The 59,327-nt window shown below is 39.5% G+C and overlaps 2 protein-coding genes and 2 pseudogenes across 6 annotated transcripts in view; 1 reads left to right on the top strand and 3 right to left on the bottom strand.

Annotated features, from left to right (window-relative positions):
- LOC148853524 (NADH-ubiquinone oxidoreductase) overlaps positions 1-458 on the bottom strand; it is a 5,045-nt gene extending 4,587 nt beyond the window's left edge. For 2 of the 3 annotated variants that reach the window (XM_088985977.1, XM_088985978.1), the window contains exon 1: positions 320-458. The gene's annotated coding sequence lies outside the window, so the exon portion shown is untranslated. Of the gene's footprint in view, positions 112-319 lie in introns of those variants that run through there. The other variant, XM_088985979.1, reaches the window with a different exon arrangement.
- A 10,466-nt stretch (positions 459-10,924) lies between these two features.
- Positions 10,925-13,271, bottom strand: LOC148853523 (F-box protein At1g67340-like). Of its 2 annotated transcripts, XM_088941823.1 has the most exons (4): positions 13,071-13,271; positions 12,675-12,928; positions 12,092-12,254; positions 10,925-11,976 (listed from the first exon to the last, which is right to left on the bottom strand). In XM_088941823.1, exons 2-4 carry the CDS (start codon positions 12,923-12,925, stop codon positions 11,209-11,211), a joined length of 1,182 nt encoding a protein of 393 aa, XP_088797949.1. In that variant the 5' UTR covers positions 12,926-12,928; positions 13,071-13,271; the 3' UTR covers positions 10,925-11,208. The 2 variants fall into 2 exon arrangements, with proteins under 2 accessions (XP_088797949.1, XP_088797948.1); XM_088941822.1 differs by lacking the exon at positions 13,071-13,271 and having other exon boundaries at positions 12,675-12,998.
- An 8,445-nt stretch (positions 13,272-21,716) lies between these two features.
- LOC148853522 (uncharacterized) lies at positions 21,717-22,603 on the bottom strand (annotated as a pseudogene).
- Positions 22,604-27,545: 4,942 nt separating this feature from the next.
- On the top strand, positions 27,546-31,991 carry LOC148853521 (F-box protein At1g67340-like; annotated as a pseudogene). The gene is made up of 6 exons (XR_016112669.1): positions 27,546-27,577; positions 27,682-27,771; positions 28,132-28,294; positions 28,406-30,743; positions 30,817-31,245; positions 31,322-31,991. The product of XR_016112669.1 is annotated as an F-box protein At1g67340-like (transcript).
- The last annotated feature ends 27,336 nt before the right edge of the window (positions 31,992-59,327 follow it).

Raw genomic sequence — 59,327 nt, 5'->3', positions numbered from 1 at the left:
ATTTTCAGTGACAAGCAGCTTCGAAAAAATGTAGATGACATAACTGATCAACGGAAATCCCTTTTAATCCCCTCCCCCCCAACTAATTGAAGCATGTCAGAATTAGCTGAAAAAAATTTAACGCTATATAGAACGATGAAAGTTGAACCCTAGATTTCTATAGATATCCCCAACAGAAAGGAAGAAACAACAATTTCGACCTAATAACCAAAACAAGAAAAACATTAAATATTAATATTAATAGTAACAAATGGAAATACTACCGAGACTGAAACGTCAAAGCCTAAATCGACTGCAGATTTTATAAGATTGGAAATACCTCTGTTCGGCGATAAGAATGCGTACAGCAGATATCCGGGGAGAGCGACTTCCGACTTCGGTCTATGCAATACGAGAACGATGCTTTTATGCATAATAAGTTAATAACTAAAAAAAAATACGAAGCGCGTACCCCTAACGATTAAATCCAGACCGTCAAATCAATACCAATTTTTATCCTACGAATATTATAAAAAGCGAAAACTCAAAAATCAAAATAGCTTCTATTTCCAATATTATAAAAATTGAATGGACATGGACCCGGGCTGAACATTTTTAATGGGCCGGGCCCATTGAGGTAACCCACCACTAACCTATAGGGTGTTTGGAAACTTTGGGCGTTTATTAATAAACGCTGTCAGCCTGTAACATAGGCGTTACTTTAGCATTTCCCCATTATATGAATAGGTAAAATATAAAAATCTCACATAAAGTTTTTGATAATCATAAAAACCTCTCTTATAATTTTACTTTAATAAAAACTTCCCCTATATTTTTAAATAACACGATAAAAACCTTCCGTCAATGAGTCAAATGGAAAACGTCAATATTTACGAAATTACCCCTAAAGTATCATTAAACCTTATCTATTGCAACGACATTATCGCTCATTATATTTCATTCTCTGAATATTCCATCCATTTTTCTGGCAACTGGTCTTCGCCAGAAGTTATTCTTGACCAACAAGTGTTCTCATCTTTACGTTTTGAAGCTCATGTTTTTGGCAACTGTTTTTCACAGCGGTTTTCTTATCGATGACTTTCAAGGAAAATATTAACATCTGATGCCCTTACCGGGGTGCCTAAACAAGGGATGGAGATGTCCATCAGATTTAGATATCTATCAGAGTTTAAAATCCAAGAGTGATGCCTTCTATCTTCATGATTCTTTTAATGATATTTGCAGGTTATGGATATATCTGGTGTTGTTTGTGGGAACGCTACAAAAATCTAAGTTTTCATCCTATCAAAAGCTAAATCCTCTTCTTCCAAAAAGCTAAGTCCTCACTTTTTAGAAATTTAAGCTCTCGCTTTATAATTTCCATTTTTTTATGAACTCAAAAACTACGCAAGAAGTTGATGGCTAACAGACTAAGCAGCTCTCCCAATTTTATTTCAACTCGGATAAAGCCTCATCAGTCCTCTTTGCGAGGTACCCTCTACAAAGATGAACTCTTCGTGGTTTCCACGGGAGTAGGCGGCCAACAAACTGCATGGACACCCTTGCCGGTCAAGCCTTCCAAGGCTCCCATGCGAGCTAGTGACCTAAAGTCAGTAGTGTTGCCCTTGTAGGTTGAGCCCCTAGTAGCTTCTTGTAGGAATGGGTAATCGGCGTCACTAACGAGGCTGATGCAACGCAACCGTAGCTTTAAGAAGCCGACCTAGCGCAGCCTGGCCCATGCACCGACTTGGCGGCCTGGCCCAGGCGCGAACTGACGAACTGATAAAAGACATTGGCACTACGATAAGTCCCAGTCGCCTCCTCGACATGGGCATACAAGTCCCAGTCACCTCCTCGGCATGGGCATGCAAGACCCAGTCGCCTCTTCGGCATGGGCATGCAAGACCCAGTCGCCTCTTCGGCATGGGCAAGATTAAGGAGAGTGGACTATGAGTCACTCCTAGAGCCTAAGGGCTAAGGTGCCGAACTGGCAAAGACTTCGGCCCCGCATAAGACCTAGTCGCCTCTTCGGCATGGGCAAGATTAAGGAGAGTGGACCACAAGTCGCTCCCAAGCCTAAGGGCCAAAATATCGAACTAGCGAAGACTTCCTCACCACATAAGACCTAGTCGCCTATTCGGCATAGGCAAAATCAAGGAGCGAACTACGAATCGCTCCTAGAGCCTAAGGAATTGAATCGACGCTTACAAGCTCATCGAATTATTCATTCCGAGCCAAAAGGAGAAATTTACTCCCTTCGCCGAGTTACTCTCAGCTTGGGAGTGGGGGGCAAATGATAAGGGCGGATTTGGCCCTCAAATGATATTGTGACACATGGCACATCAGAACAACTAGGTGACACCTGGAACCACTTTAGCAACAACTTGCCTTAGCCAAGTTGATGGTGTCCCACCAGGCGGCCCAGGTGCGGCCTGGTGGCCTAGCCCTGGCGCGAGCTGGCAGCCCAGCACAAGTACGACCTGGCGGCCTGGCACAGGCGCGACCTGGCGGCTTGGCACAGGCACCGACCTGGCGACTTGTAAGACGTGCTCGCCGATGAATTCAGCATGCATATCCTAAAACTCACACGATCCTTGGAAGTTGGTCCACGTGCCGAACGATCTGGAGGGTGGTCAACGTGCATTGCAGTTACCTCCAGGAATCTCGAGTCACTTAGACGACACCGCAAAAATCTCGGATATGTGCATGAAGCCCACACCAAACAATGCCTACATAAAGGCACCAACCCTAGAGGCAAGGGCGTCAGCAAGTAAGCAAATTATAGCTCTCAGACTTTGTGATTTTTAGCTCACAGTCTATTATGAGAGTACTGACTTAAGCATCAGAGCAACCTCATTGGGTTAGCCACCCCGGGTCCTCTGACATTTGGTAGGCAGCTCGCAGGTCTCTAAATAACAACGCAGCTCATCAATTCAGCTCGCCACCTGGTCAGCCCAACACCTCACAGGCAGCTCGACACCTGGTCAACCCGACACCTCACAGGTAGACCTGTTCATGGGCCGGGTCGGGTTGGGCTGGGCTTTTACTCTTCATTAATGGAAATATGTTGGGCCCGAGCCCGAGCCCGACCAGACCAACGGGCCTATAACTTGGGCCCCAGCCTGACCTTGATAAAAAGCCCGAAGCCCAAGCCAGAAGCCTGACCTAATAAAAAAAGTTAGAAATTTTCCGTGTTTCGGCCATCTATTAATGTTCATCGTGCTATTAAGTGTTTCACTTGCATTCTCATTCTGGTTTTCACTGTTATCGTGGAGGTCTGGGGCCACCAACTCTTCGGTGAAGGAGCTCTTTAGTTCTCTTCCCGTAAACTTCCTCAAGGCTTCCATTAATGCAGCATCTCGAGCTTCAATCCAAGCTCGCTCCTTAGCCCAGAACTTCTGTTCTCTATCTAACCGGGCTGCCTCCTGCCTCCTCCATTCTTCCTCCCTGGACATCCTCTCTTGTTCCTTGTGTTCTAAAGTCTTCAGCATTTTCTCCAGCCAGGCCTCTTGCATCTCCATTAGCTTCCTCATCTGCGAGTCCACGAACTCTCTAATCTTCGACTTCCAGCCAGGCCTCAAGGCTTCCATTAATGCAGCATCTCGAGCTTCAATCCAAGCTCGCTCCTTAGCCCAGAACTTCTGTTCTCTATCTAACCGGGCTGCCTCCTGCCTCCTCCATTCTTCCTCCCTGGACATCCTCTCTTGTTCCTTGTGTTCTAAAGTCTTCAGCATTTTCTCCAGCCAGGCCTCTTGCATCTCCATTAGCTTCCTCATCTGCGAGTCCACGAACTCTCTAATCTTCGACTTCCAGCTCTGTCGACCCCTCTTAAATCCTTGGCAGTCTTTCGACATCATCGGTTCAGAATTCCAGACAACATCATCTCCTTTAACGGGCAACCCTTCAGAAGTAGCCCGCTCTACCGGTTGTATGCCAAATACAATATCAAGCCAAACCTTTCTTCAAGATACTACGCTGCTGCAAATGGGCTAGCAGAAGCGTTCAACAAATCTCTGTGCAAAATCCTAAAGATGACAAAAATAAGAAAGATTGGCATGAGCGGCTCCCGGAGGCCTTGTGGGCATACCGAACTACGTGTCAGGCGCTGAGATCATTGCCGTTGTCTTCCGACGACGAAGAATCCAATTCAGAGGAATTCGACAGGCTGAGGCTCTCACTGAACTTTTGAGCTTACAAAGCTTCCTAGGTACTGTCATTTGTGGTTCGGAATCGAGGACTGGTTTCAACAACTCGGGTTTCGACATTGATCACTGATCAGTTCGCGCCTGTGAGAGAGAGAGAGCGAGCTCACCGTTGGTGAACGTTCGCGGCCTCACTGTGGAGTGTGGAGAATGTGAAGATTGGAGAAGAAGGGTTCCTGAAAAAGAAGGGAAAGAGGCAAAGAGGTAAAAAAAAAAAAGAGGGGGGGTATTCGACTAGGGCTTTTAGGTTTAATTTTAGGTTGGACTGGGTTATTTTGGCAAATCCCGAGCCTGGCTCAAATTTATTATAGGCCGGGCTTTTTGACCCGAGGTTAAGCCCACGGACCCATATACCTGTACAAGCCCGTTCAGGGACCGGCGGCCCATGAACATGTCTACCTACAGGTAGTTCGGCCTGGTCAGCTTGGCATCCAGGTCCTCATCTAGCAAAAGTTCTCCACTTCACCTTCTGAGTCATCGGTCACTTGAAAGTATACCAAATGACGAGGTACTTAGCCATAAAACTGATACATGACCAAAAATTGATTCAACAATATCCATTATCGTTGTAGTGCAGTACATGTTAATGGTAGAGACATTTCCGAACTGGTCATCTCCTGCCCAATTTGTTTGGTACCCTAACACTTAACTATACGACTTGTGTTCAAAATAGCACAAGAAAACCCTCGCCTTGACGTAATGGAGAGAAAACCTTCACCTGCCCCTAGTGCCGGAAAATTGTTTCTCCCCTTTGCAACACTTGACAACTCTGGTTCTGTCCACCAACGCACGGACGTGGTCATCGCCCACTGTGACATCTTCAACTTGATCGCATCATTGTAGTAGACCCTCTTTTGGGTACAGAGTCCCAATTCCAACAGAGCAGATTGTTCCCTCCAGACCTTAATCCGCAAAAAAAATTACGACCGCCAGATATGGTTGTGAAAGATACGTTCGGCCCGATAGAAATGTTGGCATCTCCATTAAAGCATTAATTCTCTGTGTAGGTTCTCTGGTTTGAAGATTTTTTATAAGAAAAATGCTCTATAAGAACATGGTATATCATTCAACAGGTTTCCGTATGTGTTAGAATGATAAATTGAAACAGTTGAATTCCTCCTCTTCAGACGGTGAAGTTCGAGAATAGAAGAGAAGGAAAGAGGATTACAAGTTGATAGGGTATTTCAGTAAAAATATGAGTTCAGGGATAGGAAAAGAGGATAGTGGAGAGGAAAAGACGTAACAGGTAGATAGGGTATTTCAATATAAATATATATAAACTAATTAAAGGGTAAAATGGGTATTTCAAAAAAAAATAATGCATCGGTCTACCGTTTTTCGTCTGGGTCATTGACGGAAGGAGGTTTTTGTCGAGTTATTTAAAAATCCAAGGGATGTTTTTATTAAAGTAAAACTATAGGAAAAAGGTTTTTATGATTGTAAGAAACTTTAGGGGAGGTTTTTGCATTTTACCCTATATGAATCTATATGTATAGAGATTTATAGAAGTAGGTTTCGTTTTATTCACTATTTTTCTGATGACGTTAATAGCACTTAAGTGTCAATTAACAAATTCATTATTGTTTTTATTGATTTTCCAAATAAATCAAATACAAAATATTTAATCAAGAAACGTCTATCATTCCAAACACATAACAAGTAAAAGGTTCAAAGGACAACTTCATCTAAACTCCAATACCAAATATATCCTTGCTTTACTAGCATCCCTCTTTTTCTCTCAATCCACATAGAAATGACCTAAGTATTTTACATTTACCAAAAGAAAGGCTATGCCCTCAATGCACCGTGGTTAAGAGTGTCGATGAATCGGATTTAGATTGGACCCATCCAAATTAAAATCGATTTGGATGGACTAACAAGACATATTGAATTGGACCAGATTCAACCTTAATTGTCCAAAATATTTATTAGATTGGATTGGATCAAGTCCATTTGTAATGAATGTTTATTGGATTGGGTTGGATTGATCCAATATCTGGCCCATTGATATAAGATAAGAATATAGGTGTCAATGAACCAAGTTTAGATTGAAACCAATCTAAATTAAAACAAATTGGATGGTCCACACATTGAATTGGACTGGTCCAAAATATTCATTATAATAGATTGGACTTGGTCCATTTTGTAATGATTTCACATTAAACTGGATGGGATTGAACCAAATCTAATCTAGTTGATACCTCTAACCATGCCTTCCTCCTCTCTGTGGTAGAGACCCACATCAATCAATACATTGCAATATTTTGAATTTTGCTCACAGCATTTCCACATCTCCCAAGGATCATGAATCACGAGTTGACCACCACTTCCATGCATCCCATTGCTCGGGAATGCCACAAACTACAACGTATAGCCGTGTGGGTAGGTGACTTGTGGTTTGTGGGGGATGTGGAAAGATGGTGTATGATGGGTCCGATGAGGGTGCATGGTGGGATGCCACCAAGGCCTTGTTCACTTTTTGGTAAGTTAATTATCCGGGTAAATGCAATTACTTGTATAAGTTTTTTTCCTAGAAAATACTTACCGGGTAAGTATATTTATTCATGTTCTTTTATTTACCAATTAAAAAATGAAATAACCATTTTAATCATAAAAATTCTTTATTAAAAGGGGCATTTTTGACCCCATTCATTTGTTGAAAACTTTCCCCCAAGTGGTAAAAGTTATTTATCCACCTACTTGAGTTGATTTTACAATCAGTGCAGATATTGTTGTGAGCGTTGCATCCCTTTTATTATCGTCGGTAATGGCTCCAATTGTCTTTTCCATGATTCTGGGTTTGAAGTTTGTGTTATTCTGAACCGGATCGACTTTCTAGAGAGGATCGAACCCGACATCTACAGAGTCGGAAGTGGTTACCAGTTCAATCGGTTAGGCGTGCAGTGCACTAATGAAGGTTTTTCTGGTCTTGAATTTGCTTCTGGGATTCCTGGGACCGTAGGTGGAGCTGCTTATATGAACGCTGGAACCAATGGACAGGTAAGTCCTGCTCCGACCTGCTTGGAATTGTTTGTCAAGAGACCACACCAGTGAGGGTCTACGATCTTTTATATGTTTATTATATAGGAGACTGTCGATGCCATCGATACAGTTGAGATCGTTACAGTGGATGGGAGGCATCAAATTTTGTACAGAATTGATCTCGTCTTTGGGTACCACATGTCACCCTCTCAAGCGATGCAAGATTTGGCAGCAATTGTGGCCGTAACACTTTGTCTGTTGCCTTCAGCATCAGCAAAGGAGCGTCAACAAGCATGCCTAAGAAAGTAACAAGGATTTCAAATTTTGATTCTTGAATTCTTCGTTGTTCTCCTCAGAGATGCCAATGGGATATGGTTTTATTTACAGGAGGCGATTGTCTCAGCCTGTGGGGGAACGAACTGCTGGATCGGTGTTCAGAAATCCTCCTAACATGGGACTTTCAGCAGGGGAGCTTATTGAGAAGGCTGGGCTGAAAGGCTTTAGAGTTGGCAATGCAGAGGTTTCCAAATTCATTGTAACTTTTTCATCCAAACCGGCAGCTCAAATTCCCGAGAGAAGTTTGATCTTATTGGCTTGGTCAAGGCAAAAGTTAAAAAGGAATTTGGAATACGACTCCAAGGAGAAATACAATATGTTGTCTCAGCCTGTGGGGGAACGAACTGCTGGATCGGTGTTCAGAAATCCTCCTAACATGGGACTTTCAGCAGGGGAGCTTATTGAGAAGGCTGGGCTGAAAGGCTTTAGAGTTGGGAATGCAGAGGTTTCCAAATTCATTGTAACTTTTTCATCCAAACCGGCAGCTCAAATTCCTGAGAGAAGTTTGATCTTATTGGCTTGGTCAAGGCAAAAGTTAAAAAGGAATTTGGAATACGACTCCAAGGAGAAATACAATATGTTGGTCCATTTTGTAAATATGCACTAATCGTCCGTTTTACCCCAAAAGCCATTAGGCGTCCAAGCAACCAGGTCCATCCCTAACGGCACCTTACAAACCGTGTCGAACGCGAACCTCCTTAACATCTCCTGCATGTTGACCACCTTATTATTCGCCGAAGCCGACTCCAATAAGGGCAGCAGCCGCTCTTCCACCTCTTCCACCAGCGTCTTCACCACGAACTCCCGCAGGGATATGGTCGTGAACTCATGGCTTACTAACTTTCGCTGAGTTCGCCATAGCTCCCCATCCACATTGAATACGTCGTAGCCCAGAAGGTCGCCGAGGATCTCAGTGAAAGGCTTACCTTATTTGAGTTTGCAACTTGGCATTGCGATCGACCTCCGATAGACTTGAAGTCTTGAACGCAATTTCGTACGAAGCCTAACGACTTCACAGAATCAAAGTGCGCTAATGGGGAAACTAGAACTTATTCTCATCACTTTTTCAAAAATTGTCTTCCTCTCTGCAACTATAGAATTTGTTCTTTAGATCTCTTTTGAACTTCCAAATTTTCTCCGTTCCTCTACCTTTCTGTCTGTTAAAGCGTTATTTCTTCAGGGTTCTTCAGATATGATCATGAATACGGTATTGCGTTCCATAGATGTCACCACAGCCACCGTTGCCGTTGTCGCTGTCGCTGCCGGTACTGGCAACAGTCTTGGTGGAAATGAAACAGACCTGCTGACCAAGCCTCTGTGGAAGAATTGGCTTCCCATTCCTTAATATTTTGCACCATTGAAGAAGAAGAAGAGTCCTAATTTCTGTCGAGACCTTGCTTCATTGAAGAGAGAGAAGAGGACAAATTTGACATTTCGTTTCCTTCCTTAACGGCAATGATAATTGTCAAAAAATTTAACGGTACCGGTACCACATGTTATTCAAAGTTGCGACTTCACGACAACACTATTTGATAGTTGAAATTTTGATTTGAGAGTTAAAAATAAAATTCCACAGCTCATAAGGGTAATATAGAAATGAATGCAAGTATCTTTGACTGCGTGGCTCGTGACGGGACTGGAGGTCCGGAAGGAATGGGCCATAGAGTAAAAAAAAAAAAAAAGAAAAGAAAACAAACGAAAATTCTCAATTAGAATTCTGTTTTTGAGTTTGTATTTGAAAAATATATAAATGTCTTTTTAGTGTTATCTAATTTTTTTTATAAACCATCCAAATGTTAAAAAAAAATTATCAGTCCCAAATCTTTACTTCTTCTATTCAAGAAAGATGGGATTAAGTAATAGTTCATAAATCATTTTCCTTTTACTGTTTTTTTTAATAGATAAAAAAAAAGCGCCACATCCCACTTGGCACATGTAGGCATAGTGTTGCATAAACATTTTTGCATTGCTCATTTTCCTTTTACTGTTTTTTTTAATAGAAGAAAAAAAAAAGCGCCACATCCCACTTGGCACATGTAGGCATAGTGTTGCATAAACATTTTTGCATTGCTTTCACCGTGCTCTTGTTTTTGTTCTTCCCCCCCCCCCCCCCCCCCTCTCTTTTTAGGCTTCGTGAGGTCAGTTCCTCTATCATTTTGACAACGAGAAAAGCTGAAAAATAAAAAAGAAAAGAATACAAGGAAAAAAGTTGGGCAGAGATCTTAATAAACCTCGGATTCCTCTTGTTGCCCATCCACCAACTTACTTTCTCCACCTTTCTCTAGTATTCATTTGAAAATTAACAAAACTTTACTCTTTTCATTTATTTTAAAATTGCCACATAATGAAAAAAAAAACATCATGCACTTAAAACTCTAGTTTTGTTTTAAAAATAAAAGCAAGTTGATTTTGTTTCAAGAAATAACTCACGTTTTGAAATCATCAAATTCTATGATTTGTGAAAAATGATGAAAGATTGAGAGTTGTAACCAAAAGTTGAACAGTGGACGATAGTGGCAAGCGCGGCGGCTCTAGTGAACAAATGGCAGGAAGAAGAAGATGAATTGTTCTTTGTTGATATTCTTTTTAAAAAGTTAGTCTATTTTTAAAAATTTTTTAAATATATTACTTTGATTGATATTAAACCCGAAAAGTTGGGCTCATATGCTATTACCCCTACTTTTATCTCAATTTTCCCTTCTTTAAAATATGTATAACAAAGAACATCTTCTTTTATATTTTTTGTTTTAAAACCAATTTACTTTTCAAGTAAGATGGTTTTGATTTGCTTTCAAAAGAAAAAAAAAACAGTTATTCACATTGAATAACTTATAGTCCATTGATGTCATTTAAAAGCGATACAAAAACCATCTCTCACTAGTAGCCAGAAAAAAGAGGACAAGACGAACTGAAGTCCAAATGATCCGTCTTTATTTTACTTTACTTTTGGGCAACTCAAATGAACCATCTTTAATGGAGCAAGTTTAGAAATTCATTCTACCCCGCCTGCGTGGCCTCACTTGCAATAAGGATAGAATAATTAATCAATTAATTAACAAGGGTGTGAGAATGAATTATTTTCTCTGGAAATATTTATGTTTTGTAAAACATTGTGCATCTGAAGATACATTAAATTAAATTAATTTATCACAACCAGCAAGTAAATGTTAGTCTAACATCTGCACAGTACCGACTCTCAAGACTTTTGTCTCCACTTGCACTACGATTCCATGTGCCTCCTCATCATAAAAAGTCGAATCCCTACAGGAGGCCTTCCATCATTCCACAACCCTTGCCCTTCTCTCCCATGCTTTTTATTTTTATTTTTCTGCAAATGCATTAAAATAAAAATTGAAAATATCTCGGAAGACGCTGAAGCCTCAGTTCAAAGTTCAAAGTTCAAACACCCAAGCCGAGACCAAGAGTAGAAGATAATCAAAGAAATTGTACTATTCCAATTTTCCGAGAATAACCTTGCCAAGTTATCTTCTTCTATGGTACAAAATGAAACCCTCGATCGCAGCCGATTTCCAAAAATAATCTCCCTCAATAAATCTATCTATAGTCTATACAAAGTCAGGGAAACGGAAGGAAAACCCAAAAAGCAAACCGGGGGAAAACCCTCTCTATTTACCAAACTAAAACACTTAAATTAATTCCACAGAGGTCGCTCAAAGTACTATACTGAATTTCAGTCACCGTCACCCCCTTAACTCTCATCGGTGGCATGCTCTTCCTCTTCCTCTTCTTCCTCCTCATCCTCAACGCCGATTATTTCTCCCTCACCGTCCATATCGCCATCAAACCACCGCTCTATGCGCGCGCACTCCGCCTTATGACGCAACTTCCAATCCAGAGCCTGACACGCGCGGGAACAGTAGTTCACCGCTCCACACACCGAGCAACGACGGAACTCATGTCGCCTCGTTTCCGGCCGACCACACCCAGAGTGAGAGCAAAGCCGAAGCCCCGGGCCCGGCACTCCCCCCCGCAACGCGAACCACTCTGCCAGAAACTGGCTTGCGGGGTGCGCCTCAGGTGCAGGCACGTTGCACCCGAAATCGCTGAGCAACGGACATCCCGCACCCGTAACTTGATGGTGATGATACCTCTGAGGTTGCCAAGTCAGCCACAGGCGCGACGACGAAGACGATGACGTGGCGGAACACAGTACAGATGCGAGTTCACGGGCGTTGGCTTGGACGAGGAATCGGCGCCCCTCGGCGATATTTTGCCGGACACCATAGCCGTCTTGCAGGCAGTGGCCTAGTTCGCGGATGGCATCGATGTGACCCAGGAAGGCAGCTCGGGCGCAGAGTGCGACGCCGGCTCTTAGGTCCTTGTCGTTCTTGGTCCCGCCGCTGCCGTTGAACTGGATGACGGCGAGCGAGTAAAGCGCTGGAGCGTGCGAGCTGATGGCAGCTTTAGCCATCAGCGAAGCTCCGTTCCCTCGATTCTGTAAGCAATAGAAACGGATCTGCAACGCGTGAAAAGGAAAATGGAATTAGGAAATGATACTAAATAATGATTAGTTGCGAAATTTTGGAGCAAAGTCATTTCTTCAATTTGTAAATTTGAGATAATATACTAACCATGCCGAGGGTATAACAAGCTTCTATGTTGCCGGCATCTGCACACTGTTTTAAGAATCGATGAGACGATTCAGACCAGTTTTTGGCTTTGACGGAAAACGCTTTTGGAGAGGCTTTCGACAATACGAGAGGATGAAGACCCAAACTGTTCAGTCTCTTGCACCTGTTGTGAAAATAAAAGATCAGAAGGGAGAGAGAGAGAGAGAGAGAGAGAGAGAGAGAGAGAGAGAGAGAGGAACAGGTTGATATTTTCAATACAGACCTAAAATCTCCTTTTTTTTTTTTTCAGTTTGGAATTACACTTAACAAAAAAGAAATTATTTTAAAGTACTGGAAATGCCGATCTGCAGGGAAAAAAAAGTTCCCTCAAAAGAAAATGGAGGAAATTCAGTTTTTAGGTGGGAAAAATTCCCAACCAATGTTACATATTGGAGTGGCTTCTTTTGCGATAAATAGATGATTTTGTTCTGTTTTCATTGAAGCAATAAAATCAAAAGGGAAAAATCAGAGACCAGAGGAAACAAATCCTAAGGTTACTAGAAAGAGATTCAGCCATAAATCAGGCCATTAGAGAGAGACTTACGTAATAAGAACATTGATAAAATCGGAAGGACATTCAGCGGTGGAACTGAGCTTGCAGAGGATACAAACTATAAGGTCATCAGGCAATCCATCAAAAAAATCAGATTTTCCAACGGCAACCGGCGGCGTTCTCGCCCTTTTCCGGTCAAGGATAACCTCTGCAGCGAAATCTGTTTTCCTCTTGAAGGTTGTTTCATCCTTTTGAAAGTGATGAAAACTACGGTAACAAAGCTCTATCCCCTTCGTTCTCATCTCCTGTACAAGGGAGAAGGCAATACAAAGAATTGTCTCGTCAGTTTGTAACAACAGAGAGCCTGAATATATAAATACAAGTACTACCCTTTGGATTGTGGCCTGTTTGGCGAATAGGATGTATATTTTATTAGTTTATAATTACCTTGTGTACAGTTTGCGTTTGCCCAGCTTGTCGTATTTAAGAAGGATCACCACTCGGTCAAACGGTATTGACCGGAGAAGTCCGTCCGTCGTCGGTTGCTTTCTTTTACGGAAAATCCCTCTCCCATTTCTGCACGCTTCTCTCTCTCTTTCTCCCCGTGATTAAAGATGAGGGATCCGTTTATGTTTTATTGATGTGTGCGTGGAGTGTGTTTCTCTCTCTAGTTTTAAGGTTGTTTAAAAGCGGTTAATTTTGTTGTTAAAATGGTAACTAACTTCAGTTATTATTTTAAGAGTTGAACCAAAAAAACCATTATAACAAACTCTGGTACGAACTCGCGGCTCCCATCGACGACCTAACCTCTGACGGTCAAACGGGTGAGTCATCACAAACACAAACACAGACACAGCTTCAGTTGCTCTTTCTTTCTTTTTTGTTTTTGTTACTGTCCGCTTCTTCTTGAATATATTTAAAATTTGCATGATTCTGCGTGATTTATGTATGTATGGGTCCATGTAACGTCTATCATGTGTTGTGTGGTACACTCTAACTCCCTCCGTCTGTAATTTATCCGTAGTAGTTAGACAAGGAGAGAGAAAGGCATAGAGATCAGATTAGATATGTATGGTCCCAGATGGAAAGCGCATGCCCCTGGGTGCTCATTGCTGAAAGCCTGTAAGACTGAAATATGGCTGATAACGTCTGAGTAATTTCCTGGGGGAGGGGTGTCACTTTACTTCCAAAAATCTTTTTTATTAGCTTTTAATTTCAGGCAATAATTTACGGAGGGAAAATTGATCGCAATAAATACACATAAATAGATATTTATAGTTGAAGGGAAAAAATGGTCACAGTTCTGCTAAACATGGGAAGAATCCAATGCTTTTCCTTTTCCTTGGTTGGTTTGGGTTACACTTACACAGGACCACTGTATTTGCCCTCTACACACAGTAAGTTTAAGTTACTTTATTATTATTTTTATATATTTTCTTTTGGGGGTACAAGGTTCAGTTGTAAAGCGGGACAGTCTAACCTGTACGCGTTGTGCACTAATGCCATTTCCGCTTCTTTTTTCCTGATAATTATACTATTTATTAGACATAATGGTATGTAACGCACAATTAATAATGTAATATTCTGCCGTTAATCAAATGAAATGTTGAGAGTTGTAAAGGGAAAAAGGAAGGGGGCAGCTTTGCAAAGCAAAACCGTGCACTGAAGTCGTTGTAGCGCCTATATCCTCCTGTAGCTGTAATGTAGATAACTGACGACGTTGTATGAAACCGTTGCCCTCCTTGGCATCTCGAAACTGTTACTTTCATTGCCTCGCTGTTCTATCATCTATGCTGATAGCCAGCCAGGGTTGAACCGTTGGGCAATGCATCTCCAAGTCTCGACCTGGTTAATGTATATTTGTCTCGGACCAACTGATGGAGGTCTAAGAAGAGTTCATATCTGCGTCCCACAACGGCTCGCACCACATTCTCGTCGGATATTGAGAATATTTCCCGATAATAATATCAATGATTCTGATACTATTATAGAAAGATGTTTTAAATATAGGGCAAGGATTTCCTGTGGGACGTAGATGTTAACTTTTCTGAGAAGCGAGATCATAAGATAGTTGACCTGCTAATTACAGAAGTATCATCACTCACCACTGCAAAAGACATTAATGACCTTTGTTTTTTTTTTTTCCTGAGATGAGAACTATAAACTCAACCTATCCCTCCGTCCTGAACATCAAATGCTCGGAGTCGGATGTCCCCACACTTTTATTAACTAAATAAACAAGCAAAACTCGATGGATTGGAGGAAAAAAACGAAAAAAAGGAGGTATATGAATCGTGGAAAGGAGCAGCAGTTTAATGGGGTATATTGGTAAAATGGTGGAATCAGTAGCGCGTATTCGGTGATGGTCCTACCCGCCCGCACGAAAAATGGAAAACCAATAGGAAAGCTATATATGCAGTCTGGTCTGGCATGGCATGAAAACATGTAAAGTCAGGCGGATCACATGAAATGCAAACGAATGAATAAGAGTAATAAAACTTCACCTTAAAAACGGGTTAGTATTATGTCATTATTGTATTAACTAGTAGTATTAACCCCCTGATTTACCCTAACCCTCCCACCACGCTACACGCCACACGCCACTCATGAAACTACTGTTCTACTATAATCCAACGATCCAACCAAGTTCATAATTGTAGACTATATTTAGGCTTAATTATTGGGAGCGTTATTGTCAACAAATTTGGTTCAAACTGGAGAAAAGATCGAGGGAAAGGCGGTCGAAGAAAGACAATGGGGGAGCGCTGCCTGGCAGGATGTCACGTCGCTAAATAAAAATTATTAATAATAACAAATTGGAAGTCATGTCAAGCATGACGCCGTGGAGAGCATAAACAGAGCATTTTTAATAATATTTGGAAGCAGAGCTATAGAAAACATTCGGCATGGTTCCCATTAATTTTAGCTAATCTAGGGTTTTGTTTAATAGTAATTAACACAGTGGACAAGTTGAAGTTGTGGGGGAGAATGACGCTCATCTCTAACATTTATGCCAATCATTAATATAATGCCACCTAGGATAAATCACTGTCTGATCCCAATGAATCCAGTGTCTACTGGTCTAGAGGAACTAGCCAAAGAAAGCTACTCCATTGCTCTCCTCTCCTGCAAGCTCCAGCCAACATGTAGAGATTCCTTCCCTGTTAGGTCTCTCAACAAATGGAGTTGGTATTTGTTGTCAAAATTAATTAATTATAAAAAAGAGTTAAGTGTCAACTCATCTTTATTCATGCATTTTTTTTTGTTTTGTTTTTTAAAGTAAAGGCCTCTTTGTTTGCACTGAATTCTCAATTTTACTTTTACGGGTATATTAGAGTTTCTGAATTTTTTTTTAGCTCTGAAGTTTGAATGTAGAGAATGTTGTTGTTATATCTCAACGCTGAGTTCTTAAAAATGATAATTGACCACTTTAACCTTGGATAATAGAAAGCTTATTTAATTATTTAACAAACTAATTAATAATTAATAAAATGAATATAAGAATAATAAATAATTAGATATTTTTTAAAAATTGATTAATTATTAATTAATTAATATTTAAAATAAATAATTACAAAATTATTAGTTAATTAATTTTTATTATACTTATTTTATAATTAAGTACCTAATTATTTTAAGATATTAAGCATTAATTAAATAAAATATTTAGAAATTACTTAAAATTTTATTATTTTAATTAATTAATTATGAAATACATAACTGTTAATTGTTATTTAATTCATTGATCATATAAATTAATTAATAATTCATTCATTCATTATTTCTTAATAATTAATAAGAAATTATTAAATACTTTATTAAATAGATATTTAAATAATAAAATTTTACTTTATAATAAAAATAATACATTTATTTTTAATTAAAGTATATGATTATATGTGAAATGAAGAAGCTTTTGAGGGTAATTTAGGAAAACCAAAAAGTAGAATTAGTGGAATGAAACCGAACACTCTTATGGGCTCTGAAAATGCATGAGTGCTTTTCAGCATTCAGCATTAAGAGGCATTGAACAAGCCCTAAGTAAGGCCCAATTCATCTTCTTTAATTTTTATTTCCTGCACCGGAAGTCAAAAGGGAGTATTCCATATTCATATCTCCCCCCTCTTTCCTTTTTGCAGGGATTAAGAGAAAAGAGAAGAGAGAACAGGACAATTTGGTTTTCCATATGAAGGTGTTGGAAGTAGCACTCAACGGGAAAGAATTAAGCATGAGATGTTGGAATAGGCAGGCATTTACCAATCCAGATCAGAGGCACAACATTGTAAGTACCTTCAATGACCATTTAGAATTTTTTGACACCTATCCCTTAAAAACACCCCTAAATTATTCTTGAAAAAGATTAAAAATCACTTTTGACAGTTCGTATAGAATATTTATCAAACGTTCATTAATTAGACGTGCTTAATTATCATATTGTACCAATTATATCCAGTCCCCGTATTTACAGCAACACCACTAATTGTTAAAAATAAGGGTTATCTCTTCTTTGGTCTCAAGCACATTTCCTCTATATGGTCAAAGCTTTAACCAAAGAACCAAATTGATCAAGTCGGCAGGTGAACCAATAGTAAATTTTCATCACTGACAGTATATTTTGTTATTTTTTACTTTTCATTTTATTTACGAGCCAAGTTAAGTCCTACAAATCGAATCAAAACATACCAGCCGAACAAGGCTGGGCAGAGCACCAAGGAGATGTGACTCAAGGAGAGATCACTTGCAGTGAAAAATTACATACACCTGGTAACAGAAGGATGCGAGCGTTCATTTTGTGATTGGGAGGTGTTACAAATTATTCATGGTAGATGCAAAGTCGTATCGGAATAGGTGCCAACAACCACCTGCTAAAGGTGAGTCGACGGATAGTCAAATCTTTGATACCGTCTTGTTAAACAGATAAAACTAAATCCAAGTTTTAATTTTTGTCCTAATTGAGACATGCATTTCGACGAAGGTTCAACCCAACAAACCACCAAATCATTCCAAAATAGAACTTACTCCGAATCGACTCCAACTTAGCTTATAACAACATGTGTAACATGGGCTACATATCATACCAACTGGCATGCATATTTATCTTGTTTCTAGCTTATTAGAGCCATTCCAGGTTACCCTCTCATAAGTACACGTTAGCCTGCGTAGTTTTTCAATACTCGTGGGATTTCTTGAACAAGGAAAATGATAGATCATGGTTATTTTTTCTTTAATGTTTTTTTTACTTCATGCAAATGATTATTAGATCATGGAAAATCTTCAGTAGTCAATAAGCAACGGGAATTATAGGTCAACCTAGGGAGACTTATGATGGGGTTTCCTCATTTTTCTCCCTTTCATATTTTGTAAGGGAAAATCTTAAATCCCTTTAGTTTTCAGTAGATTGGTAACTGAGTGTCACGGACCTGTTCTTTTCTAGCATCTCGTGCGGCATTAGGACAGTAGTTTGTTGCTTTATAATTCATTCTTTCTTGTTTATGGCACTCTCCTGTATCTTAGGACCAAGTAGTTTATTAATGTCCTTCACATTGAAATACACACTTAGGCAACAAAGACAAAAGTATACAAGAAAAAAGAGATGGAAAACTCAAAGAAATCTTTGTATTACTCAAGAGAGGGATACGATGTTTGATTGTTTGATTGCTTCCTATTTCTCTGCTTTTATGCTCGATGCAAATGAGGGAGGGAATCCCCTTTTATAGGCACCTCCACCTCCTTAAAGGATTTCTCTAAAACTATGTACACTTATCATCATCTAAAAACACATCTAAAACATTTTACGTTCTACACTCTTCTAGGCGATGCCTTCTCCATAAGATATAAAAACACTTTAGAGGAAGTCTAGATTGCTCCCAACCCCTCTAAATTGTTCCACACAAACCTAGATTGTTCCACAAGGTTCTAAAGAATTCCACCAACATCTAGACACTTCTAGACAAGTGGAGAACACTCCAGAACACCTTAGAGTGTTCCAAAACACTCCAAAAACATGCAGAATTAGGTAGAAGCCTCAAGAAACATCTAAAAAGCCTTTAGCCAAACACCCCATTGTGTCACTTCATGATAGGAGGCTACCATACATTCTTTGACAAGAAAGCGGTGCATTAATAGAAGAAGGGACCTCAAGAAACCGGGGTATTAACCCCTGATTGGATATACAACCCGTTATACACAGCCTTGTGAGCAGTAGATGTGGATGCTAATGCAGATGCAAATCCACCTTCAATTCGTATGTAGTATGTGCATCTTTACAATTGCTAACTTGTTGATTCTATAACAACCTATCGCATGTATATGGTGCTAAAGCCTTGTCATATACACACACAAGAAGGGAGGGCGTTATTTCTAGGAAGCATAGAAAGCAATCCCTGGACTCCTCGTTTATTTATTTACTCGTTAAATATGGGTTGTTTTCAACCTAAAAAGATCAAATCTAGCTGGGTAGACAGGTAAGAATTTTAAATTATGATGCATGACTCATCCCAAGAAAGATGGAAATCAAACTTCCATGAGTGAACAATTTTCTCTCTTAGGATTGTATTAGACTAATCATCATATTTTATTTTAGAGTTGGGTAGAATGATACCTGATGCTGGTGCCATAAATGGAAATCTTGATGTGGTATGTTTATCTATACTATAATATAAAAGTTTAAATGCAGAGTGAAAGTTTTTTGGACTAAAATTACCCATATTTTGTTATTTGAGAAAGGGTATAAAAGCTATTTTATTGAAGATTTAATGTCAACTTTAATTGCCACTAAAATGCTCATATTTGTCTATTTAGTGCATCTTTAATTGTGAAGGTTGAAAATGTAACTTTAATTATTACTTTCTACCTTATTTAATCCCCTCTTACTAAGTCTTATTACTAAAAGTATTAACTCCCATTTTCTCTTATTAAATCATATATTAAGCTATTTTTTACTAAAAAATGATACTAATTAGATCTATGCCAATATTTTTAATAGTATAAACCTGTATATTATAAAACTAACTCAATAACCAACCCATTGAAAAAGATCAATAGTTCAACTTTTAGGTCAAATTTGTTATTACTATCATTATCATCATCTGAAATTAACATATACATGCTTACTAGTCACTCAAAAGGTATGTGGCATTTTTATTGGAAAACTGAAAAAGAAAATAGAGAAAAATTTTCAACCTTGGTCGAACTAGGCTTTGGAAAAAAATCCTTGATTCTATTTTATGTAGAGGTATTAAAGCTAGAAGCAATTTAAACCCCTGAACTGGCCTTTAAATTTTAAACCTTTAACTAGTCCATTTGACTTGTACCTTGTATGGTGTGGGCCCCATTAAGTTCCTAAGTCACATGGATGGGTTTGGCCCATATATTAAAACATTTTGGCTGAATTCATTATTGGACATAACAAATTGCTCTCAATCTTATTATGCTCAAATTCATCCCAACACTTAATATAAATGGAGATGGGATTTCAGCTATCCTACGAACCGAAGGCCATTTGGCTTAACATGTAAAAACGTATTGCCGGGTTTTAGCCCAAAGAAACACAAACTCTTAACCTCTTAGTCAATTATATTAATACATGTCTATAGGGAACGACTTTTTTCTTAACTATAAGATATAGTGTCACACTTTCTATTGAGATGGATCTTGAGATTAAAACAATTTGCAAATCTTATCATAAAATAAACTATTTGCATATATAATTACGTTTTTCAAATTGGTTTTAAACACATTGAAATCTACTATTGACAATTTGATGTTTTCTATCCGAGAGCGTAAATAGAGTTTTCATTACATTGGGTCTGGGTCAGGACCAACTAGAACCGGAACTGATCCGATAGGAAATATTGAGGACTCAGAATCAAACTGATCGGTTCTCGGGAGAATCGGGTTTGACTTGATGGACCTGATTATAATAAATAAATAAGTACGTTTAATATATTAAATATTATATATAATATACATTATATAGTATATGTATATTATATAATTTATTTAAGGGTAAAATACAAAAACTTCCCTTAAATTTTGTAACAATTATAAAAGCCTCCCCTATAGTTTCACTTTAGCAAAAACTTGCCCTGAACTTTTAAAAAATTTGACAGAATTCTGGCTTCCGTTGGTGACGCAGACGGAAAACATTTACCTGTGCATAATTTTTTTCCAAATACGCATTTTACCCTTTTGTAATTTTTAATGAATCACTGTTTTCAAAACCGTTTTCAAAACCGTTGAAATAACTAATAAATGAATCACTGTTTTCAAAACCGTCCGGTTAACCGTTCGAACGGTTTTCGACTGTTTTCTAATTTTTAATTTTTTTTTTCTTGTCAAAACGGACCGGCCGTTCGGGTCGAACGGTCACCGGTTCGTTCTTAAAAACCATGTGATGAAGTGACGGAGGGTTTCTTCTTGGTCTGTACGAGAGAGAGAGAGATGGAGTTGGGTTTGAGATTGGGAGACGCCTCCAAGGCCTTCGCTTTTGCGGACAAGAGTCATATGGTTAGTGCCAAAGGTCTGGGGTTTTGCATGGGCTGGTGTTGGGATTGTTAACAGTAGAGGGGACAAGAAACTAGAACCTGATGACGGGATTCTGCTTTAAGTGATACAAATGAAATGGAGGAGGAGAAAAAAGGATTCTACCGATCTGCCTATTTAACTTGATCTTCTCCCACCTGGTCCCGTCCCTCGTAACCCTCCTTCTTCTTTGCAGCTATGCTTTCCATGGCCAACTAAAAATGGTAACACCCGATGCGGCCAAGCGTCCACCGGTATCTCCACTTTCGTTTTGTTATATTTGTTCTGTTAGGCGTCTTCATGTATTATTCTCCCTCCTGTTAGCTTCTCGTCTGCTTTGACTTTTTTTAACTGATCTCCATTAGATAGAAGGAGGAACAGAAAGCAAAGAAACAAACAATGAAAATGAAGTAAGAAGAAGAAGCCATCAAAGATTTGTGAGGAAAAACTAGAAAGAGTAGCATTAACTAGTCAATAACAGTTAGAGTTTCTAGAGTTAACAACAAAAACGAGAAAAGCTAGCTACTTTCTCAGATATCTAAATATAACAAGAAGAAATAGCAGATTTCTTCAAGACAAGTTAGAGAACAGAGCTTCCCATTATCTCTGAGAAGACCTCGACGATCACTTTGTGATGATGAATGGAGTTCAACGACAGAAAGCACTGTAGAAGCTGCTCGAGATCCTTGGCTGCAAATATCTGCTTTTCGATGATCATCTCCACCATTAATGTCCTGAAATCACTGTAAGGATCGCTGGAGCACTTCACTATTGCGAATCTTTCCTGCACTTTCCCCCTAGTGGAAAACATACAGCATCCCATATCGGAATTCTTGCTCACTGCTCTTCTCCGTTCAGCTCTGGCTTCTGATCTCCGGCGACAACTTGTCTTGTTTAGGTGAGGAGACTCCGAGGAATCAGAAGAGAAGCTCCTCGAGGAGAAAAACGTCTCTATCTCGTCGTCTAGTTCGTCTTCACTGCTGAATCACCCACCACCATTAGTTTCTCGAGACAAGGAGCTGAGATGGTAGAAACTCTCTTTCTTCTTGTACTTCCCGTGGGTCTTCCTAGTCTTCTTCGACCTTTTCTTTCTCTCCTTTGGTTGAAATTCCTCAAAACTGTAGAACGAATTCAGAGGCAAAATGGGTGACGCAGGAGGACATGTTCTTCCTCCCATATCACCCGACACGAAACATGGGCCGTGGTCCAATGCCTTCGGCCTTTGTAACACCTCCTTTGGAGCGACTGCGACACTCGTTCCACGCCACCTCCATTGTTTCCGACCATCTAGGTCTGCACATAGATGGAAAAATTCGAACCTTAGGAGACGAAGGCTCAAACAGATGGAAGTTTCGGTTGTTTTGAGCTACGAAAATCGGCCTTTCGATAACACCCGATACGTTTCAAGGCTTACAAGATCCAAATGAAGAACGAAACATGCGAGAAATCCGGGGCATTATATCAGGACTCAGAATCGACCCATCAATTATAGTTCCTGGAACCTGACCCGACCCAATCGGTTCAAGTATGTTGGGGCGGACCTGACCCAACAATAAAAAGGAAAAGCGCACACCTGGGCTGACAATGAGCATGATGTCGACTCTCTGAGGTAGGATGCACATTTTTATTGTAATTATACGGTCAAAAGGTGACTTCAAATGAACTGACACCCAAAAATGATATAGTTCCCCTATTGCTCATCAAGTTAGTCTAGAATAAACATGGGTGGAGTTAGAAATTTTTTATTTGGGGAGAAAAACTAAAGCCCATTTGCTTTTTGGTAAGTTATTTATCAGGTAAATGCACTTAACTGGGTATAAGTGTTTCCCACTAAGTAAGTGAATTTACTCATGTTCTTTTATGTCTTATACAAATAAGGCATTGACCATTTTAGTCATATAAATTTATTATTAGAAGGGGCATTTTTTGTCCCATTCAAGTGTTTGTGACTTTCTCCCCGGTGGGAAGGTTATTTAACCACGTAGGAGATGAATATCATTTACCAAATGATATGGAAGAAAATAAAATTTCCTTGACCCCCACATAAATTTGAAAAAAGAATATGAATTTCTTAATAAATGGAAATCAAAATCTCAATGATCAATTTATCCCCTCCCAAAATGCAAAAAATGAACAACTCATGGAGAGGAAAAACATACATGAAAGGTTGATATATAAGTGGGGATTTCTAGGCCATTGAAGGGTGGGGGTAGAAACCATTGGGGTGGGGAGTGGTGGAGGGGAAGAATATATATGAAGGGTTAATATATAAGTGGGGATTTGTAGGCCTTGGTGCGTGGGTGGATGGGGTGGGGGGATGGCTCCCCGTGGTCCCCTGGCTCCACTCTTGAGAACAAAGGCAAAAAAAATAAAATTGCAGGACGACAACGATACAAATCAACCTCATTACTTGTGCTTATATGTTCTTCCATCCAAAGATCACAATGTCCTTGTAATGTTTCTTTATTTATTTTTAACTCTATAACCATCAGTATGCTTGAGAGAGAGAGAAAGAGTGACTCAAAATTTTTTCTTCATTTAGTAAGCATAGTTATAAGTAAAATTAGAATACCAACCATGAAATCGTATGGAAAAACAATGCCAATTAAATCTGCCTTCTACTATCGTTATAATAGCACCTGTGCTATCTATAGAGGGTATAGGGTAGTTAATTGTATAGATAGCACCTGTGCTCACAGTGAGTATATCCTCTTGCGCCCCAAATCCAAGACCATCTAGTCATCCATGGCTGCAAATATTACAATTCCTTGAGAAACTGCACCCAGAACCATGAACCTTGAAAATATGGCAGAGCATACGTCAAGTAACTCATGTTTTAGTGGTTGTTCATGAGCATTGATTTTAGAATAGGACTACAAATTCAGGTTGGTTGGCTTGCCTTGTCAAGGCATATATAATATAACTACGTATATCCGAAATATTATAAAAGGTTTTTTTAAGCAATGAAACGATAATTGTCAGAGGAGAATCCCTGTGAAGGTAACCGGGTTACGATGAATAGTATGTAAGTATTGTTTGATAGCAAGTACGTACTAATTTTGTATGTTGATCAAGTCCCGTTAAGGAATCTCACTGTGTTAGAGGAGAATCTCCCTTTGGCTACTGGTTGGTTAGTGGGACCTATTTTATGTTTACTTTTCTACGACAGGTCGTGTCCTACTTGCCAACCACATGCATTCCTTATTAATTATTATATGGATGATGATGGATCGCTCAATATGCCATGTTAATTTGCTCGTCATTCAATTTTAATGTTTGTTTTTAATTGTTAATACTGCAGGTTGGTTACCGCATACTGCAGCTCTTCTAGCGATTTGGCTGTGATTTCCGATTAGCAAAGCATAAAACCCAACCACGGCTCCGCAATCATTTTCTCTTTTATCGATTGTGACAATTTTGTTCTTTTCAGAGACTTATATTTTTAATTAGTATTGATACCATTTCTCTATTTTTATATTTTTTTATAATATTTTAACTTAAAAAAAAGATATATTTCTACACAGGAAACTATGCAATTCGCCATTTTATCTTTTTCATTTTTGCTTAATTAATCTGAAAAGCAGAAGCAAAAGAAAAGAAAATAAAACGATAATGGAGACTTCAACAGCTAGCTCCCGATGCATGTAGAAACACATGGAAGCGCCTTAAATCTGTTTTCGTTTTAATTTGCCATGCACATGCATGCTTATCGAAAAAGGGAACGTGATCGTGACACTTAGTAATTATAAAACTACTTAACCAAGTTGAATTTTTAATTTTTATCAACGAATGATCGGATCAGCTCAACAGATGGATAAAACTTCAAATTTTCATCTAAACCGAGCGGTTGGTTCCTTTACTTACAAGACGAAGGTTTGATTTCAAAATCCGTTTTTGTAATGAATAAGGGTCAAAACTCCACACCGATGTTTATCTTTTCTATCGGTTGAATCTTTATTTTTACGAAAAATTTTCCTCTAGCGCTCTTTTTTTCCCTCCTTTAAATATATATTGACGGCTTTGGTGTTTCCTTTCGTCTTCTCAAATATTATTGTCCCAGTTTATTATTTGGCACAAAATTTGTCTCTCGCTTTTATTATCTTTTCCTCTTATTTTAAGCAGCGAACTAGACCTTACGTTACTTTATAATAATTAGGCTACTTGGGCTGTTGAAATTTTTGTGTATGCATGAGAGGATCCATTGTGAGATATTTTTTGAAAGGATCTCATTCAACCATGTCGTGACACATGTCGCAATACCACAACGCAGATAGATGCTCATCCTGCTAAGATAACGTAGCACTTCAAATTTAAAATCTAAAAGCAGTGGTCGACAGATTTCAAAAGGCTTGTTACTACATATATATTCGAATGAATGGCATTCATCACAAAAGTTGGGCTTAATTTTTGTTACTCGCATCGACGGATTTCAAAAGGCTGATCTCCTTTTCTGCTTTTCTTTCTTTTTTTTTTTCTATTTTGATACAAAAGTACAAATCTCCTTTTTTTAGTTGTCGTTAGACTACAGTACACGTTTACTAACCTTAAAAAAAAAAAAAAAAAAAGATTACATTACACGTTAAACCAAAAAAATACATGATCACGTGACACCATCCCCCACTCGTTATCATGATTAACACATGCATTGAAAAGAAATGAAGAACGAAAGTAAAAAAGCGAACCGAACCCCCCCCCCCCCTCCCACTTCCATGGCGCACGCTACCTAATTAAGTACCTACTACTACTCAAGGTTATGGAATTAAGAACCCTTTGTTTTGCTAGTGTAGAATTCAAGGGTAAGTCCACGTGGCGTCACGGAATTATATTTTAATAAAATAAAAAAGAAGAAATTCAGAATTCACATCCCATCATAAACCTCACCCGTATCCGTATGTTGTATGGCCGCCGGTCCGTATCATGTTCTACACAGGTCGTGGTTTTGAGTTTTGGGTTTTGGAACCCTCGTACTTACTATGCGATATGCATGGCCTGGCCCAACCGTAAAGTAAAGATAGGAAGCCAATGATGGAGCGACACGCAAGATTGCAAAGCAGATATTACCTAGCAGCTAGAGCAGTCGAAAGAGAAGGTAGACCAGGAGCAGGATCCAGATTTTATCAGCACAAGAGGACAAATGTGGAAGAGAAAAATAGAAGGGAAAATACAGCGCAGGAATTTGACAATGTATAAAAGATCTCGCAAGATTTTATAATGAAAATGACTGGAAACGGATGAACAAGAGTGCATCATGACCACATATACAACTCACTCACATGATAAGATCATTTGCCATGGGCTTTACAAATCGAGAGAGAGAAAAAAGCAGCCCCGATGCAACCTAACCCTTTACCAATCAATATTGTTTGGATGACCTCTGATTGATTTAAAGTTTAAAACTACCTACCTCTTAAGTCTTAATTTGACGGGCCTCTCCTTCTCTTTTTTATGGCTGATGGCTTTAGATTCAGATTGAGATTTGAGAGTGAGAGAGACGTATAGGGTGGGAAGTTGGAACTTGGAAGAGGGATTGCTATCTTTTCTCACTCACGGTCACATACATACTCACGGATTCACGGGTGGTGGTTGTTTTGTTGCCATCAAGAAGTGACGAGCTCCAGATGACTCTATTGCCAGATAGACTGCCGGAGGGCGGGACCCATTTTTGTTGGAAGGTAAGGAAACATGCGTGCTGTCCGCTCCAACTGATGCACGTCTCTACCCATGTCATACACGTGGCATCGATAAAGGCGCCTGCAGCTAATGCCATCCGCACCTCTGCATCTCAAGCCACGTCGGTATATATCTATATACATATAGTGGTCAACCCATTTGACGTCACGCAAAGTTACCGTTTGCTTCTTTACTTCGGTGGGTCCAGCATCCGAGGGCCGCACCCGGGACCCCGACCACCTTCAACGCCGAAATCCCCGTCACTCCTTTCTTTTTAAGAAAAGGATAAAATACAAAAAACCTCAAGTTTCTGATAATCATAAAAACCTCTTTTATAGTTTTATTTTAGTAAAAACCTTTTTCTATTTTTTAAAAAATCAATAAATACTTCCCTTTCGTTAATGATCAAGACGGAAAACCTAAAAAAGATAAATGATTTTTTTAAAATGCCTATTTTACACTTTTATGAATTAATATGCATATATTTTTACTAAAATAACCCTGTCTCAACTTCATAATGCGTTCAAATACTGTTCATCCTCTTCCTCTCGACGAACAACGATAGAATAACCTTGTCTCACCATGACGGTTGATGGATGACAATGTCAGACGTCCAAAGATGGTACTGGGAATTTCGTTGTTGTTGTTGTCTTATCTCTCTTGGAGGAGAGCTTTTTTTTTTTTTCTTTCTTATATAAACACCACGTTTCTCTAGTGTAGACGATCGATATGAGAACCAGGCTTGGTAATCGTAAGCTCCAGTTTTTCAAAGATGAAACACCTCTCAAGAGAAAGAGGGATTTCCCCCGTCGAGAAGTGCTACTTGACCGGAAAAGCACGAGAACGGTGCCGGGAAACATTAAAGAATCGGATTTTTTTTATGGTTTGTTTGTATCCTCTACAAGCTCAGCTCCACCGCTCGTTGCCCTTCCGATTTCGTTAATGTTCTCATAACGTACACCCCCTCTCTCTCTCTAACCGTTGTTTTATATCGATTCTCTTTCATTTCCTTTTTGGCAACGAAGATTTTCTATGGGTGGTTTTCACTTTGATTTTGTGGCTCTTCGGAAATGAAACAAAATAATCGATTTATCACCGAAGAGGCAATTCCGTAATCGAACATTAGTCGGAAATATTCTGTTTTCAGTTGTTGATAACAATTTTTGAATTTCTACGGATCGGCGCTTCTTCAACTTCAAATAAAGCTTTGTTTTGAAATTAGTGCTATGAAAAAAAAGAGCACTCTTTTTGTTGTGTAATGAAAATAACTATTTTTCTGCCTTCTCAATTGCTTCTCGTTTTGTCTCCTAAACAGGTGCAAGAGACTGAATGGTTTAGGCTTTCATCCCCTCGTGTTGTCGAAAGCATCTCCTAAAGCCTTCACCGTGAAAGCTAAGAACTGGTCTGAATCGTCTCAACAGTTCTTGAAATAGTGTACAGATGCTAGAAACATCGAAGCCTGTCATACACTTGGCAAGGTCAGTACATTATTACCTAAATTTACAGATGAAATAAAAATTGTATAAATATTTATTTCATTACTGAGCCTCGCAAATGATAACCTAATCAACCTTTCTTATTGATTGCAGATTCGTTTCTATTGTCTACAGAACTGAGGAAGTGGGGCGCCGCTGGTGGGTAAAGCGGCCATCGGTTCTCACGCTCCAGTGCTTTATTCACTCGCCGTTATCCAGTTCAATGGCAGTGGCACGTCCAAGAACGACAAGGACCTCCGAGCCAACGTCGCTCTCTGTGCACGAGCCACTTTCCTCGGCCACATCGATGCCCTCTGGGAACTCGGCCACTGTCTGCAAGATGGCTACGGCGTCCGCCAAAACATCACCGAGGGGCGTCGATCCTCGTCCAAGCGAGGCGACATGAATTTCGTCGTTGCTCAGCGTGCAGCACCATGAACTACTGTTCTCGGGCGTGTCATGCGCTCGATTGGAAGTTGCGCCATAAGGTGGAGTGCGCACCCATGGAGCGGTGGCTCGGTGGCGATGTCGAAGCTGACAGAGGAATCGTCGAGGTTGGTGAGGATGATGCCATGCTTCCTCCGATAATAAACTAAAAAATAGAGTATCGTCTCCATTGATGAATTAAATTCCGTAACATCGTTGGATGTCTGACATTGTCATCTCATGGAGATCCCGCAGGTCTTATCTGTCAACGATTTTGCCTTTGACCGCGGCAATGGGGAGGCTGAAATGAAGAAGATGAGGAAACTCCGAGGGGAACCCGGTGAGATTACTCCGAAGGTCAAGTTAATATTCTCTCAAAGGCAAAGTAAAGACCGATGATGCAAAGTTCACATACCTTGTTGTTGGGGGTAGGAGGCCTTTTATAACCACTTCGTGCACTCACTCCGAGACCTCTGTCAGGTCGAGTATGATTACCTCTGTTTCTGCCAGTTCGGGTGTCATCCTTTCTGCTGGGACAGAAACGCCATTGCTCCTTGTCGGAGCCATCTCTGTAACTGGAGATGGCGGTGTCAGGTGGCGGTGGCAGGTGGCCGTTTGAAGTGCGGCCGTCAAGCATCAGATCCCAAGTCAGTCAAGTGCGCCGCCCCTGGGTAATAACTTCATCGGTGTCAGGCATAGTATGGTTTGTTCAGTTTGGTGTCCTGGAGGTGAAGTGCTGGAGTGGTGAGCGAGGTGAAGTCTTGAGTTCGGAGGTATGTCCTGTATTGCCATAGTGTAGGCCAGTTCGGTGAGGTGAGTCCCGAACTGCTATAAGGCAGGCCAGTTCGGTGAGGGGTGTCCCGAACTGCTGTAAGGCAGGCTAGTTCGGTGAGGTATGTCCCGAACTGCTATAAGGCAGGCCAGTTTGGTGAGGTGTGTCCCGAACTGCTATAAGGCAGGCCAGTTCGGGTTACTGTCCTTTGAGTGGCTTGGGGCCTAAGGGAGAGTTTGGGCTCCTAGTAGGGAGTTCGGACTGCTGGTAGGGGAGTTCGGTCCGCTGGTTCCTCCCCTTGTTACTTGCGCCAGAGGCGTGCTTTTGTGCCGAGCTGTTGCCTTTGCCACGTGTTGCATAACTATGAGGTCGGGCCAAATCTTCCTTTCGGAGCCTTCAAAACATTTTTCGGGTGAGTACTTTCTTGAATCCACCTTTTCTTCTCGATGTCTAGCTTGGATAGCTCAGACGATTCTTCAAGTAGGTCTGATGTAGGTTCTACAAACTGAGTCTCATCCCTCGATGGCCTTAGTGATCCTGAGGTGGAACTTGAGGATGACTTCGAACTCGTAGGCCGAGCCGCTTAGGGCAATTTGGCGTCTACCTCTTGTCGGAGTCGGATGCTAGATGGGTTTGGTCCTTCGACCATGACGCCCGAGGAGCTCCAATCTCTTATTATTTCTTACAATTTGCCTAGAGGGTACGCTTATTTCATTCATTCGGGTAGCTTTCCTTGGGAACACAATCCTGATGAGATCGTGATATTTTGGGAGCAGCTCGGTGCGGGGCTGCGATTGCCTTTCCACCCCCTTCTTGTCGAAGTCATAAACCACTTTGGCGTTACCGTTGGCCAGCTTCATCCGAACTCTACTCGGAACTTGGTGGGGACAACCTCCCTTTTTTGCGAGCAGGGCTTCCCTTTAGACTTGGAGAAATTCTCCTCCATTTTAATGCTCAAGAAACAAGCGAGTTCTCTTCCCGGGGGAAAGCGGGCGTATTACCTGTCTCCTCGCACGGGTTTTAAGCTTCTGCACGAACTTCCCAATAAGGTCACGACATGGAAGCGGGACTAATTCAGGGTGCGAAGTGCACAAGGGTGGCCTTTTCAGACCCGGTGGGGGGAGGCCTCTCCTGATTCTGATGTCACTCTCGATAAAAAGACGGTGAAAGGCCTCCGACAATGGGCACGACAAGGGTTAAAATGCCATCAGTACCTAACGGAGGCCAAGCTTATTGCGGCCGGCCTGAGTTCGGGTAGGTTCCTAGCTCAGAGGTTTTTTGTTCGCTTTGTTCCTTCATTTTTTTTATGCCGAACTCTTTTCTACAGGTGTGATGGACTCAGAGAGGACTCGTGGGGGGCGCCTGTTCCAAGGCATGAAGAGGAGGAAGCGGGTCGCCAAGCGAACTCATACCGAGTTGCCCCAGGATGAGGAGCCTCAAGTTCCAAACCACACGTTGGAGGATCTGCCCAGGGAGCCCGAGGTGGCTCCTTCAACGCAAGAAGTGGCAGGGGCCCTTTACGCCGAGACCACTCACACGGGTGCTCCTACCTACTCTAGTGCTCCTGCTTACTCTAGGTCCGCTCATACGCGAGCTGGGCCCTCGGGCTTGGGAGCTCAAGGGGAGTTCCGGAGCGTGTTGTCGCCGAGCTACGCTCTTCAGAAGAGTAGGGAGGCGTTTCCCCGAGGAGATCGTGGCATGGACCGATCTTCCCTTGAACCAGATCGCCTGTCGTGCCGTAACTCATGCTAGGGTGGTGAGTCAAATTTCTTACCGGTTCTCTCTGTTTTCTATCCTTCTTGCTGTCGTTAATCATTTTTTCCTTTTGGTAGGCGAACTCTTCTATTCACGCCTTAGCGGCCCAGGTGGAGAGGAGCTCCAACCGAAGAGGCTTTTCGTGCCGTCGAGGTGAATACCCGAGCTGTTGAGGTGGCCGCGCATGCTACCGAAGCGGCTACTCGCGTTGCTATGGCCAGGCAGTCGATGTCTCAGAGGGATGCCGAGGCCATGGGGGTGGTCGTGAAGCATATGGCGGACTTGAGGATGGACCTGTAGCATCAGGTCGAATATCTTCAGGAGGACATAAGGGAAAAAACGCAGATCTTTTCCCAAGGTATCGAAGATGCCAAGAAAAAAGTCGTTGATGACTATATCGCCTCGCCGCGCTTTGACGACTTGATGGGGGATTTTTACAGAAGGGGATTCAATCTGAGCTGGTGGGTGATACGGAACACATACCCCGATCTCGATATTATTGCCATATCCACTTCGCGTATAACCCAGGAGATGGCTAACACTGCTGATGGCGAGTCGGATTCCGAGGGCGAGGTAGGACTTTCGGGTGTCGTTGAAGTGCCTTCTGATGGGGAAGAAGTAGCTCCGGGCTTGTAATTTTTTTTTTTGTTTTTTTATGTACTCTTCCTTTTCTTGCGATGGAATAGACAATCTTTTCGGTTAGTGTTGTTCTTTTTTCCGAACTGATATTTTGCCAAACTGATAATAAGCCCGATCTGTTTCTTGCCCGGGTTATTGCACTCGCGCGACCTGTTTCGGTGTTTAATTCTTAGTCTCTGCTTCGCTTTAGTCTTTTGACTGATATTTTTCCGAACTGATAACATGCCCGACTTTTCTTTGCTTGCCTGTGTCGTGGTTGCCCCTGTTAGCTCGGCATCTTGTCCCTTAGGCTTTTGTAGCGATTTCGTCCACTTCGCTTAGCGGTCTATAGGTAGTATCGCCTTAAGTTAACGATGTTCCACGTTTGGGGTACTTGTTTGCCTTCTAAGGTTTCGAGCTTGTATGCCCCCCCCCCCCCCCGAGTGCTCTCTTTACTCTATACGTCCCTTCCCAATTTGGTCCAAGGTTGCCCACGTGGGGTTCGGGCACCATAATCTTACGGAGAACCAGGTCGTCGACTCAGAAGTTTCGCTTCTTTACTCTGGTGTTGTAGTACCGAGCTACCTGCTGCTGATAGGCCATTGTTCGGATGTGCGCGAGGTCTTTTACCTCGTCCAGTAGGTCGAGGTTGGTACGTAACTTGTCTCCGTTTGTCTAATCGTCATATGTTTCTAGTCGTTGTGTAGGTACTTCGATTTCCGCTGGGATTACTGCTTTAGTGCCGTAGGTGAGGTTGAAGAGGGTCTCTCCCGTGGTAGTTTTTTCTGTAGTTCGGTGAGCCCATAAAACACTTGGTAGCTCGTCCGCCCACAACTCTTTAGCTCGGTCTAGACATGCATTCAGTCCGCGCAGGATGGATCTATTCATTACTTCTGTCTGACAGTTTGTCTGCGGGTGCGCGACCAATTTGAAGTTCTGCCGAATTCCCATACTCTGGCACCATTCTTGGAACTTGATATCCTCGAGCTGCTTGCCGATGTCGGATATCAGTACCCGAGGTAACCCAAAGCGACATACAATGTTTTTCCAAAACAAGTTCTGTAAGTTTCGGGCTATAACTATTGCCAGAGGTTCGACTTCTATCCACTTTGTGAAATAATCTACTGCCACCAATAGGAAATTTCTCCCACCTGTTGCTGGCGGGAATGGCCATAGGAGGTCGATGCTCCATTGTGTAAAGGGCCATGGGTTGGTGAGGTATTTGAGGTCGGAAGCGGGCTGATGGTGGATAATGGCATGCTTCTGACACTTGTCGCATTTTCTGACGAGCTCGACGGCTTCTGCCTTCATTGTTGGCCAGTAGTATCATTGTCGAAGTGCCTTTTGGGCGAGTGCTCTGCCCCCAGGTGTCCGCCGCACATACCTTCATGAGTGTCGCGGAGTACGAGCTCGGCTTCGGCAGGTCACAGGCAACGCAAGTAGGGGAGCGTGTAGGACCGTCGGTACAACCGTTCATCTATTATGACGTATTTGGTTGCCTGGCGCTGCACCCTCTTGGCTGCATTGCGGTCCGTAGGGTGGGTTCCATCTAGCAAGAAGCTCGCAAACGGGTCAATCCGGCTCGGCTCTGCTTCAAGGATTGGAGCGACCTCCTCTGCCCCACCGAGAATGCTAGGCCGAGGTAAGTCCTCTATGTACACGGCTCTCATGGTGTTGTGACTCATGCTGGCTAACCGGACAGAGCGTCGGCCTCAGTATTCTTTGACCTTGGGATTTGCTTGATGAAGTGTGATTGGAAGTTGAGCAAGGCCTCTTTTACTTTCGCTAAGTATGTGATCATGGAGAGCTCACGTGCTTCGTACTCGCCCGTAACCTGGTTGACCACGAGATGGGAATCGCTGCAAATGACTATGTGCTTTGCTCTTACCTTTTGCGCTAGGTTTAGCCCGGCTATCAATGCCTAGTACTCTGCCTCGTTGTTGGATGTCGTGAACTCAAAACGTAGTGCGTATTCCAATTTTGTGCCACCAGGGCCGCATAAAACTATTCCAGCCCCGCTGCCCTGCTGGTTCGATGAGCCATCTACATGAAGGATCCAGGGTTCCTCATCCCAGTTCGTGCTCGGTCTGACCAAGAGAGATGCCACACTGGCTGCTACTTCACGGGGGCTCAGACTCTATTGGCTTGGGAGCTCCGGGTTCACCCAAACTGGGGATCTCTGGCTCAACCTGCTCAGAGGCTTCGAGGCTGAATGTGCACTCGACGATAAAATCTGCTAAGGCTTGGGCCTAAAGTCCATGGCTTGGGCCTTAATGGCGGTCAACCGATCGGATACCTTTGGCTTGAGCAAGACTTGTCTCAGAGGTTTGTCAGTCAAGATGACGACGGTGTGAGCATGGAAATACGGGCGGAGTTTTCGAGCTGAAATCACTAGTGCGTACGCTATTTTTTCTATTTGCGGGTATCTCGTCTCTGCTCCCTACAGAATTTTACTAACATAATAGATGGGCCGCTGGACCCAATCTACTTCCTTTATTAGTACCGAACTGCCCACCTCATCACTCGCCGAGAGGTACAGTTCTAAGACCACACCCTCATCGACTCTGGTTAAGGTTGGCATAGTGGCCAAGTAGGTTTTTAGCTCGTCGAACGCGAGCTGGCAATCTCGGGTCCATTCAAACCCTTTGCCTTTGATTGCCTTAAAGAAAGGCAGACAACAGTATGCCGATTTGGACATGAAACGGCTCAAAGCGGCTATTCGGCCGTTTAACCTCTGAACCTCTCTTACTTTTCAGGGTGGTCTCATATCTAGGATGGCCTTTATCTTGTCCGAATTGGCCTCAATACCACACCGGTTGACAATGTACCCTAAAACTTACCCGAGGTGACACCGAAGACACACTTGTTTGGGTTCAGTCTCATTCTATATTGGCACAGAATTTGGAAGACAGAATTTAAGTCTTTTATTAATACCTGCGAGAACTGTGTTTTGACGACCTTGTCGTCTAGATAACATTCTATTTCTATGCCAATTAAGGGCTGAAAAAGCTTATTTACAAGTCTTTGGAAGGTCGCCCCAGCATTCTTTAGTATGAAGGGCATGACCTTGTAATAGTATTGGCCGAACTCGGTTATGAAGCTGGTTTTTTTCCTCGTTGGACTAGTCCATCTTGATCTGGTTGTAGCCTGATTAGGCGTCCAGGAAGCTTAGCAGCTCATGTCCCGAGGTTGCGTTTACTAGGCGGTCAATTTGGGGCAGGGGAAAGCAGTCTTTTGGGCAAACTCAGTTCAGGTCGGTGTAGTTGACGCACATGCGCCACTTGCCGTTTGCTTTTTTCACCAGCACTGGGTTGGCTACCCAGCTCGGGTAATGAACTTCCCTTTTGAAGTCCACTGCGAGGAGCTTTTCGACTTCTTCGTTGACCACCCTTCAGTGCTCCAGGCTAAGTTGCGTTTCTTCTGACTAATGGGTCTGACTACCGGATCAGTGTTAAGTTTATGAGTTATATGGTCAGGGTCAATACCGGGCATATCCGCCCCGGACCATGCAAAAATATCTAAATTTTGAAGTAAGAAACTCACCAGTTCAGTTCGTAGAGGCTCTTTGACGGAAGCACCGATCTGTAGCGTTCGCGCCGGATCTATAGTCAAGGTCGGGACCGCGACCGTTTCCTCAGTGGGCGAAGCTCGTTCCTCGCCCTGCTTCGTAGGCCGCTCCAGTTCGTGGTTGTCGGCTGCCTTGGTTTTTCCCTTTAGGGCGGCAACATAACATTTGCGGGACTCAGGCTGGTCGCCCTGTGCTACCCCCACACCAAAGTCTGTGGGGAATTCATTGCCAGATAGTAGGTGGAGACCATTGCCCGCAGAATATGTGTAATTGGCCGCCCTATTATGGCATTGTATGGGGAGGGGGTCGCGACCACCAGGAAATTGTGGTTGAGTCTTACTGCGCAAGTCCATGTGCCGAATTCCACAGGTACTGTTATCTTCCCCTGGGGCTAGACTTCCTCTCCGTTGAAGCCCACCAGAGGAATGTGTGCGGGCTTCAACTCGCTTCTCTACAACTGTCGTTGATCGAACACCGATTTGAAGAGGATGTCCGCCGAACTGCCTGAGTCCACAAGTACATGCCGGATTTCAAAGTCGTTGATCCTTAGTTTTATGATGAGCGCGCCATCGTTGGGATAGTGAACACCTCGCGCGTCGTCTTCTATGAAAAAGATTAGTTCTTCCATCTTCGGCCTCTTTGGAGGGTTCTGCTCTTCTCGGGTTGCCTCGCGAACTGGCGTCCGTGCTACTGCCGAAGTGTAACCTGCTACCACTGAACCGCCCACTATCACGTGGATGGTTCCCCGAACTGGCCCCTCTTCTAGAGGAAGTCGCTGCAAGGCTTCGACCGGTCTGCTGCTGGACTCGGGGGCATCCTTTCTCAGCTCCCCTTGCTGACCTGCTTTTTTATTATTGTCATTATGTACAAAATTTCTCAAGTATCCACGATGGATGAGTCGCTCTATCTCGTCCTAGAGATTATTACATTGTTCGGTGCTATGACTGTGATCTTTATGAAAACTTCTGTATAGATTTTTATTTCTCTCGTTTGGATTACTCTTTAGGCGAGGTGGCCACTTTATGTAGGGAGCGTCCTTGATCGTCATCAAGATCTCGGTCCGTCCGAACTGCTAAGGGAGCTCGGGACGGCTGGCTTGGCTTCGCCTCTCTGGCCTGGCTTCTTTTGTTACCTAGGTTGGAGGGCTCACGTTCTCTTTTTCTTTTCTCGACCCCGCCTTTGGTTTCTTTGGTTGATTTCTTCCTCTGTTCTCATGAACTTGTCTGCGATCTTGAGGAAATTGGCCACGGTTCCTAGCTGGTTGGCCACCATGTGCCATTTGAACTCTTTGTGCATTACCCCTCTTTTGGTCGCCGCGAGCTATACCGCAGGGTCTAATCGTGGTATCTGCAAGCATGCTTCGTTAAACCGCTTGATGTAGCTCCAGATGGATTCTCCTTCCCTCTGGATTACCCCGAAGATACTTTCCTCGGTTCTAGGGCACCGCTTGCTGGTAACAAAGTGTGCGGTGAAGATCTGCACGAACTGGGCCCAGCTTCTTATTGACCGGGAGCTAGGTTTTGGTACCTGGTGCGTGCCACCCCCTTGAAGGTGGTGGTGAAGGCCACGCACATGCATGACTCACTTGCCCTAGCGAGGTGCATTTGTGATTAGAAAGCGTCGACATGGCCGTTGGGGTCAAAGGACCCATCATACTTGTCCAGAGATGGAAGTTTGAAGTCTCTTGGCGTGGGATAGTTTTTACCTCGTCCGAGCTTGTCTCTTCTTTGCCTCTAAGCTCGGGTAGGACACGGGTAGCAGCTCTGCGACTTCGCTGGCGCCTTCTTTGAGCGGGCCTGGTGCTGGCGCTGCTAGCCTCCGTGTTGCCGAGCTCGATGGGCCTGGAATGTTGGTCTGGTGCTAGTGTGTTGAACCGGTTCTCCGTGAGTGGGAACTCGGGCTTGGAGCGTCGAGGTGACTTTGTGGGCGAGGTTGCCGACCCACCTGCGAGCTGCGAGGCGGGGGTAATTTTTCTTTGCTTTCGGCCTGGGGATGAGGCCTGACTATTAGGGTGCCTACCTTGAGGGGAGGCCTTAACCGGCTTCGAAATAGGGTGCCGAGGAGAAGTAGTGACTGGTTTAGGGGTAGCGGAGGGAACTGCTGCTGATAATGGTGTTGGGAGAGGTGGTGTAGTACCTGGTGTTGCTGGAGTTGGTGCTGCTGGAATTGTTGCATTTGGGCTTGCATTGCACGCATGCATTGCATTAGGTCGTCCAGTTAGTTCTGGCGAGTTGCCAGTGGGACAACAGTTGGTTCAGCGAAATTTGTTTCAATAGGGAGTGGAAGAGGGGTGTTCAACGGAGGAAGGTTCAGGGGCGCCACTGCTTGTGGCACATTCAAACTAGGGATCCCATCCACTGAAAGAGGGATGGTGAACTGTCCAATGCACATCGTTGGAACTTGGAGTTGCTCTCCGGTGGTGGCCATTTCTGTTCCACGTCCAACATTGTTGGAGGAAGCCATGGGTGTTGGAGTTTTTTGGAAGAGTAGGTAAGAGAGATTTAGAGGGAGGCTTTTAGAAGCGTTTCCCATAGACAACGCCAATTGATGGAGCGCAATCCGGCCGGTCTTAGCTGTCAATGATTTTGCCTCTGACTAGAGCAACGAGGAGCCTGAAATGGAGAAGATGAGGGAACTCCGGGGGGAACCCGGTGAGATAACTTCGAAGCTTAAGTTAGTATTCTCTCACAGGCAAAGTAAAGACCAAATGGCGTAAAGTTCGCATACCTTGTTGTTGGGGGTAGGGTGCCTTTTATAACCACTTCGTGCAATCACCCCGAGGCCTCTATCAGGTCGGGTATGATTACCTCTGTTTCTGCCAGTTCGGGTGTCATCCTTTCTGCTGGGACAAAACCGCCACTGCTCCTTGTCGGAGCTGTCTCTGTAATTGGAGATGGCGGTGTCAGGTGGCCGTTTGAAGTGCGGCCGTCAAGCATCAGATCCCAAGTCAGTCAGGTGCGCCGCCCCTGGGTACGAACTTCCTTGGTTTCAGGCTTGGTACGGTTTGTTCAGTTTGGCATCCTGGAGGCGAAGTGCTGGAGTGGTGAGCAAGGTGAAGTCTTGAGTTCGGAGGTATGTCCTGTATTGCCATAGTGCAGGCCATTTCGGTGAGGTGAGTCCTGAACTGCTATAAGGCAGGCCAGTTCGGTGAGGTGTGTCCTGAACTGCTCTAAGGCCGGCCAATTCGGTGAGGTGTGTCCCGAACTACTATAAGGCATGCCAATTCGGTGAGGTGTGTCCCGAACTACTATAAGGCAGGCCAGTTCGGGTTACTGTCCTTTGAGTGGCTTGGGGCCTAAGGGAGAGTTCGAGCTCCTAGTAGAGAGTTCGGACTGCTGGTAGGGGAGTTCGATCCACTGGTTCCTCCCCTTGGTGCTCGCGCCTTAGGCATGCTTTTGTGTCGAGCTATTGCCTTTGCCACGTGTTGCGTAACTATGAGGTCGGGCCAAATCTTCCTTCATCATCATCCATCTCATTTTCGTTGAAACAAAGAATGATTGTTAGTGAAGAATTCTCAAATGTGTTCCCCTCACTAATAGCTAGTCCACCATCCCAGACTCCTAGTACCATCGTTGGACGACTAACAGTTCAGATGGCCGGAGGTGGAGATCGAATTCAATTGCCAGTTCCATGTTTGTGGGGGGAGAGAGAGAATTATAGGGAAATTAAAGAAGAGCGAAGGTTGGAGGGGGAGTGCCCACCATCTGCCGTTATGCCTCGTGAGAAAGAAGATGAACAATATTCAAGTGGATTATGAGAAGGTTATTTTAATAAAAATAGATGCACATTAATGTTTTCCGTCTTAATCATTGACAAAGAAAAATATTTGTTTAATTTTTAAAAAATAGAGAGGAGGTTTTTACTAAAATAAAACTAGAAGAGAAGTTTTTATGATTGTCACAAACTTCACAAGAGGTTTTTGTATTTTACCCTTAAAAAAATTAATCGTTTTTTAATAAATACTAATAAATGGTTTTCTTTCTTAACAGCTTAGAGCGCTCAGAATAAATAACGAGTGTCACCTCATGTGTTTAACGCAATAAGTAGCTTCATCGTGAAGGTTTCACGAGCGAAAGTCTTTACCTGCTCTACAGGGTCCGATCTGCCCGTGTTTTTCTAAGTTTGATCGGTGTTTCGTATATATATTTGGAGGGAGAAAACAAATGGTACATAAAGGGTAATGCGGTTTTGGCCCCCAGCATCTCTGAATGGTAGTCGGTTTTGGCCTTATTAAGTGTGATATTTATTTTAAGATAAAATCAATAAATATAATAAGGATCGATCACTAAAGTAGCGTGGATGATATATCAAATATGATCATATAGCATTATAGCTATATACCCACAATTTCAATTTCAATAAAGCATCAAATCTCTCAAAAAAGGCTAAAATATCCAAACTATAATTTTTCCCTTTTATTATCACAATCTTTTTGAGTAGATTATTCACATCAAAACAAATTAGTAGTTAGGAATGAAAACAATGTTTAGCCAGACAGTTTTTACATCCATTTTAACAAACAACGATAATATCTGTTATTGGATTAATAAAATGGCCTTAAAAACCAAGACATGATTAATTTTAATTGCACCTTCTAGCTGTCATATTAAGATAATTAGATATTTGTATGTATGTATAAATAATGTAAAACACGGGATTAAGACTCATCCATCAAGAAGAATGCAAAAATTAACCAAGTTGGCACTGCCGGGGGTTTGAAATAGGATTCTATCGCTCACATTCATCCTCATTCCTCGGTCTCTAAGTACATTCTGACAAAATAGTTGAGTTAGCCGTTAGCTTTATTGCATTAACATCAATCCATTAAAGATTAAGAGAGATAGAAAGAGTAAATTGTTGCTTAACGCATTTGGCAGTTGGCACTGCCGGAGGGGGGGGGTCCTACGGTCCTACCTCGTGAATCGAGGGCAAGTACGAGCAAGAATGCGCACGTGATGCCGGATGATGAGTATGGGCGAAGCCATAAACACCCGGACCAACAAGCAATGGTGCAGGTTACTTCTCATTTATATATATTATATATATATATATATATATATATATATATATATATATATATAAAAGGGTAGATTACAAGGACCCCTTATGGGTCAGTGACAAACCCTCCCAATTTTGGCCGTTAAACAAAGACCCTTTGACTGTTAAGTTACAACGTTAAATTATCAAAATACCCCATTAAGATTTCTCTATTTTCTTTTTCTTATCCGTCATCTCCCTATTCTTTCTTTCTCTCTATGCTCCTAACTCATTCCCTCTTATATAACAGAATATTAAAATGAAAAATTTAAATCAATTAATAATATATTTTAATTTGTTTACTAAATAACTTTCACTTGCAATAAGTAGATTAAATTTTTAAATATTTAGTTAAATAACTAAATATTTTAAATAAAAAAAAACATTTAACATAACTAGGTTTTAAATAGTTAAAATAACAAAACTATGTATTAATAGTACTATACTTTTTTGAATTTTTAAATTTAACAAGTAATTAATATTTTAAAATTTAAGGAATGATATTGTTTCAATAGATAAATAATATTGTAAATAGCTAATTTCATTTATACCAATTAATAATTCTAGAAAATAACTTTCAAAAAAATTAGGGAGAATGATGGTTCAGCTCAAGGTCAGAATTTGTAGGCTCAAAGTACTGTTGGGGTAGGTGTTAGCTCGGAATTGATGCGAATTCACGGGCGGGCGTGGGTTGTTGCCATTTTAAGTGTTTATAGCTCTGGAGTGGAAATCAGAAATCTGCATTAGACTTGTCCGTACTTTTTAAAAAATTATTGTTTATTAATAATAATTTTGAAAAATTAATCTTTATTTATTATATATTTATGTATAATAAAATTAATATTTAATATATTTCAGTAATTATTTGTTGTTTTTTGTGATAAATATATTTTCAACAATTATTTATATATCTATTTTTGTTTTTTATTTAATAGAAAATTTTAAATAATTTTTGGAGTTTAAACTACTATTATTTAGCTTTTCAAAATTAATTTATTGTGTATTTTTTCTAAAAATTTTTAATAATTATTGGAGCTTAAACTATTATTCACGGGTTGGGTCAATTCAGTTGTACATTGTTTGGCCAACCAAATCGACTTGGTCAGGTTGAGGTATTGGTCACTCAAGTTATATCGGTTTGTTCAATCGGTTCAAAAGATTTATAACTTAAAAATTAAGTTTAAATTAAAAATGTAATGACATTACTAAAAAAATTAAAAAATAAATTTATGATATAAACTATTTTAGCCTTAGAATTATTAGAATTTTCCAACTTTCTTGTATTTAAAAAATATATTTAAAATATAAAATACTAATCTATATCTATGGTCGGGTCATTCGATTTTAGTTAGTTTACAAATGGCCAAAGCAAAATTGATCTAATCCAGTCGAGTTGGGAAATTGTTGAATCAAAGCCAATAAGAAATACTAGAAACCAGGTTGGTCAATTCCATTAGTTTGATTTGGATTGGCAACGGGGATTGGTAGGGACGAGGAGCCTCTCCCCATGTCCCCGTCCCCATCCCCACTAACGGGGATAAAGTTTTCCCCATTCCATGTGATCCTTTATAATGTCAACCATTATGTTTTTATTTTTATTTTATTTAAAAATTAAAAATAAAATAATTAAAATTTACAATCCTATTAGAAAATATACAAACATATTCAACCATATTTTTAAAAATATTAACATATAGGCGTGTATGTACATATATACATATATAAATGTGTGTATATATACATATATATTAGCGGGGATCCTGTGGGGCAGAGATTGGGGTCCACGTGGACCAGTGAATGATTTTTGTCCCCGCACCATCCCCGTCAATGGGGGTGAAAATTTCACCATATATGTCCCCGCGGTGGAAAATCATCCCTATCCCATTCGAGGCAAATCCACACGAGGATTGAGGAAATAGGAAAAATTGACATCCCAAAGTTTGATAAACAACCGGTCTAAAATTAATTATTATTATTTTTGTTTTATAAAAAAATATTAAAAATAGTATATAAAATATAAATGATTATTAATTATTATATAAAACAATTTTATACTCTTACATATTTCTATTGGTTCTCTTTAACTTAATAAATCCCAATTGGATTGGATGAATCCCGGTCCGAAATATTTATAAAATTGGGGTCTGTTTGGTTCATAATAAATTTAGGGTCAGTTTGATATGTAATCAGAATTGGAATCGAAATCCTCTAGAATCGAAATTGGAATGATCCATTCTCATAGTCTGTTTGGTTCAGAAAGGAATGGGAATGAGAATCAAAATCAGCAAGAATGAGATTTCATTCCCAAGGGAGAGGTAGGGAATGGCCATTCCCTCAAATGGGGGAATGTCATTCCAGCAGGAATGAGAATGGGATTTCGATTCCACCCAACCAAACAGTTGGAATTGGAATAGTCCTTTCCAATTCTGATTCCCGACTCTTATTCCTACAAATCAAACAGACCCTTATATTGAATTTAGTTGGATCAAGCTAAGATCTTATTCATTGATATAAGATAAGAATATAGGTGTCAATGGACCGGATTTGGGTTGAAACTAATCTAAATCAAAACAAATTTGAACAGATTGAGTGGTCTAGACATTGAATTGGACCAATAATTCAAAATGGTCTAACATATTCATTGAATTGAATTAGACCTTACCAATGGATCTTAGACCAAATCCAATCCAATTGACACTCATAAATAGTAATTTGTCATCGTAGACCGTTGTTCGTGTATGCACCGGTTACCACAGGGTCCACAGTCCACAAATAAGTGAATAACAGACAGGCCTCTTGTTCCCAAGGCTTTGGTATATATACTGATATACATAGTGGTCAGCACTCAGCAGCTGTGGAGCATTCCACCTCTTCAAGTCACGTAGGTTGAGTGGTGGTAGAGTCTGGCACTGGTAGGCCATGCGGCGTGCCCATGCCAGGAGAGAGGAGTAGACTAGCTAGCCTAGCAGTGGGTGGGGGGCCTGAAAATTGAAAACTGAAAACATGAATTATGTTCAGAGATACCAATTATGATTGGGGAGCTCCCCAAGCTCAACGGAATGGAGCAGAGCAGCTTTGACCATCCTGTCCTGTTTGACCTGATTGGATGAGAGGTTGGACCCGAGGGGCGGAGACTATCGTCGATAGAGATTAATTGGGGAAGCAATATGATAGGCACAACCTTGTGTAATCTTGTCCTGTGTGTTGAGTTTTCTGTTCCATGATATCTTTACTATGTAATGCAATGCTTAGCAGTGCTTTTGCTTCTCATTCTCATGCTTTTTATTAATCTTAAATCTTAATTCCCGGGATTAAGACCTAAGTGGTCTGACTTTTACCTGATTATGATAGTTTGTTTAATCATATTTTCGTTAATAAGCGAGCGGGACCTACCCATACTTAGCTTCTAATTACTTTCAGTATGCAATCAACTTTAATTGGTCCTTTTCCCCGTCTTTCTAGATGTTGTCTCTACTCTGACGGTGGTTTCTTGCAATCGACGACATTTAGTGTAATTAATCGCTATGCCTCTAAAAACTTGTCTTCATTTGAAATCGAAAACCACTCCAAGTCCAAGGAAAAGAAACTAAAAGGATCAAATAGAAATTAATAGGGATCGAAAGGGGGAAAAAGGAAAGCAGCAATTAATAGATAAATTCACCGTTCATCGTCAAACTTACAGCGTGCCAGTTCAAGCAGAAAGATTTTGCTCCCCAGTCCGGCGACAAATTATTTTGCCGTTACGTGCATGGGAAGTGAAGTTAACCATCTCTCTCTCTAATGACTCTCAGACTCTGAGTCACAATTTGCGACTCATGACAAATTGAATCCGGTGGTGCTGGGGCGTGCTTCTCTTGTGTAAAGCATGCATTTTGACCGTTTTAAAATCAATTTGAATTAAGCTAACTTCGCCGTTTATTCGCACGATCAATCGTCAATCGTCAATCGTCAGTGGTGTGGGTGTGGGACCATTTAACGGCTGTTTTCATCACGGAATAGAATTTTATTTTATTTTATTTTTTCTCATTAACCTAATGGGTTTTAGTTGGACCCTTCTAATGGCAGGTAATCCAAAATAAATAATAAATATATATTTTTTAAAAAAACAAAATCTCTCTATTTCCAACACTATGGTCCCTGCTTCCCTCTTCATCATCACAAACAGTCGAAACTTGCCACTTTTACATCTATCAAGCTATTATTGAGTCGATCGTCTCCCATTTTTTCTTGCTCAACTGAATTCCATCGTATTCCAAATTTCTAATAAACAATTGTATATATCTAATATTTTTTGCAATGAAACATATGAATCGAGTAATACAAAGTGGGACGATCTTGGATTTAGTCTTTTGACAACCGATTATTTGTATGTCACAAGATGCTCTAAAAATGAGATATTTTTTTCTTTTCTTTTCCAAGAGGCGGCGATGATTTACAGCGCTTTGGGAACATTATTAAGTTGAGCCATCATCGATCCGGTGTCTGAAACTATGAGCCGCGATTGTTTGAATGTCATACAGCAAACAAGATGGTTCCATTAATTTTACTATTTCGCTTAAAAGAAAACTATGATTGCTATTAAAATGATAGTGTTAAAATAAATGGTGATGCGACGACAAATGAGTGAATTAAGATAAGAATAAGCATATGAACAGGTGACTCCCAAATTAAATCTCAATGGAATGGAATGGTTCACTTCCACGCCAATGGGACGATGTACTTACTTCTACACCAAACCAAACGTTGTTCAATTATATATTATTGAATTAAATAGGAAGAAGAAGAAAGTAAAGTAGTTCATGTGCGACAAAATATCGAATATCGTGGAAGCCATGCAAGGTTAGTAATCTATGCAGATGCGAGATGTGAGATGCCCTCTCTAGGCTCTAGCTATCTATAAATGCATGCAGCTAGCATTGGCTAACTTACTTTTTAAAGCAACCTACTACAAGTGATGAAGGCAGAGAGCGAAAACAGGGCTACGGCCTATACGACGAGGTGAATGCTAATTGCTAAATGCTAACACAAACTTACGCATCTACCGGTTTGTATTGACTTATAAGGCTTAAACTTGCATTTTATTTTTTGGTGATAAAAGCTAGACTTGCCTGCGAGTTGGTCAGTCGGATCACGGATGCTATTTCTTTGTATTATATTATTGAGTCTATAACTTGCCATCTCAACTTATTTCTAGCTTTTTTGGGTTGGGGGGGGGACTGCGGAGGGGGATTTGACCTCAATGACAAAATTCGTTACTCTACTGTGTTAACTTTATGCGATAAGGCATCCGCAAGGTAAAAGTAGTTTGGTTTCACGTCATGACTTCATCCCTACTCCTCCAACTGGGAGGGAAGTGGAGTGGTGATCCATGTCTTTCCATTTTGAAGAGGTATGGTTTGATTACTAATACCGATATTATTAGATCAACTATAACCTATCAACCGTCTTCTTTATATATATTTATAATTTATATTGGAGACTTTCGTCACTCCAGAGTGAATGGTCGTCAATTGCCTTAAAAAAGGGTAAATTACAAATTCACGTCAGTGATAAAGTCTCTTTGTACTTTTTTTTGCAATAAAGATTTTCTGAACTTTAGCCGTTAAACTAATATCCCCTTTGCCGGTAAATCTGATAACGAAAAGTGTTAAATTATCAAAATACCCTATTAATTTTTTCTATTTTCTTTTCTTATCTTTTTTTTTTTTCTGTTAAAACCTATTTAACCTATTGTTTTCCTTCTTCTTCATCCTCACTTCATCTCTGACTAAAAACAAAAGCCCCATCTCAACCACTGAATTCATCTTTGGCTTTTGTTTTTTTTTTTTTCTTATTTTTTTTAAACATACGATGAGATGGTGGAGCTCAAAAGAACCATCAAGAGCAGGGGGTTCTTTGTTAAGATGAGGCTCTTGAACAAGATAAGAGCTTCTGCTACAGATATTTCAGATGGGTTTTATGGGTTTTCTTGAACAATCATAGACTCCTAATTTCAATTGAGAAGACAATAAATAGTATAAAAAGGGTAGTTTGAACATTTAAAAAATTCTAAACAGTCTAACGAATTTTTTTCAAAATTAACTGACAGAATATTAACAATGGAAGGAGAATTTTGTCAGTTCAGGGAGATATTTATTGCAAAAATAGTACAACTTTGTCACTGACCCCATAGTAATTAAGTGGTAGGCTACGCATATGAAGTACGTGGTAGCACGAGAAAGAGATGGGCCTTATGATCACACTCTAATGCCGTAAGTGATATGTAACAGACGTCCTCTAACTCTTTTCATTTTTTTCTTTGAGCAAACTTCTAACTCCTACTAAACTTGTTGTGTCGACAATTAATTAATACATTTAATCAAGGTCCGAGTGCAAACAACTTGATATACAACAATATCGTCGTGCCCCATGCCAGACTGATGTCGGGATATGTTGAAAGAGTCAGATTAAATTACACATGATAACAAGCAAAGAGGTTGCATTATTAAACTATTTCAAACACACAATCCTACTGGTGTCGGGCCGGCTATTAAGGTTAAACAACTTTTAGAAAATGCTTTTATATATATTCATGACGGTCAATGATGCCAATTGCCAAGGGTCACTACTTTTCTTGTTGACCTCGCAACTGATAAGGAAGGATGAACCAAGTCCAGAGGTTCGTTTGGATTTTGGAATGAAAGAGGGGCACGAATATGTCATCTAATAGCTTGCACATGCTTGCAGTTGCAGGAACGAAAAAAAAAAACGAAAATTTGATTAAAAAACACATACAATGAATTTTTCCGTGCGGAAGAAATATTGTAGAGGAGATGAGCACAGCAACTGCTATAACAAATATATATAGGGGCTGAAATGTAATTGAGAATGATTAAAATTTGTAGCAAGGAGACAAGTTATGAGAGTTGCTTAAGTTAAATACGATAACGATATCGGGAACAGATTAAAACCGAATAAATAATTAATTTGCTTCGTAAAACTTAAGGTGGGGCGTTGTTTAGTTTGTTTTTGTTCCAGTCTGGCACATGAAACGTACCAAAGGCATCTAATGAAGGACTTGGTCCTTGGCCCACCACTGATGGATCCGGAGGATCAGCTGTCAATATATTTTTCTACTGACACCAGATCGGCATCCATTTGGCCTACCTTTATCATGATGATGAGCCAAGAGTCGAGGCTCTCACTTGATATATCCCTAAAATTATTGATGCTACAAAACAAGGGTCTGTTTGGTTTGTAGTTGAAACTGGAACCAGAATCGAAATTGGAATGATCTATTCCTATAGCCTGTCTAGTTCAGACAGAAATTAAAATAAGAATTAGAATCAATTGGAATGAGATTTTCTTCCCAAAAGAGTGAAAGAGAATGGCTATTCTTCAGATGGGAGAATGTTATTCCATCAAAAATAAGAATAGAATTCTAATTCTTTCCAATCAAACAGTTAGAATCCAGGCCTTTATTCCTGTAAACCAAACGTGCCCTAAATAATGTAAACCACCGGTGCTTATAAATTTTTGCTTGTGGTGCCTCATATTTTTCACTTCTTTATTTAAAATGGTGAATTATATTACAAGTTTCACATAAGTTCTAAGCTCCCTCACCAAGTCATCAGTCACCAGGCGCGTGCGCTGGGGTTGGCGTGATAGTCTGGTAGAGTAGATTTGGGTTTTCAAACTTCATCTTAACTGCCCGGCATATTCTCAAATTCTCAACACCAAAATATCAAAATACATCTACATAATTCTATATTTATCTATCAATCACACACCTCACTCACCCCATAAATTTCACCGCACCCCAAAAAATTACATGAAGTGAATCACTTATCATTTATCAATTTATGCAACTTTCATACCTTCCCGCTTCTATACACTTTTAATGAACCTGATCAACTGTGGTGAGGTTTTGGACCTTGGGCTACGTAATTAGTGGCCCAATAAACACGTATTATCAGCCTAAGTACATTAGACCTAGAGGAATCTTAGCCCATGTTTTTTTTTTGGTGGGGTGAATAGTCAATCAAGATTTGGCCTCCTATATTAATAATCAAGCTTCGCCTCACGCAACACAAGACAGTCTTCAGAGTTCTCAGTGAAAAAATAAAAATAAAAAAAATGAAAAAACAGAACCCCTTTTTCCCCTTCACAGGGCAATTGACCGGTTGGCATATGTTTTTGGAAGTTCTGAAGAATTAGGGGCCATTTGGTAAGGTTTTTTGGGGAATATCTTCTGGTAGTTTTGATAATTAAAAGACATGTTAAAATTTTGTTTGATGACCTGAGAAGTCTGAAGTTAATTTGACTTTTCGTGTCTTTTCACTTGAGAATAAAGAGAAAAATACGTGAAAGGTTTTAATTATATCTTCCCAAAATCAATCTAAAATGGACTTCTTGTACCTTTTTAGTGCACCGGGTTTTAGTGATTAGATCAGTTATGAATCAAATGGAAGAAGACCACGGTCTGCTCGACTTATAAACAACCGAAAGAGTGCGCGGAAAGACGCGCCAAATGAGGCTTCGTTAAATCTCTGGATAAATAGCTACTGGACTAGGGTGAATCTTAAAAAAGAGACTTAAATGGGCCCCTGATTAGCTGAATGGTGGGCCCATGCTAATTTTAGACGTGAACATGTTCAAATGGGTCTGACTTGTGCAAAACCTATTAATCTCCGACTATGGCCCAGGCAGGCACTTGTCCAAACTTGCAGTTGCAGGCTAAAAATCAAGCAAACCCCAAGCCAGCTTAAATCTTATTTCTTATTTCTCTACAACCTTTTTCTTCTCCTACTGATAATATGAACCTTCTTCCATATAATTAGTCAAAAATACTCATTTTAAATTGGGCAATTTTTATGATATGGGAAGTATGATACTTTTATTCAATAACAAATTCACATGGATTTGGATGATACCGATTGAATGATCATCAATTTTTAGGTATGATACCTTTTTTATATTATAATTGCACTAATTAACTTCTGTGTTTACTTGCGATTTGCAATAAGTGGGTGATTATGGCAATTGGAGAAATAATTAGCTGTTTTTTTATTAAGACTTACATGGTGTTTGGAAGCATGGGTGTTTTTTATGACCGGTTTTCAAGAAAAAATGTCCATGTTTTCAAGACCCATTTTTCACAAAAAAAAAATGATGCTTCTGTCACATTGGCAGAGAACAACAGTATGTTGTTTAGTAAGGTGATTTTCATCACCATTTTTCATGTATATGCTGACAGGTAAAACACCACATAGGATACACATCAGTCAACCATTGGGGAAAATGGTTCAACGATACATGAAACATCAAATTGTGCATATTATATTTTTTGAAAAACGGCCACGATTCCATACACCCCCTTAGTTTACAAATATATACATGCAAGATCTTGTATATGGAGCAATACCATGTATAGATTATTGAGATACATTATTCACATAGCAAATCTTCAAGCCTTATGGTTGTATTTTTCAAATGACTTGGAAAAACTAGATTAGGGTTGTGTTTGTTTCCATTGCCGTCCCTACCTGAAATGATTTGGCACAAATCGGTGAGAAACATGTTCTATCACATCACATATGGTTGTCATTTCAACTAGAAATATATAATTGAGGTTCATGAGTTTTAGGTAGAAACAATAATTTATATTAGTCAATCCAAAATGTTTCAGATAAATATCAAGCATTTGGGTTGGGTTGGGTTGGTTTTTTTCATTTGATTTGAAAATTAAATTAGGCTCCATTTATTGATAAAAGCATGCTTTAAAATTTAAAGCGAGATATAGAATATTATTAAAACAAGGGAATGAACTTTGTTGCTATTTTAAAAAAAAATATATATATATATATATATATATATATGGTCGGTCCAAAAAGTCCTTGAGCTTGGTTTTCTATTGGAATATGGAAATTAATGCTATATGATAAATATCAGCCGCCTTTCTAATTTGAATAACAGACCAAATTGATTGGCCTCTTTTGCTGAAAGGGGGTGTTGACGCATGCATTCTTAAGGGAATCTTCTAATTATGTTTCTTTTCAAAAAAAAAATAAAGAGTTTTGGAATATTAGGACTTTTACGTAGTGGTTTCTAGCTTAGCAAGATGACACTCGTAATATAATGACAAAAAAAAATGATGGCACTCACAATATATCTATCAAGAAAAGGTGGCACTCACAACTTCACAAGGATTACCAAACACGTTTGGTGAAAAATCCAAAAAGCCCATAGAGTATAATAATAATTAAAAAAAAAAAACAATAAAAAGAAGATTGGGTTGGTCCCGCTTTCTTCCAGTGAAAAGGAAAAAAAAGGATCATGTCGCATAAAATACGTTTTCCGAGAGCCGGAACCGGGTCTATTGCTTCGAAGGCAATTATCCTAACCGTTGGACTACTAACGCTAATTGCTTTTCAACGCCTTTATAATTATATTTATAAAGAATGTGTTCTTGGCAAAACCATCACCCAATGAATTGTATCCCAAAAATAAGACCAAAAAACGAAAATGATTTTCAATTCAATATAGGGATTGCAATTTTCTCTATTCCCATTGGGTATCCAGCATCCCTAACCCAATGGATGGAGGTTACCTTGAGGGGAACGAGGATAAGGATTGGTAATGATACTTGATCAGGGATCAAGGTCAATGACAAGGATTTGTTTCAAAGCTGGGATCGGGGATAGAAAATATTGTTCCCGTCTCAAACCCGCCTTATGCAATTCTAAATTTGGTGGTTCAAATTTCAAAGACATGCATATAACTTCACCATGGGTTCCCTCAACATGATTCGTTCTTATGTTCCAATAAAATAACTAGCTGCTGCTTGGAAAGATCACTGAAAATATATGTTCTTTGTTTGAGAGAGATCACATGACAAAGGTTTTGGCCTATATCTGTCTGATAGTTTCAATCCAACCTTCCTAAGACCCTAAATAATTGAGCAGTCTTTATTTATTTCAAGAAAATTGGACCTTTGTATTAGAATAATTATTTGAATCCATGGTGCAAAAGATGCATAATAAATCAAAATAGTAGCTAATCGAGTAAAAAATGTCATACGGTCTATTTGTTTTTCATTGGTTTATGTTTTTATAATGTGTAGTTATGACATCTCACTTTGGATACTATACTATAACTCTCTTTTTGTTTACCTTTGTGTTGATTAGTAAATGTGCATATAAAAATTTTACATTTTTTATAAATAATTTCTTTTTTTATATTTATTTTTGTTTAATATGATGAATATATAATACTATAGGTATGTTCAAATGTTTGTCTATAATTTTTTGTCTTTTTATCTTTTTTTAATGCTTGTTGTCTAATTATGACATCAAGGGTTGGCACTATTTGACTTGATTGCCACCAAATAGGAAAGCAATTTACATCTCAGATCCATCATCAATAAAAACAATTATTGTTTATCGCAATTATCTTTTTTCGATATGATTAATTTAAAATATTAAAGATGTGCCTAATTTTTTTTTATTTTTTATGTATTTGTTTATATTTAAAACTTATTATTTAACTATGGCATCATAGGTTGACCTATTGGACCAAAATGGCCTCTTAACCACCACTACCTAGGGAGAAGATTTCATTTTTGGGTTGAGTTTAAAATATATGGATTTTATATGGTTAAAACTATTAGATATGAATCTAATTATTAGAATTTATTGGCGATTAAAAAATAATCATATAATTTAATAAGAGAGAAAGGGAGTTAATGCATTAAATATAAGACTTGAAGAGGGGAAATTAAATGAGGTGAAAAATAATTGTTTAAATTACATATTATGCCCTTCTATTTGTGTAGAACCTATTCAATAAATTGGGAATTAATGTTGTGGTTGAAAATGTTCCGTTGAATTTTTTTAGATTTCTAAAAGACACTATATAAGAGCACCTCTTCTACTCTATGGTGTTAATAGGGATGATCATGGGTTCATGGGTCAGGCCTAAGTTCCTTACACCCATGACAAGGGCTTAGCCTAGGCCCCGGAATAGCCCAGCTCATACGCAAGCTTGAATTCTCTCTTAAAAAAAAAAAAAAAAAAGTCAAGCTTTAATTCCAAGTCTACAAACTTTAAAAGTATTACCAAAAAGTATGGACAAGTCCAATGCAAATTTCTGATTTTCAGTGCAGAGATATAAACATTCAAAATGTCAACAACCCACACTTTATGCATCAATGCGTATCCGTGAATTGGCATCAATTCTGAACTGACACCTACTCCAACAGTACTTTGGGCCTACAAATTCTGACCCTGGGCTGAACCGTCATTCTCCCCTATATAAAACAAGGCCATTTAATTAGACATTCCTGTAGTTTTGCGTATTTACTAAACCCCACCTTCTACTTTGTACACTTCTAAACCACCACCTACTATTTACAACTTCTTTACTTGATTGACAAGAACCATTTATAATTCCATCTAGGAATGGTCACACGACCTTTTAAGATGAATGAAAAAAATTGTGAAAGGCATATGTCCTATATTTTTATATTCTGAATATATCCCTGGTAGTTCATATATCAAGCGCATCCCACACCTTTTCTCCATATTAAGTTATTTCGGGGAGGTTTTTGTTTCATAAAAGCTTGTTATGGGAACTATTAAGGGTATTTTTTAAATAAAAAACCTTGGACCCATACCCTTTCACATTTTCTACTAATTTTAATAAGTCACATGACCATACCCAAAGGTTGATTAAGTAGTTGCAAACTATAGGAGGTGTTTAAGTAAATGACCTTAAAAAATATTATATGTGTTATATTATAATATATAATATATAATACCTATCTATATCTATATTACTATTAAAAGTATGAAGGGGCATGTGGGCCTTTTCCCATTACTAAAATACCCATATTTTTAACATATTCCTTTTATAATTGTGAGGGGGAAATGTAATTAGAACTACTGGTTAGATCTTATATTTAAGGCATTAATTTTCATTATCTCTCACTAAATATTATATTTAAAGTAATTTTTTACCAACCCTATTTTAAAATTTAGTCCCTCTCTAGTTTTTGAGGGCAAAATATGTAATTTGAACTACTACTTTTCACTTCATTAAATTCTCTCTTATTAAGTCTTTTAAGTTATTAACTTCCGTTCTATTTCATTAAATACTATATTTAAAGTATTTTCGTCATTAATAAATTCTATTGATTGGATCTATAGATGCCCAATATTTTTAACAATATAAATTCCATATTTTTTAAAGCCAACCTAAAAACAAAACCATTCTTCCATCAAGTGGCAAATAAGCAATTCAACCATCCAAGTCAAATGCATTGACTCATGTGTTAGTGTTAAATGATAAAAATTTTAAAATATAAACAAATACAAAATGTACAGAAATTTGAGCACATTTCTAATGGTTTATATTCATCATATTAAAGAAATAAAGTGTAAAAAAAAAATTATTTTTTTCATTGATGATGGAAATGAAATGCATAATTTAAAATCGATAAAAAAATTAAATTGTTTTCCTATTTGGTGGCAAGTCAATGGTTCAACCTTTTTGGGTCAAATGTGTTAACCCTTGATATCATAATTAAATAATAAAAATAAAAAACATAAACCATTATAGACACACACATACATTATACTAGTAAAAGTGTACGTGCGTTGCACGTGGCAATATCAAATGTTGATGATGACAATATTTAGCAACCAAATGACCTTAATGGTTGAACTATTAACCTATTTAACCAAGAAAATGGACTATGATTAAGACATTAATTCATTTTTTTCTTTGTATTTTAGCTATTTCTATTTTTACTAACAATAATTATTATTTTTTCAAACATATTTTTGTTTAATATGAATAATATATAATATTAATGCATGTTCTAAATTCTCTATAAATTTTATAAATGTTCTATATTTTTATTTTTATTACTTAATTTATGAGATAATAAAAATTACTTATTCACCAAGAGAAAATGTAATTCTAATATATTGCTTGAATATTGGTTTTTAATATTGTGGTCAAATCAATTATATATATATATATATATATATATATCATTAATCATACTTTTTTATATGATGAATATATAATATTATAGAATGTACCAAAAATTATCGACAAATTTCTACATTTTTCTAGAATTTTATTTATTTTTCTTATTTAATAATAACATCCATTTGACATTGATAGTTTAACCATGGTTTTCAAAATCAGACCAGACCAGATGGTCGGACCCAAAAAAACAGGAACCGATTGCCTAACCGATTTCATTTTTCCTCAAAACCGTTGATTTTGGTCAACAAATTGTTGGACCAGCCAGTTAATCGTTCGAACCATTCGAATGGTTCTGACCGTTTTTTGATTTTTTTTATTTTTTTGTCATAACAGGCTGACCGTTCGAGTCAACCTGGTAATCGAACCCCTGACTAGTTTGGTTACTAAGTTAGTTTTAAAAACCATGAGTTTAACCACTAACCCGCCACTTGGATGGAAAACCCATTTTGCTTTTTCGGTTGATTTTAAATAATGTATTCCATTTTCATCATCAATAAAACTAATTCTTATCATCACATTTATTTTTGTTTAATATGGTGAATATATAACAATAGAATTGTATCAAAATGCTCTATACAAAGCTTATATTTTCTTTTATATATATATATATATATATATATATATATATATAAATATGTATGTATGTATTTAATATTTGTTAATTAGTTATGACAATATAGATTGTCCCATTTGACTCGGAATATTAGATCATTGACCTACCTACCATCTAGATATGGAAATGGTTTAATTTTCAAGCTGGTTTTAAAATTTTCATTTAATTTATATCATTAATAAAATTATTATTATTTATCATACTTATTTTTGTTTCATATTTTTTATATTATTATATTTAAAAAAAATCATTTTTAATTATACATCATGAGTTAACCTATTTGACCTGAAAGGTTGAACCACTAACCCACCCCTTAGATAGTAAGATGGTTAAATTTTCAATCGGTGTATATTTGATGACTATCATTAATAAAATTATATATATTTTATCATAGTTATTTTTTAATATAATAAATATATAATAATAGAAATGTGTGCATTTTTTTATATTTTTTATATTTCTAAATTAATATTATTTATTTAGGACGTCATGACATTATACATTTGACCCAAATGATTGAAAAACTTTAGGCTAAATGCCAATTTAATACCGAACTTTTATTTTGCCACAATCCAGTAACTATCGTCGGTTATGTATATCATGCCACCTGGTGTGCGATTTAAGAATTTTGAAAATGCAAAAATTACCCTTACAAAATGCAATATTCATAGTTCATATGGACCTCCCTCGATTCCAACAACAACAAAGGCCTATCTTCATTCTCGGCTAGGGAAGAGCACCTGGAAACACTCGAACCAGATCGGTGACGTCTCCTCCTCCGACACCGACGGGATCTTCCCCTTACTCTTTCAGCCACCTAAGGTCTTTCTCTCCCCTCTTGAGCCCCAAGACCAGAATCATCGCCACCTGCCTTTAGCTGCCCTGAACCTTTCGACTCTTCTTCCACTTCAATCCAACGGAGCCCTAAAGAATGTCTCAAGACCAACGACTCCAGACCTTCTACCACGAAGCTAACGACGAAGATTTCCCCGAGAACTTCCACTGTTAGAGCCTTAGGTATCTCATGCGGTGCTCCCACCCAAATCAGTAGCTTCACGGCCTCGGGGTCCCTCCAGTAGAGGTTCTCCTCTCCTACTCCAACGAAACCCATAGTGGCATTTCCCAACTCCCTGAGCATTTCCAAACACCAGGTATGAAGCAAGAGTCCAAATGCTTTTACCCTCCACCTTCGAGTTCCTTTGCACCTGCAATTCCTTCCAAGGATTGGCGACCACCGAGTCACAACTTCTTTCCTCCTATTGCGTATGGGATCTGTTCGCAGACGAGTGTTTACCGCCCTGGCATGGACGTTACCAAGGCTAAGCTGGTAGGGAGAACAAAATTGAGAAGGCAAGAGAGAATGGAGACCGTTGGAGAGTGGAAAGCCAAGGTCTACAAACAGTGGCGTGAACAGTGTTCAACACCAACGACTCCAAACGCTCCAAGCTCAAGAGAGTCGATTCGATGGTCCAACTTGGTGACGGTGATCAGATCTGCCGCCGCTCTGCTTCTCTGAAGAAGATGAACAGTTCAACTTGGTGAGGGTGTTCATCTTCTTCACAGAGAAGTAGAGCGGCGACAGATTTGAACCCGTTTTGCATCGAGTGACTCTCTCTACTTCACTGTGAAGATGAACAGTGCAGGAACTATGACGGTGAACAGTGTTCATATACTGGAACCACACTAGTTTTCTTTCTCTGGTTTTCTCCTGTGGCGGGGAACAGTTGTGGTGTTGAATGAGGCGATGAGCAGCGGCGGTGAACAGTAAAAATTAGGTGAAACTTATGGTGCATTTGTTTCTTTTTTTTATGACACTTAACGGTGAATTAATTTGGGTACTAGTTTGTCACATTTTAAAGTTCACTTACTAAATTGGCACTGGACGTACTTATTGGGAATTTTTCTTTTATTTTAGAAATATAAAATCTTATTCTATTAATAAGGATAAGTTACAAAGACTACAAGACTTACTAAATTGGCACTGGACGTACTTATTGGGAATTTTTCTTTTATTTTAGAAATATAAAATCTTATTCTATTAGTAAGGATAAGTTACAAAGACTCCCTTGTACTATGTGGTCTGGACAAAGATCCACCCTGTACTTTGTTTTGCGACAAATACCCCCTAGCATTAGCCTTTCATCCAAAAAGGCCATTGCAATATTTTTTAATCCCCATATTACCCTTATAATAACTAGATGAGAAAAACAATGTTCATCTTCCCCAACCTCATGATACACTAATAGCAGCGACGGACCACCAGTAATCTCTCTACCTCAGATTCCTTCACATTTCCATCTCTCTCTCTCTCTCTCTCTCTCTCTCTCCATTACATTTTATCTTCATATCCGACTCCATGGCTAGCGTCTTGAAGGCCGTTGGGTGATCTAGGTTAATTGATCCCCATGCATTTGATGGGTTATCGTAATAGACGTTGTAATCCATGATTAACAGCTTCAATGTCTTCTTCTTGTCCTTGATGGCCTTTGATTTCTCCAATATGTATGGAAAGTAAGAACTCAAAACCTTGTTTTTATGCTTCTTGTGGAAGCTTAGCTGGAACATCGACTGTCAAAATGAAATGGGCTGGTGGTTGAAAATTTGGGACTTGACTGCCGCACATATGAATTTCCACTTGAATCTTACACGGTCGAACACATCTACTATCTCTTCGTTTCTCTCCATGGTCACAGTAAAGTTCTTCTCCTTCTCAGGTTTCCTGACCTTCACTCTTTGGGTGGAGGGGTTGACCTTGGTGCCCAAGTAGATCTCAGTAGTGTCATAGATTTCGTTGCTGGTGAGACCGTCAAATTTTCGATGACCATGGCTAGCTCGAAGGAGAAACGACCGAGGAGGATTCATATGCTAAAGAAGATGTAGTCTTGAGTTTCGTGGGGTAAAAAGTCGTAGACTATCGAACAAATGAGCATCGCCGATGTAGCTAGAGAGGTAGCGGTGGATAAAATTGTTTCGGATGAGGCTTCATTGTTTTTCAAAAAACATTGTTTTGACTTTGGAATCATGAGCTGGGGCTTGAGGCATTTGAAGATCACTTCAAAATTAATTCAAATAGCGAAACCTCTATCTATCTCTCCTAATCAATCTAAATCAATCATTTAAGGTAAGTGAAATGGGGCAGGATTAAATTAAATAGGTTCAACCTCGATGCTGTTAAGGGGAAGGGGAAGAAGAGAGATCAGGGAGAGAGAGAGAGAGAGAGAGATCCGCGCTACTAGTGTATCGTAAGGTCGGGGAAGATGAACAATGTTTTTCTCGTTTAAATAGTTATTACAAGGGTAGTATGGGGATTATAAAATATTGCAATGGCATTTTTGAATGGAAGGGGTCTTTGTCTCACGGTCATAGTACAGGAGAGTCTTTGTAATTTACCCTATTAATAATTATTGCGTAGGAATTTATAAGTAGAATTTAATAATGATAAACAAAAGAATTTTTTATATTTCTAAATTTGTATTATTTATTTATGACATCATAAAATTATCCATTTGACCCAAATGGTTGAACTACTTACCCACCTTTTAGATGAAAAATATAATTTAATTTCTATATAATTTAAAAATATAAAATTTCATTCTAGTAATAATTATTGTGTATGGATTTATTAGTGTAATGATGATAAACAAAAGTATAAATGTTAGATTCAATGAGAGAAAATGAGATTTATTTAATGATTTAAATGTGAGACTTAATGAGAGGTAATTGAATGCATTTAATGGTATTCTTTTAATTACATTTTCTACCATTTCAATGGAAATGAATTAAATTCAAGAGGAGAGGTATTTCAATAAAGAAAAATTATAGAATCTAATAACTCCTCGTTAGCACTTTTATAAGTAGTATAGATATAGATATAGATGTCAAATGAAATCCTTGTCATGTTTTAAGTCAGTTTTATTTTCTTTAACATTACTACTCACACTCAATTAGGATAAAGTAATTGAATATTAATTTTTTTCTTTTTTTTTTTGGGAGGGGGGAGAGGCAAGTTAAATAGAAAATGAGACAGGGAGGAGAATAAATAGGGTTCGGGAAAAATTGGCGTGAGAAGGAGCCTTCTAAAATGATCATTTATAATTTTAGTTCAACTTTTGTAGGGGCCATGAATTCACTTTATTATATTTATAACCTAACTTCGTTAAAATCCACATCGGGTTGTGGTATCATCCTACTAGTATTGAGAGCGAAAGAGTTT

This window comes from Nelumbo lutea, chromosome 4 (genome assembly GCF_056320005.1).
Source record: "Nelumbo lutea isolate HS-2025 chromosome 4, American lotus-T2T, whole genome shotgun sequence".
Classification (NCBI taxonomy): domain Eukaryota; kingdom Viridiplantae; phylum Streptophyta; class Magnoliopsida; order Proteales; family Nelumbonaceae; genus Nelumbo; species Nelumbo lutea.
The sequence above is the reverse complement of the archived record's forward strand: the minus strand, read 5'-3'. Positions and strand labels throughout refer to the sequence as shown.

Bases quoted from the DNA above. Each gene is read 5' to 3' on its own strand.
- LOC148853523 (XM_088941823.1), bottom strand. From the start codon at position 12,925: ATGAGAACGAAGGGGATAGAGCTTTGTTACCGTAGTTTTCATCACTTT. The intron at 12,255-12,674 runs GTAAGTCTCTCT...TTTTCACAACAG, and splicing joins TTTATCAATGTTCTTATTAC to GTGCAAGAGACTGAACAGTT. The intron at 11,977-12,091 runs GTTAGTATATTA...CACGCGTTGCAG, and splicing joins CTTGTTATACCCTCGGCATG to ATCCGTTTCTATTGCTTACA.